Below are 60,651 nucleotides of genomic sequence, written 5' to 3'. Positions count from 1 at the left end.
TCCAAATTATCAGTAGAAGGGCACAAGGGAAATAGACCACGAAGTGGATATAAGTGCTGCCTACCATCTATTTATTACCTATAACTTATTGTCCTTTCTTTGCATGGTAACGGCAAAATCTTGCTGAAGTACTGATTTCTTCCTGCGGGGTATGTTATTTTGACTGCTCATGGACCTCTGAGGGAGTGCACCTTACAAAATCTAAGAAGGGTCAGGACCTCTGCATAACAGCCTAATCTCACTGTTGGGGAGTGTGTCTAGCAGTGGGAATTGATTCTAGATGACAAGTTAGGAGCTCTCAAATCTCAACACTCAGCTTGCTCTCCTCTGCTACATCTGAAGGTCATCTCAACAATCATGAGTTCCAAAAATAGAGATTGGAAATTCTTTGTGCTTGCTTGTTTTTAAATGTGGGTGTTTCACATTCTCAGGTTCTCTCCCTGTGACTTTGAAGAGGCTTGAAACAGACTTCTTAGGAAAAAAACACACCATGCCTCCTTCCCTATCCCTGCCTGAACAGTGGAGACGGCTGCTCAATCTGCAGAGTCCAAAGCATCAGCTAATCTGAGGTGTGAGAAAATTATGTAAAGTGCCTCTGCTGGTGGATGTCTGACAAAAGGAAACAAACCTGTGTTACTCAGAGAATGTGGAAAGGTGAGAAAACGAGGAGTCTGAAGTGATTTCATGTCAAGGTTTTGTCAGGGAAATGTATTGGACTTCATACTCGGTGGTTTAAGCTTCTGATCCCAAGGAATCTTATTTCTGGAAAACGTGATTACAAGGATGGAAAGGAGGAAAACTCTTCACCAAGTAAGGTGTTGCTCTGTGAATAGAGAATGGATAGAGCTAGAGTCTGTTTCCTCAGCAAGAAAATTAATCCAGTGTGAGATTTCACACCAATGAGTGAAATAGGCTTTTAAGACAACTTGCTTATTTCGGGGTTTAGTGTGGGTTTTGTGTTGTTTTTTATTTGTCTTGGTGATTTGGTGTTTTTTCAAAGTCTGCATGGAGATTTCTGTGTCCTTTGAACAAGCTATTCCTTGAAACAGATTTGACCTCATAGTGAAAGCAAGCCAGTGACTCTTCATGGCTCCAGGTCTGAATGTAGCCAAGCGATAAACTATTTATAGGCTTAACACCTGACTAGGTGTTAAATAGTTCTTGCTGAGAGACCTTTTGGTGCAGAATTATCACTTCAGACTGAGACTGAAATGAAATCCCAAAGACCTGGAATGCTTGAAAGGATCCGAGTAGTTTAAGATGCATTTAAGAAAGTGCATTAAGAAATGCATCTTCTGCAAGGTTAAGTGTAACAGCAGGATTAGGGACTATGGTAATGGTAGGCGGGACCTTTAAACGTATGTAAACAAAACATCAGTGAATTTACTTGAAAGAAAATCATCAGTGTGTTTAAATACAGGATTAAAACATAAATGGTTTTATCTACACCAAATGTGCCATCTACAAGTTGGGTTTATGTTTAACACCCTCCACTAGTGGTGCCTCCCCTCCTTCTAACACACATATTCCCTTGACCTCAGTATATTTGTTGTAAAAGCAAGAGAAAAAAGTATCAAAGCTTGTTTCACTGACTTGCTTGTTTGGAGAAGCTGAGACAGCATAGTTGACCTTAGACGTGGGGAGGGGGTCAGGGAGCAGGACTGTATTAATTTTATAGTGTAATAAATGTTTCAACATATCACAGCCCTCTTGGTTGCCTTGCATGAGGTTACAGGAGTCACAGCCGATTTGCCGCAGAACATTGAGCTCTAAAACAGTCTGGAGCCGCTTCTACTCCAACTCTAATCCTCTAATAAAATAGTGGAGAAAACTTCTGTGTCACTAACAGAGGTAGAAGCAGAAGTTCAAAGCTGTCACCTATCCACAGGGCTCTGGAGCCATTTTAAGGTAAGCTCCTCAGTCACCTGGAAGGAGACAATGCAGCCATGATCAAAACCTGAGTCCTAGGGGCCAAGGATGTTCTCCGTGATCTTAAAAAAGAGTTAAGTAAGGTCAATATGCTGCAATTTGTCCAGGCAGGTTTCTTCAGGTTGGCTCTGCCCGAGTGTTATACGGTTGTATGGAGCCAGGAGCACAACAGAATTAAAAGGCAAGAGGCTTGCTTTCTTCCCAAGTATATTTGTATTTGTAAGTTGAAGAAAATTTCTGCTCCTTGACTGGTATCAGCTGGAGAAGTGTGTGCTTCTAGTTCCCAGCCATAGGCTATCTCACAGTCAAACTGGGCTGCAGCTATAGTAGAAAGGATCTGGCTCCTTTGTCCTTTACCTACAGCTTTACAGCTCAGCCTCAGGAAAGCGGGTTTGACTTTCTCCCTGCTATCTGTAGCACCTGCTCCCAGCTACACGGCCAGCACAGCTCTTTGCAGAGCTGACTGCCGATGGCTGCATCCACCGGATCACGACTCAAGAGGGAAGGCAGGCAGTGACAGTTGCCTTTTTACTGTTACTACAGCAAAAGAGCCAGCAGGTGCCTTAGAGTAACAAATACTGCCAGGCAGTTTGGCACTGGTTTTCAGCAGGAAATCTTTATATACTTCATATTTAGCAGCTTTCCTCTCTAGATTTTTTGTCTGAAAAGAAAATGAAGAAATATGCAAGGCTAATTTAGAAGAGTTAGTTCAAACTGTGTGAACAAAATATGCTCTCAAAGAGATCCTTTGATGTGAAAGGAGTTTTTAATTGTGCTATGCCACACAAAGAGGATTTCCATGATGTTGGAGGACTACATAAAAAAAACTATACTTTGAGGGGGAAATATGGCAGTGCTGACAGTTCAGGCTGCCAATGTCCTCCTGAAATAATAGTAATCCTAATAGTCACAACACTTAATAACAGCAAGTATTAATGACATGTGGTAATAGACATTAATGAGATCAAATCCCAGATATTGTGTGCAGTGTTCACGAAAGGCAGACTCAGACCAGACAGGTGCAGGCAGGGAAGGCTGAGCAGAGCTGGGGAACTGAGAGCCTGTCTGGGACAAGAGGAACTTGCCTGGCTTGATGTTAGCGAGCAAGTATCCCAGAGTGGATACCAGTGCTTTCTATAAATAAAGCAAGGGCAAAACACTAGGGAAAATGAAGAGCCAGTTAAACTAAAAAACATAGCTGGCAGCAAAAGAAATAAAGGGCCATGAATCAATTAGAAGAAAGTTTGCATTCAGAGAGGCCTTGAACAGTATGTCACCGGGTGCAATGGGAGCTGGGGCTAGAGCACCATCTCTTTGCATACTGTCATTGCAAGCTACAGCCTCTTGAAAGACCTCTAATGCCAGAGGTGCCTAATTTGCTTAGCAATCTCCCACAGGCATTGAGAGTCTCTTGGGACCTGCAAGCTCTGTGTCCCCACGCGCCCAGCACTGCTCAAATTGAGCAGCTTCATGCTTCTCTCACACCTGAGCTCTGTCAGAAGTGGCTGATCACCAGCTGAGGTCCTGGGGTTTAAACCTGGAGGCTCCTCACAGTGGGGTTGCAGCACGTCTGTCAGGACTGAGCCCCTAGAACTATTTATCAAGAGCCACTGCACTTTAAACTGGGCTAGAGGAGGAGGAGACAGTGCTCCATATCCACCTTTTAGCACAGCTGCTTTATTGACAGCCAGGCTAGTTAACAGAGGATGACCTCCACTGACTGCAGAAGGAACCTGAGCTCCCAGATCTCTAGTCCTCTTTTACTATAAACCAGGATTCGTATTGCCCACTTCTGAAGCCCCTTGCTGTGTCTAACTCAGATTTTTTTGCTTGTTTTTTATTGGTCTCATTATATTCCGAGTGGGGTTTATACATAATGTTTACTTACAAACACAGGGCTAAGACTTAAAGATGCAGTGGGTCCCTTCTAGTACTTTGCTTGTGTTACCAGTGCTGTACTATTGTGCTAATTTTTCTTGTTAAGAGAATAACTGGAACAAGGGAGATGTATGAAGTTAGATGAGACTATGTGCAGCCAGAGGCAGTCCTGTGTACAAAGACTGATATTGTGGCAGGGGGAGCTTAGCCTTTACCTGATTCAATTTTTCACGCTCTGCTACCAGTTTTTTTTTCTGTTCCTCTGTCATTTCATTCAGCTATGCTTCTGCTTGGTAGTTTGAATTGCTCGTTTCCTCTTCACACCATTAGATTTAAAAAAAACTTATCAAACTTAAGAACTTGACACCTGTTCTGGACAAAAGAAAAAAAATTGTGCATTTAACAAGAAAATGAGGCATCGCATTCAGGGACTTGGTAAAGTGCTGGAATATCCGGTGTCCAGGTAGATTTATTAGTATTCAGCAAACTAAGCAGCAAATGACTGAAGTGTCCACACTGTGAATAGAGTGTGGGGGAAGATGCGCATGTAATAACTGGCCTCAATCTCATTGCCGAACCCAACCCAAAGGATTTTACAGTACGATAAAGATTTAGGCTTCAGTCTGTTCAGGCTGCAGCATTGACTTACAGGTCATGGTAAAATATGGAAGTCACTCCTGCCACTGCATGCAGGATGTGCACTTGTGAGAAATGGAGAGAAAGAGCAAGTTACTCTTCCCTGGAGAAAGACTATTGTTTGCAGCTCTTCCCTTGCTCCAATGGACTATGCCTGCTGCTTAAATTTCCTGTTGATAGCAACACGGGTGAATATTCAAACACTCCCTGTGAACAGCCCTAAGAGGGTCACTGAGGGATAAAACAGGACTAAACCCTGACAGCAGGGCTCTCCCTTCTAACATAGAGAGAGAAGGATGTTTACATCTTGTTGCACTTGGCAGCCAGCTCTACCCTCTGCTGGGACACAGCCTCCATCCTTGCATAATTTCTTGCCTCTTGGCAATGAGCTCTGCTATGACACAATTGACTTCAACCTCTCTCTTGAGAAGTGGAGTCTTCTGGAGTGTGTTTGCACTGCGTTCTAGCACCTTGCTCAGGGCCTACCAACAGAACTGGCTTTGCAAGTCAGTAAAAGCACAAAGCAAATCCCTCTGCGCTTGCATAAAGCCAACTCAGGGTACAGTAAGTCCTTGTCCTAATGATGGACAAAATCTCAAGTTCCACCCCTGTATCATCAAAGTACAGTCATACACTTTACATGGTGACCCCAAACGAGAACAGTTTTAAGAAGTTCCCATTTGGTCAAAATTAGCCATAAGACTTCATCAGGCCATGCTAGGAGCCATCATGACCCAGGGTCCCATCTTTTTACTGTACCCAAGAAGCATAAAGTGGGAAGAAACTCTTCAATCAGGGGTGCGCTAAGCAGCAGCAAAGGGGCCAGTTGTGGGCTGGACTGTACTTGCACCATTATGACTGGTGAGGCTGTTGGGACACTACTATGTGTGTCTGAGCAGCCCTCGGAGTCTCTGACATCCATGAAGCTGGCTGGGTCAAGCCTCACTCGGTGTTGGTTTTATGCTGGTTTTAGGGCACATTGATTTAAATGAATAGCAAATTGTCACACACCAGCTGGTGTGGGACAAACTTGCTAGATATGTGTCTAACCTCCAGAAACATGTAACCTTGTGTGTGGTTGTTAATTGAGTAGAGTTAATCCTGATTATCTCTAGGCATATCAAAGAGGTGTCAAATTCAGAAGATTAACCAGCTCTGAAGTTGGTGAAAAAGGTAAAAAACCTTAAAGGTCAATGCAGCCCACCCAAGTTCTGCAGTGCCCAACTACTATCTCTCTCTCATGATTCATGGGATGTAAAGTTATGTGACTGTGGAGTATTGCTCAGTGCCTACAGTTACACGGGGTGAATTTGTGCAAAAGGCCTGGGTAGATGCCATGGCATGTCCTGCTTTCTGCACACAGGAGAGATTACCTGAAGTAGGATTTGAAACGTTACAAACCAAACAGGAGTTGTCCATAACTACAGATGCTGTTGAAGACTTGCAACTAAGTTTTTTCTCATTAACACGGTATGTTTTTCTTCTTTGGTTGCATTCCTGATCTCCAACTTTTTTTCTAGCAATGAATAACTACTTTGGGGTTGCTGTATGTATAATAAAATGCATAATTTTTTCATGTATGATTTTCTTTGAGAGAAGTCCCTATATAAAAAAATGGTTCATCTCAAATTTGAACAGACAGTTTTAATCTATCGTATGCTTGGCTTCCTGCACATATGACACTGCCTCACCTTGGCTGTCAGTATATTGTACTAAGGTAATTTTCCTGAAGAACAGCGTGCCATGCAATCATGTCTCTAGGGGCCAAAACTTGGATCAAATGACAACAGGCAAATAGCTGAAAACATCTGGGGTGAGCTTGGCTGACACACACGTGCACTGAGAAGGCAGTGGTTTATTTAAGAGTTAAGAGTTTGCTTTCATTTTAGGAGAGAATGCCATTGCCTGAGATTCTCTGACATATTTGTGAATAGGCAGAGATTTGTCTGACCTCATGGATGATGGGAATGTGAGTGACACCTTTGTCCTCCTCTTCCCTGGGAAAATACACAACAGTCAATCAAATCAACAAAAGCACCCCCTAAATCATGACTTTCTTACTTGATATTCAGTATTCTGTACATGATGAGATGGCCTTTGGCTTCAGCAGGCACTTTGCTCTTAGAAAAGAATTCAGAGCTGATTTTCTCTGTGTAAATCTCTTAAAGAAGAGAATCATTCAGATTTTTCTCTGAAAAATCTGAGTGTTATGCAGGACTGCCAGGCCTTCTCGTCTCATACCCACATTCTGAGAGTAAGGAGAGCAAGACCCGTCCCTTGTCTTCGGAGAGGGTTGGAGGCCACAATTTCTCCTCCCCTGGAGACCAGTGGAAGGGACTGACCACATGTTAATAGTGATGGTTCTGTCTATCACCTCGGCCATGCAGGGCACAATTGTAGGTCACCTTGGTTATTTTCATTCCAGACGTGGACACCCTCTGTTGGCAGGAGACAGCACCAAGGGGGCAATTACTCAATTGACATGTTTTTAAAAAATTGTCATTACTTATTTGCCAGCAAAGACTGACCAGGCAACAACTTTCATCAGGTGTCTTTTGATAATATTTTTAGTTACTGATTTTGTGTTGAGACGCAATTATTTAATTCTTTGGCCAAGTCATAAATGCAATGATGTGGATGCAAATTGAAAATTATTTGGCTGTGTTCATTGATGTTATCATCAGGTAAGTTAGAAGAGCTGAGAGCAGGATGCATCTTCTCATACTACATTTGTCATCAGCATATCGAATGCAGTGATGGTTTGAAAAATTCTTTAAAAATTATGAATTGATGACAGAGGAAGTTTAATATTCTGATTTTTACAAAGCTTGATTGGTTTCAAAAGCAATTACACAATTTGAAAATTTGTCTTTTATGAAACAAGGTAATTTGAGTTGTTTTTTTTTTATTTCAACATTTCTTTTATATTCAATATTAAGCTAAATGGAAATGTAACAAGAAATCTGATGTATTTTATTAGGTTTTGGTTCTCAAGGAAAAACAACACTGCATGTTTAAAAGCAGATCAAGACTTTACTTCTGGCATTGGACCTTGTGTGAGAAATATCAGCTTGCAGTGATGAGATTCTTTTCTTAATACATTTCTTAACACTGATAATAGTAATGGTGCATTGTGTTGGCAAATAATCACACAGCTCTGCTTGGCAATGCATGATAGCAAAGATGAGAAAGGTTTGTGTTGAGACAAAGAAAAGAGTCTCTTTCATTGCTCTGGCATCAGCGCTTTCAGTGCCAACAGGGTTTTGGTCTGAGTGTTTACACAGATGACTGTTCTTTGAAATGTTCTGCATATAAGATGAATGGGTGTTTTTATAAATACATATATATATATATATATATATAGGCAGGGCTCCTTGTGAGGACAAAGTGGACTAAATACAGACTGAGATAATATAAAACAGACCTGTCCAACTTCTCGACAAGTTGGTGCAAAGATTGTACTGTTGTACCGTACTCAGGGGCCAGGCAGTAAATACACTGCATCATATTGCCCAGTGGAGAAAGGCATTCAGGAGGCAGGTGGGCTTTCCAACAGGAAGACTCAACCCAGAACATGAGAGCCTTTACATCTCACTTCCTTTTAAGTTTAACATCAGTGTTTAACTCTGAAGATTTGAAACGTTATAAATCTGTGAGCCCAGATCCTGATAGGCACAACTGACATATTTATCAGTATAGTTGAGAATATGTTGATCTCTTGAATGGATCCTTCTGTGTGGATGGATGCTAAACAACTCTTGAGGATTTTCTTCAGATGAAATGTTTATCCTGCTACCTCTGCAGAGATTAATTCAATGGATATGACTGCAGGAACCTTGGAAACAGTACCTGGTCTCATACATTTTACAAATTGGAAAATGAGATATTGTCCCAGCCGTCAATTTACCACTGGGCACAGAATAAGACTTGCACATATGGGACCAAAAAATGAGGCTTCTGTTCCAGGATTAGTGCCATTCAGAATTTCTTAAGTGATCCTATGCACTTGATTTGTTTATGGGTATAAATTTTGGAAGTCTAGAGTCTTTTATTACTGGAGGTCTTTGAGGACAAGCTGCAAGACAATGGTCTTGAAATGTGCAAAACTATTGGGCATGTCTGGTATGCTGCTGATTCTTTTGAAGAGATACTCTATTGGAAAGAATTGCTACCGACACATGCAGGAAGGACTGTGCCCCTCAAATATTTGGTCCACTTTGAGAAAGCCAATGGCAAGTCAGCTAGATGTCAGCAGCTAGGCAAGTAAGTTTGGGCAGCAATTTAAATAAAGCAGGTCGATTCACATGTGTGTCAGAGCTCTGTATTGTGTAAATAGACACCACAGTGGTAGACACATCACCATTGAGGAATGGATTAGATGGGCTCGTGAATGAGCAGCAGCTGCACATACTCAGTTTCCCAGAGCTGTCTTAGGCTTTTCTGGGGCTGAATCAACCAGTTGTGCACATATGTGTCATATTACGCATGGTGTTGTTCTGTCTTCTTATTTTTATTGACTCCATATTATATCCCATAAATTCTGGTTTTGCCATGATGAATCATCTCACTGCCTTCTACAGTCTCCCTTCCCTATGTTGCAAGATGGATTTAAATTCAGTCAGTGCCTACTGACATCATCCCAGCTGGTATTTGGTTTCTGGAATGCCACCCTCAAACGCACAGCACTGAGTTTACAGAGAGAGCTGTTTTACACATACAGGAAAGTTACTACTCAGACATTCCTCCTTTTTGTCCTAAATTCCTTGAAAATTGCAGTTTCTGAAAATCTCTAACCAACGTGTTCCCCATAGAGGTTCCTTCTTTTAAATTCAAGGGTATGATGGTGATTGCAGTTGCCTACCTGTATTCACCAAGCTCCGTCAGCAAAACATTTCATTTGCAAGTCTCCCACCAATCTCCAATCAGCAGTAGGGAGTGAAGGGGAGCTGCCTTCCCAGCCAGGACAGCAGCCCTTGTTCCCCATGCCTTAGCCATGTCCAGGCAGATAAGGTAGGGCAGATGATCATGGACCTCAAGGCTTGCCTTGGTAACTATTTCTTCTGTCTACCACTATGCAGAGATCTGACAAGTCATGTCCCTTCCTAGCCACAATAACACATCAGGGAGAATTTCAGCCTGAAGGCTTCAAATTAACAGAAAAAAAAATCAATATAATCAGTTCCCAAGATACCACCAAAATACAAAAGTTGCAAAGAAAGTGTGAAGGTTAGGGTTAGATTTCTCAGCTTTTCAGAAACTGCTCCACTAACCTTGTGCTCTTCTTTCTAATACACAGTTCTGAGTCCCCTCTTCGCATCTGTGTGTGTGCATGAGTATAGATCTACTGCAGCGTATGGAGAGATACACATTTTATATTTTTTTAATTTTCCTCCAAACTGCCCTGCTCTCAGCAGTATTTTGTTTGGTTTGCACTACAAAGTGTGTTAGCAAAAGAGGTGCAGAATCCCATACTTATATCTGGGTTAGGCTTTTTTAGTTATATGTAGTTGTAACTTTATTTTAATGTAATTTATTTTGGTTTTTTGCTAATATGCAAACTGTGCTGCTAATTTTTATAATGATTTTTTTTTTCCTGGGGATACTTAGCCAGTACAGAAGTCTGACCTGCCCACACATAGTAAAAACATACCCTCCCTAAGACAAACTCTTTTCTGTTTGCTCCAATTGAACTTAAACATCTGCATAATGCACACCTATTTTTTGTATTTCATTGATGCTGTTTCGGACAGAGTGGTGGACTTTGTGCACAAGTGTGATGTCAGATTCTTTTCAGGCCTATTTACAATTAAAGTTGTCAGCAAATTACCATGTGGGAACAGCAGAGAGCTTTTTACTTATCTCCAAAGAGCCTGAAGTCTTACTGTTTGTTTTTTTTTTTCTTACTGGATGTAGGATATCACACTGCAGCTCAAAAAGAAAATTATTAATCTGTGATGAGAATTTCATAGCATGTCAGTGTATGCCATTTGTGTGTCACATTATTTCACAGATCTGAAACACAATTAAAAAAATCTATTGATAGAACATACATGCCTCTCTCTGAAGCACTTCTTTTGCTCCTCTGCCTGGGCTGCACCTTCTCTGGAAAAAGTAAGTACAGTTCCTCTAAAATAAACAGGGATATACTGGTTTCTAGTAGCCAAAGATCTACTTATTCTTTACATAAAAAACCACAAAAGACTACAATCCCTGGCCTCATCTGTCAATTTTGCAGCACACAGTGGAGAACTTAAAGAGGTATGGAAAGCATCTGGAAGTAGAGTTTTAGCTATATGAAGGAAATCAGTATCAGAAGAAAGCCCACACCTTCTGTAATATTTTCCTAGCTACTCTCTTGTGACACTAATTTGTACCTGGAATAGATATCCTTTGGTAAAAGCTTTCATCCTCTTCACCCAAGTACAGCAGATTTCTAGTAAGATATCTGTGCATCTGCACACAAATATGCAAAGAGAGAGAGTGCTTCTTCATGTATGTAGAGACAATAATGGTTTGTCATAAATACTTAACTGTAATTACACTACAGAAAGATAAAGTTGGTAATGCCTGATTGATCTACTCTTTCTTTGCCTGTTTATGTGTGTTATTTCCAGCGAGTTACGGGGTTTGGCTTTGTCCTCACCTAGTCCAGTGTGCCTCCATCAGCTTCTCTGATATAGGATCAATGTACCGGAGTATACCACAAAATCAGTACTGATTCTCATGCTTCATTATACAGATGTGATGCAGGGCAGGAACAAACTGATCCTGAGGCCAAACACGTGGTATAGATTGTGGTTACAAAGATCAGTGATGAAGACAGCACCCTTCAATTACTCCAGCGGTTGCTGGTAAATCTTTCTCTTTTAAAAAAAAAAAAAAAATTAATAAAACTATTATGAAACACTCCATTCCTATTAACATCCTGAGCATTCATCAAGAGTTGCTGCCTGCAAAAATGAAGTCTTGATGCATATATGGGTTTGGGGATTTTTTTTTTTCTTTGACTGTGCTAGCCACAGCTTCCTGTGCAACTTGAACTCAGTGTTCACAGCATCCCCTGATGTTATTTCTGTGTGACTCAGTGTGTCAAAAGTGAGGTTGGCATGCACAGCCTTGCTTTCCCTTAGTGCCTGGCTCACAATGCCAGCATCTATTGGTGATGGAGGTCTCTGCTCCTGGTGTTCAAAACCACATGTGAGTCTCTGCTGAAACACAGCAAGAGGTTGTCAGAAGTTTGACAACAATAACACAGAAATGTGTTATTTGCAGCTCTGGGACTCGTTGCTTCAAAATGTCACAGAGATAAAGAATTTAGCAAGATTCAAATATGAGTTCAGCCTTACATGAAAATGGTACTGTTGAGAAGTAAATAATCAATAAAATATTTTGAAAGGTTGAGAAGGTGCCAAGATTTGCTGATCTAAACCAGCCTTTATGAGCTGAGTGAAACAATTTATCCTGCCAGAAGTTTCTTGCAAATGCTCCTAAACGACCACTGTCAGAGTCAGCCTATGTGATCTACTTAAGCTGACCACTGGCCTGATTCATTTTTAGGTACTAAACAACAGAAAATAAAATTGTATCAGAGATTAATCTATGATATATAACTATGACCACAACTGATGTGACAGACATAATTTACAATCACTGCAAAAAACACAAAAGAGTTTTAATGAAAAATATAATATGCCAACCAAGAAATGACTCAATCTTTGCAGCATTTCAATAAAAATATCTCTGACACTCTGCATGCACCCACTTACACTCATATGTAGTGTGATTAGCTTAAGATATCTAAACTTATCTGACAATCTTGGGTCGATAGGAAATCACTCATTAAAGGAAAAAACAGCAAACAAGATCTAAGTACTTTTGAAAGGCTTTGTGCTGGCATGCCCTTACAGCAAAGTGCTTTGGTATCTGGAGAGCAACCATAAGGCTGATGAGTAGATCTCTGTACACTGACATGGCAATGCGCCTTCCTCTGGACCCAAAAAACTGTCCCATTCCAGGATAAGAGTGTTTTGTCTGAGGAGACCAGGCAGTACCCAACTTAGCCCATGATGTGATTGATCATTCTGCTCCCAGACCAAGCTCGCACACACTCCTGTCATCTACAGGGCATCAGCCCCCTCCATTTGGGCTGGACCAGCTTTAGCCCAGTGACCCAGGGAGCTGTTTGTATCCCATTTCCAATGCCTTGAAATAAAACCCTCTCCTTGCTCAGCTGCCACAGGAGCGTCAGTTCCCCGCACTCACCCAGCGCCTGCTCAGCTGCACTGCACACTGCCTTAGCACTCTTGCTGCAACCTGATAACAAATGGATTTGCACATTATAGCTGTTGGCCCTTCCATTTGATGGCCAGCAGCATTCAGCATTTTCCGTCTCATCCCAGTGACCCTCCCTCTGCCAGGCTGCAGCTCCTGGGACACGGGTGGATGGGGCCCCTGTGCACCAGCGAGGGACCTATAAGGATGTTTCCACAGCAAGGAGACATGGAAGCTGCCAGCTCCTCACACAGCAGGAGAGCTCAGCATTGACAGCCATTGCCTGCACACAGCCAGACAGCCCTCAGCTCCACCATCCCAGGCTTGGTGAAAACACCTTAACCTTTCCTTATCAGCCAGGTGGGCCTAGATAAATGGCAAAGGATAGAAGCATGGCAGCAGCTCAGATAGAGAAAACACGTCCTGTTTATCACTGAAGCTCTCAGTAATATCAAGGCAGCTTGACTGAAGTTCAGCCTTTATCCATGCTGTCATGCTTGTTCTCACCTTATCCGTGAAGGTGTTAAACAGATTTTCCACCTCACTTTGTTTTGTGCTTGTGTCACAGTTTTTTTCCTCTGCGCTCAGGGAGCTATAATCTTCAAACACAGATGAGGAAGCTAATGCTGCTTACTTTGGAGAAGTGGGTTTCCCTGCCTGAGCCATGCTGACTGGTGTCATCTAGCCCTGCAGTAGCTGAGGAAACCATGTATGTAGCAAGCTACTTCTTAACTATGAAAGAATCTGTCCTCTTCTTGGCTTAGGGTGGAAGTTTTAACAGCCATTTAATTCTGCTCTTGAGGAATAAGAGATCTGTCAATTTGGTGGGAAAAAAATCTACAATTCTTTTCATGATTCCACTCTGATTTACCTATTCATGTCCCTTTCTTAGTTAATCGAAATTGTCATATATAAGTTACCACGGCACAGTAATTACTACTTGATACAAAAAAAAAAAGAGAGAACAAACGCAGAAAATGATTTTTTTCCTTGCTTTCAGTAATGTTTCTTCCCTTAATATCATTGTAACTTTTATTATTGCACTGCCTGCTTACCAGCTCAGTAGACAGAGTCCAGAAGCCTGCTGAATTAGGTAAATGTATGGTTATTTTTAACTGAGTTGAATGTTTTATGTTCATACGGCATGTTGTGCAATAGATACACGGTGGTGTCATATGACTTTCTGTCCAGACACTTGTCCTAAAATTAGCTCTGAATTTAACCTGAGAGATGTGGGGCAAATAATTAAATGTCAGCCCTAGAAAACAAACCTGCTGCACTGTGATTTTAACTCAAAGGAGGCATAAACTTCTGACCCTCTCTCATGCGTGCTGAATGCAGTCAGCGCAGGACAATGAAGCTTTCTCAGTGGCAGTATAAGGTACAGTTAATTTGATCAGGGCTTCAGATATTATATTTATTACAGATGAATTTGACCCCACAGCAAAAGCAGCACTGCGTAAATAGAGATGATACTGCAGTGTCCTTTAACACAATCTGTTCTGGTTCTTTTGCTCCTCTTGTCTGCACGGCAACCGAGGAAGTCCCAGGCCTGGACACCTCATCAGAGGGAGTATACAAGCGTAGCATGGCAGGAGTCAATGAGGATGACAGCTCCCCCTTCTCAGAGTTTCTGAGCCCCGTGGCAGCAAGCCCACTTCCAGCTGGGGTGGCCAGAAGCCACCTTCATCATTCATTCCAAGCCAGGCAGGAACCAGTCTCTCAGGAACCAAAACCACACACTTCTCCCTGGAGCTGTGCGCAGGAGGGTCTTGCTGTACCTTGCCACTCCAGTAGCACCTGCTAGCCTTAGTGTAATTCCAAGTGTATAGAAAGTCATAATTCCTTGAACGTCATTGTTCTCAAAGTTATGGACATTTCTGCAAGCTGCTGAATTTAGGTAGGGGCGTCTTACTAGCCCTAACCTAGGCAGAAGCAAGGAAGACTAGAAGGCCCAGAGGGTGAAAGTGAAAAACCTTGGTGCTCAAGTCATCTTTTCTTCCGTATTAAAAGTTCAATGAATGAGGGCAGAGAGGAACTGACGCATAAAGCAGATCAGCTTCTGGCTATGTGGGCTGGCATTGCCACAAGGGTTTTGGCTTTTATGATAATGGAACCTTCTGTGACCACTACAATCTCCTAGGATGGGATAGTATCCACCCGTCTAGAAGAGGCAGAGCAATCTTTGGCATTAGGCTGGCCAAGTTGGTAAGATGGGCTTTAAACCAAAGGACTTGAGGTGAGGAACCTGGTATAGCAATGCCCATGTTACCATCACCACCACAACCAATTGGGGAAAAAAAACAGGCCAGACAAAGCCGTGTAGAATGTGCCTTAACTGTCTCCCTAAAAGAAAATCAAAGGACCAACTGCCTGAACTGTATGTATACTAACACACACCGTCTGGGTAACGAACTGAAGGAACTAGAGCTCTGTGCCCAACCAGAAAGCTATGATACCATATGAATAACTGAAACATGGTGGGACAACTTGCATGACTGGAGGATTGTGATGGATTGCTATAGGCTTTTTAATAAAGACAGGCAAGGAAGAAGAGGTGGAGGAGTCACTCTGTATTAAGGAGAATCTTGAATGTATGGTAGTCAACTATGGTATTGGTGGAAGCCATGCTGAATGCCTCTGGGTCAAAATCAGAGTAGTCAACTCCAATGAAGACTTTACAGTAGGCATCTGCTGCATATTTCCAAAGACTACTTTAAAAAAAAGAACTGTGGAAAGATTGTTTCCCACCGGAATCAATTTCACCTTTCAATCAGTGCTGTTATGGAGTTGCTGTTTTTTTTCCAGGACTTCTGCTATTCACAGCAGCTTGTGTATCTTGTTGTCATTCTCACCCTCCTGCTCCCCTGCAAGAGCCTCGGAGCAACAAGTTTGCAGCAACAACCACCAATTTTGCGGATTCTGTAAAGGTCAAGAAAATGACAAGTCTCTCATTAGAATTCTTACTAACATATATTATAACATAAAATAAATATTTGCACAGCAGAGTAACTAAAAGATAACGTTTACGCTTTCCCTCTTCCTCCAAGGAACATCTATTTGTTTATATAGTCTTTGGGTTTTGTTCACTTCATATTAGCATTTCACGTTTCCTCTGACTGATTCCTCTTTCAGTTTGAGTCAATGGATGTGACCTTATGATGACATTTGCAGAGGGGCAGTGACTGCAGTAGCTGTACACTCCTTTTAAAACTTCCCGGCAGGATAGGTCTGGGCTGAGCCATCAGATACCTGGAATGGGGCTTAGGGCCCAGGATGCTGGGTGTTCTCCTTTGTGCTCAGGTCATATTACCAAAGGAGTGATTACTCCAAGTTTGGGTTTTGTTTTTTTTTATCTGAGAAGTAAATTTTTTCCTGAGGAGCCATTGCACAGAGGTAGAAGTTGGACAGTGTGCCAAAGTCCATCCTGACTAGGGGCTGTGAGTCAGGAGCCATGAGCATGAGATAAACTCCTTCAGAAAGAGGAATTATGTTCTGAGTAGAGTGATCTCGAAACACCTATTTCTTTGCAGTGCTAAAGTATGAAGGCAGCAGACTCAGCAAGAAGTAATGTATATTGTATTCTCTGCCTCCAGGCATGTGTGACATCCTGCACTTTTTCCCATACAAGTGCCTCTTGGTCCTTGCCTCTCTTGCAATACAGAGGCTAAAGCAATCACTAGTTCTTGCAAAAGAAATGGAAACCATCTTCCCCTGCGGGTGTTTCTATCTTTTTATTATTTGAACATGAGTTTTATAGCAGGAGGAACAGGAGGGTTGCTTTTGTTTCTAGTGTTTGCATTTAATCTTTGGGAGTGTCTGGTGGAAGCACAGCATGGCAACACTGAATGCAAAGCTTTGCTCACTAGAATATGGTTGCTAAAGGTACAGAGATGTGTGCCCTAGGTGCTTTCAGAGAAATATGCTGCCAAAAACATCTTGCTGTCTTGCTACAGTAAAAAAGTTCAGACAAGATATAAGTAACAAGGGAACAGCTCCTGGTGGTCAAACCAGAATGTTGTTCCCTGGCAAAGTATCATGAGGATTTTCTGTTCAGGGACTGCTACTGTCACAACAAATAAGTGTTTTCATCCTTTCGGAACAGCCACCCATGAGCCAAGTGTTTGGGTGTAGCAGAGTTACTTATTGTTACTAGTTACAAGCTACGGTCAAGAACATATTTTGTGCTAATATCTATTCTCACCTTTATTTCGTCATGTGATGACACATCTATGGCAGCTCTGCACACAAAGTGAGTCTGTAACAAGCTCATGGCTCTGCTGGGATGCACAAATGAACTTAGTTTTTCAGACAGTCTCAGCTGTCTGATGCAGTTCTGTCTTAAAACAAAAGAGCACTTAGTAGAGCTAAAAGGCTACTTAATTCAACTAAAGGAGGTAGAGGCTCCGAACAAGCCTCAAAATTAAAGAAATGTTAAATATGCTTTCCTAACCTGACTTCTAGTCACTATTTTGAGGAAACACAAAGAATAAATTAAATCTTGATTTTTATTTCTCCATTTGTTATTTTCATGTAGTGATCCTTTGTCTTCTCTCAGATTTAAATCTCTTTTATTGCACCCTGTTTGTGAGACCATGGCTGACTCTCTCATCAGCATGACTTGGCTATTTCCATAATTTTATATCTAAAGAGAAAGCAGACAGACCTAAGTTTGAATTCTGCCCTGGAAAATGGTGCAAATGTATGTATTTATCATTGCAGGTAACTTATTGTAATATCTTGGAATGTCTTGGGGTTAAGCTGAAAATGCAGATTCATAACTGTGTGTACCCCAGGGGGCATATTAACAAATCTGATGCAACGCTAATAAATCCTAATGATTGTTATTATCATGTTTTGGATGGGTTGTAATAAAGCCACAACATTGTTTTATTAGGAAAGATCAACCCCCAAATGTATGATTTCATTCCTCTATAGTAATACTTCTGTAATTAACATTTCAAACTTCTATGAGGTATTCCTCTGAGGATACCAAAATATTTCATAGATACTAATGAAATAATGTCTTATTTGGCAATCTCTGTCCGTATAAGTAGTGTTGTTGGCTTCCCACCTGTAAAGAGTTTTGGACTCTTCTCTAAAATTAATGTGTTTGGTTATTTCCACTTCACTAATGTAGAAAATGAGACACGGGAGTTAAATAATATACACAAGACAAAAGAGAGAGTTAGTGGTATCTCAAAATAGATCTGCTGAAGCATAGTCCTGCACTTTCATCAGAAAATGGTGCGGCAGTGTTCATAGGAGCTCCAAATACATCAAAGGGAGGCATGAAGCTTCACAAGAAAACCCAGGAATGTGGGAAGGAAGGGAACTGCAGTGTACTTGGTGTGAATGGCATCAGGAACCACATGCAACATTCATACTTGATGGGACCTTAAGCCCCAGTATCTTTTTTATAATCAAACAGCCCATCCTGGAAGACGATGGGCACCCTTGCCTCTGCCAAACGTGCATCTGCATCAGAATATCAGCATTTTTCCTTGAGTTCAGTAGGACATCAAACCAACCATAAGAATGCCAAGGGTGTGGATCCAGTGACAGAATGCCAAAAGACAGCAGAAGTGTTAAATGTGGGAGGTATTCACTCCTGGCTTTAAGCCAAGGCTGGTTACAATCTTAAAGTAATGTCAGGAGAAAAAAGTTCTGGGTGTTGTTTAAAAGTCATGGGGGGTTGGCTGACTTGTTTTCAAGGGCATAAGTTTCACACCCTCTTGGTGATGACATCTGGGGCTCCTCTGCCTGCCATAGTAACTGCTGAGTGTTCTCAACAAAACAACAGCCCTAACACTACTTATGAGGAGCAAATGGTTTCGCTGGCAGCAGAGGATGTTGATGGGATAGGTGCTGGCCATCACATCATGCTGGACCAAGTCAGATCATGAAGCAAGAACGGAAAGGAAAGGATGCTGGTTCTGAAAACACTGAAAAGCAAAGCAGGTGAGTTGGGAGGGATCACCTATCAATGGATAGTATGGTCTTGCTAAGTTGGTTCCCTTCAAGATTGCTCGTGTTAAGCCTTAGACAGGGGCGTTTATGCACTGACAGGGTGAGTACAGCTAGCCCAAGGCTCAACAATGTACCTGGAAAGGAAACCAGACCTTTTGCAGTCTCAGCTTTATTTTCTTTATATGCAATGTATTGCCACAGGAATCAGAAGTTGAAGGGAAAAGTATAGGCATAATTTTGATACTGTATTATACTCTTTCCCTTCACTCATCATATTAGCTGGACAAGTACATAGAAATCTTCCCAAAGTGAGTATTATGCTCATGTTCCAGCTAATCCTAGTGACAATTCTCCCATGTGAGTGCCCAACTGTTTTATTCTAGCTCATCCCTGGATTAGTGCTGTCTCTCCCTTTGCCAGCTTGCCCTCTGCCAGATGTGAGGAAGATGGCTATCAGTTCACATCAATAGCCTCAGGGATTCTGAGACATGGTCTGTTGTTCACATTTAGGTAGTAGGAGAGCAGTTCTTTACCAGTAGTAAGCTCTTACAAACACTGCTTGGAACAGGTTCACCGCTGCTTTTGTCTTATCTTCAAATCCTGAAGTCTCAAACTTGCAGTCTTAAAAAGATACGAACTGCTCTAAAACATCAATAAATACTCATGCAATGTTTGCCTGTATTGTTTAACTAGCAGCAGTTAAAAGAAAAGTAAATTGAGCTCCCCTCTCCCCAAGTAAATAAAACTCTCTAGGATGACATACTTTACTTCAAAATTATAAGGCAATTACTTTTTTCTCTTTAGGTTCCAGAAACATGTCCATATATGGTCTACTTGTCAGGGACAATAAATAATGATGTAATAGAAAGGTCAAATTTGTGTCATTTAGCTACAGGATGCTTGATGAAGTGAAGTTCTTCAGCTAATGCAACAAAGAAGAACTTTAGGATGGGTAAAAGTTTCTGCCGTGCATCTTCAAACAGGAAATCTGAGATTCAGAACAACTTATATTTTGGCTTGTATTCGCTGATCATGGGGTGATCCAGAAATAAACTCCAGGCTTCAAAGCGAGAGCATTTCAAAGCTGTCCTGCAGTTGATCGAAACTTCCAGGCAAAGCAGGGAGATGAATACTTGCAAGGATTTTCTGAATTAAGACCTAATCAAGGAGATAACCTAGTTCAACAGTATTAATACTCTTTTATTTCAGAACAAAAAAGGTAATGCAAATATGCATGTTTTGAATTTATTTATAATTTTCAATCTGTCAGTTTGCTATGTTTATGTAAATATTTATTCCTATAGCAGTTTGTAACCTAACTCCCTAATACAGTCTTGGGAGGTTTTGTGGCTTGCTTTTGTTTTGTTTCATTTTTCACATAAGCCATAAAACGCTCACTAGTGTTAAGAAGAACTATAGCTCTGCAATTTTCTTATTTTTCTTTTACTTGCAGGTGATGCTTACATCTTTGTCCTTAGAATATCTTGCTCAGAAATAATTGTCATTGTGACAACATGCTAAGGCACAGCATAGTGTGCAAGGAACAGTGTGAAGAGAAAAAAATTACATCAGAAAATTATTTCTTTCACTTATAAATTTCAAGCTGGTATGACACAAAGCTAACATTGCATTGATTGCTGTGTGAATTGCTTTCTGAGAAGAAATAAAACTTTGCAGGTGTGTGCATTTCCAGTGACAAATTTGCACAGAGTCACGGTCTGATGGCATCGTAACATATGCCGGACTGATAGGTGACCTGTTTCGACAGCTGGAACTGGACAAGGGGATTTGTTTGCTTGCAGAATTCTTTTGGGAAGGCTGGCTTTACTCCTTCAGCACTGAGCTAGAACTTGAGCGGTTTGCATAAGCTGTCATTACAAAATGTATTTGCCTGTTGCTGCAGCTAGACTGCATGAAGTGTCATTCTTCTAACATCCCAGCTCTGGCAGATCTGATGGGCACTGAAATCTTTCTGCTTTTAAAATACCATTGGCTTCCCAGCAGTAATTATCCAACATAATGTCCTTTGAGAACTGCAAAGATTTACCTGGAAACTGACCTAAAATACAGCAAAAAGATGAGTACTTTACGTGCTGCAAATTAGTATAGCTTCCATTGCCAGCAGAGAATATGGCCTAAAAGACACCACATTAAGAGCTACAGTGAAGGCTTGGTTTACTGTGAAGACTTCCAGTCGTGTTTACCTTCCCCCTGTGTGTGCTCCTGCTGCTTTCAGAAGTAAAAAGGCAAACACATGGAGAGGCAAACACGTATCTGAAGAAGATGGGGCTCAATCATTCCTTGCAAAAAGCAAAAAAAGTGAGCTTCTCCTCTTCTCCCTCTTTTGCAGCCTCCAAACACTTGTTTTTGTTTTTAGAAATGTGGCTTATCGCACCCTGAGCCATAAATACCGTGGTTCTGTATTGAGTTACAAGCTGACTAGGGTAAACTCAGTGCAAAGGCAGGCAAAGTCCCTGGCTCTGCTCCCTTAATGACCTTGTCACTCACCTGCCACCCTCCTCTGACAGCAATGGGTAATTCTGCTAATTCTGCTGCCTGGGATCTATTGAAGAAGGACAGGCAGCCCAGCTAAGCTTTTCTTTAAGGAAGTGCTAGCAATGGGGACCAGTTGTTTCAGATGCTAATGATGCTGAATGGCGCTGTTCTGCATGTTCAAAGTCAGCTGTAATCCTTGTTGTTTATTTATGTTGCCAAGGATCAGAGCCCCATTCTCCCAAACACTGTATGTAGACCGGCTTGCAGTCCAAATATAGTAGCGACCTAATTGTGTTTGTCTGTGGCTTTTACCATAATATGAGTGGTTACTAATAGTCACTCTGGTGAGTAGTACCTTTGGTTTCAGAGATCTACCAGGTACAGCTGCTTGCCAGCAGGACAGAGCATCACAGCCCGGCCTGGCACATGCACTTCATGTCTAACCTTCCCTTCTGGTCACTGCATGCAGCTGAGTTACCTCTGTATGGCACAGTCCTGATTTCTACATCTGAATCAACAAGCTTCACTGCAATAGGGATGGTAAAATTAATAATCAGGATCAGGCCCTATGTGGAAATCATGATAAATTTAGATCCAGAAGATCTTGTGAGACTGAGGTATTAAATGGCAGGCATCACAGGCAGCAGCATCCTAAGACATGTCTCTGCCAAGAGAGATCACTAATGAGGCCATTCAGACCCAAAGGCAATGCAGTTTTTAAGGAATAAGAAGAGCGCTATACCCACAGCTTTAAAAATTAGGTTCTGCTCTTACATCATATGCAATGCCGTGTGCTGTGTGTGTGAAGATGGGCTCCTGGGCTGCCAGAGAAGCGCAGGGGACAGCCAAGTATTAAAACCTTCCCCCAAACCCTAAAGTCAGAGTGAACAGTAAACCCAGCATTTAACTTAAACATCTGGTGCCAATACTTTAAACCTACAGCAAGCAGGGATGAGAAAGCGAATAGATTCAAACTCCATTTAGAAAGACCACTTTGGCCAGACCTTACTTTATTGGGTTTTTTTCACATCTTCATTACAGAAGCTCCTAGCTTACAGACCATTAGTCTAGTGGGCTTTCACAGCGTCGTGGTAGTTCACTGCTGGCCACAGATGGGGTTACCTTAGCTCTGCTGTGTCAGAGGAGCCAGGACAGCTCTGGGTGGCTGCAGCAGTGCCAGGCAATGGCACCAAGCTCAGCCACAGTGAAAGTTAACCAAATCAGGCTGTGTTGCATTAGCCTCCAGCTGAGGGCACGCTTTCAGCCGGTTACCGCAGGTCAGCTGGTTCACTGGAGCTTGTTGCAGAAATAGCTTGAAACAGTGCCTGAGCCTCGTGGCCCTGCAGCTTCAAGCAAAAGCATGTCCAGGTGGAAAAGGAGGGTGGTGGTCCTGCATTGCTCCCCTCGGGGCTGTTTCACAGGAAGCTGTAAGGGGAGGCACATGTGCACGTCCTGCCAAGCTCCAGCACACCATGCAGGCCAGCCTGAGGGAGGAGAGACAGGTGGAGGCAAACAAGAACTTCTTAAAAGCCAAGTGGCAGCATCTCTGTGATTGGTCAGGACAGCAAAAGCTGTCCTTGGCTATTAGGACCAACACAAAAGCTCCTGCGTTCCCAGGATGCGACCCTCACACCTTCATTGGAGTCATGTCAGTAACATGAGCAGAACTGAAAGCTTTTTCTATTTTGGGCCCCATGAAATTTCTTTCTACATGATGAGTCAGTGGCGGGAACTTCAGCCAGTACTGTTGTTTCTGCACTCTGTGGGATTCCTGTCAAAATATTTGGATTAGTGTGGATCACCAACATGCAAGGCAGGTTCTCCCTTTTCTTTGAGGGTGGGTGGGACCCAGTTAACCCATATAAAGAACAAGGGAGTGAAATAGGACTGATCCACGAGATAAAAAATCTTCCCTTTCCCTCCTTGTGCCTCTATGAGGTGTGAAAGAAGTATAAGGTGGGAGGAGATGTCAAGAAATAGCCTTTATACCTAGACTCATTGGGGATTTACAGAGGCACCAACATCAGTTAGGTCCTCTGTATCAGAGTGCAGTCACATTGGCAGTGGTCTCCTGTCCAGTCCTCAAGCTCTAACTGCCCTTGAAGGGACTCCAGCACCCAATTTACAAGGATGGTGAAGCTGGACTCAGTGCCTGCTCTGCCTCATGTGTTGTCAGGGTGCTGGCAGTGAGGCTCAGAAGGACAAAGAGGAGGGATCTGTGCCCTGTGCTCCACTGGCACAGAGAAGAGCATTTTCATCTCCATTCTTGCATCCTCCAAAAAGTCATTGTGCATCATCTCCATTAGGAGCTTACACTCAGATTATGCCCTTCATTAACTCCTTAGTTTATTTCTCTGAGTCACGGTCAAGGCCAGGTCCCTACATTTAGGCATTGCAGTGCTGGATGCTGCAGAGAAGCCCTCTGACTCCAGCCTGTGAGTTTCACATGTCCACAACTCACCAATTACCTGAGTGAGCACACAGGCTGACAGACTATGAAAGTGCTGCCCAGCATGCCATGAATTGAGCAAGTCAAGCAGCAGCAGAAGCTGCCAGGAAAACAAAGCTGTGTTGTGGTTCTCAGCCAGCTGCAGGCTGGAGTGCAGCCAAGAACAGGTACCAGAGCAGCTGGGGTGCGAGATGGGCAGCTCCGTAAAGGTGCTCTCAGTGGTTTGATGCCTGGGCTTAGTTCCTCGACAGTGAGGGTCACAGCAGAACTGAGGAACACCAGCTCTCACTGCAGAAGGTAACCAACATCAGCCATGAGAGGTCTGACTGAAAATAAAAAAAGAAAACCGAACAAAATTGGGTTGCATTATTTACAGTAACAGCAGGTTTTATTTTGGCAGTTTTCATGGCTGTAAAATAAATCCTTTATTTTTCAAAGTCATAATGTCAATCTGAAATCTGCTGGGCTTCCTTTTACTCTGAACATTTTCTGCTTCTTCTGGGGAGTGGTTGGAGTCTGATATGGGTGTTCATGGGGGAAGATATAACCATTTCTGAAGTGAAAAGCTTAAATCTGCAATTTTATGTTACTTATGGCTTGATTTAAGTACTTGTGTTTTCTTCAAACTGTACTAGTTTCTTTTTTTTTAAAAAAAATCATGATTAGAGAAACAAACATGCAGAGATAAGCTCTGTCATCGTTTGGGGGGGGGGCTACCATTTCCTCCAGGTCATGATAATCTCTTGCCCGTGCACACAGCAGTGAGGTCTGCAACAGCAGGGCAATCTTCTGGTAGAAGGCTTGTGGCATGCTAGATCCCACTGCTGTCAACGTGGTTGCGAATCTCCAGGAAACCAGGCTGCCCCGGTCACTCAGCCAGCCGGGGTTAGAGCCCCAGCCTGCTGCAGAGAGCAGATCTGCAGGGAAGGGGAGCTGAAGGCTTTGCTGTCAGTGGTGCCCATTATGGCAGAGTCAAGTCCTGAGCAGCAGGAGACTGAGTGGCTCTGCCAGCCTCATGCATTGGCTCTGCAGTGGGTCCTGGCTCAGCAAAGCCCATGGCCTGGTAGGGCAGGGCTGTGGGGAGCTGTAGACTAGCCCTGCTGTGGCATCACTGGGGCAGGGAGGCTGACAGTCACAGGGTGGGACAGTTTGTCAACAACCATGCTGGTACGCTCAGCCAGCCTCTTGTCTCTCTGTGCCTGGGAGACATGCCTCCGCAGTACCTTTCTACTGGCTCCCTTTCCTCCCCTGTCCTGTGCACAGGCAGCTTGTGCCCATTGCTCCTTGTCTCAGTATTCTCCATTATTTTACATTTCTCGCTCTGCAGTGTGCTTATAAAAAAGAACCTATTACACCTTGGCTGTCATCCTCTTAAAAGAGGCAAGCTTTTCCATCTCCTCCCATGAAATTAGCCTTTGGCTTTTGAACATTTGTATCCAGAGTGCTCTCTGGCATCTGAATGAGAACCTTCTAAAGTAGCAAACCATTCATGGAATTAGTATTTGCCTGTCACTGCTGGAAATACCACAGTGTTTTGGATTGTCTTTGGTTTTTTTTCGAATCCACACTGCGGTGATGGTTCCCAGTCATTCTGTGACTGCTGAGTATGCCCTGATGTTTCCCCCTTCCCTCATTTCCATCTCTCAGCCACCAGTTTTCAGAAGAGAATCTAACTATAAGTCTTAAAGCTCATGACCTTGAACTTTGTTCTGTGAAATGCAAAATATCAGAAGTGAAACCGAGCAGTGTTGTGTTGCTCTTCTAGCTGAGTGAAACAAAGAATGTCACTTCAAAGAATAGATTTGCACATCGCTTGAGAGATCTCCAGATAAGGTGGAAAAAATTACTCCACAGTGTCTTTGCACTTCATTGGAAGAACCTGATCTTGCAGAAAATCAGCAGACAAATTTTTTGCCTTATTTTTTTTGCAATATAGCAAGAAATAAACAAGCACACATAAACAACAAAATGAGATGTCCATTGGCATTCTCCTAAATAAATTAATTTCAAAGCTGTCTCTCTTTAATCTTATGGGATTTTCTTTTACCTACTTTTCTCTTTAGCTGTGTTAGCCAGAATAAGTTGATAAAAACCTGCCTTGTTTGCAGCACTTGTCTTCCCTTTTCTAAATACCAGCTAAATCTGCTTCTTCTATGTGATATAAAGGAGTTTGTTCATTAAGTTTAAATGCAGATTTTAGGTGATGTTTTCTCCTTGGTGAAGGATTTCCAAAGGGTTTTCTGGTCAGTCTAATCAAGAGGCAGAACTGAACAAAAGTACAAGATCACTGAGTTTCTTTCATTTTCCAGAGTTTGTTGATAACAATTTTCTTTTTTTTAGGAAAGCAAAAAAAGAAAAAAAATAGAATGGCTACAACAGCAGCAAACACTCAAAGACAAACAATAGGCTGTGAGGAATACAGTCTGTACAGCAGCTTGAGTGAAGATGAGCTTATAAAGATGGCTATCCAGCAGAGCTTGGAAGAGGATGCCGTGGGTCAGCCAGCTGCCCAGAGCCACCAGAAGTCTATGGTGGCGGGTCCTGGTGAGGCAGCTGCCACGAGCCACACCAACAGCCACAATCCTCCCTACCGCATCTACCCGTGGCAAAGGTGAGTAAGCACCTGCCTGTGCTGCACCATCCCAATAAACACCCTGCCTGGGAAGAGAAAAGCAGCTTCCCCTATCTGAACACGTGCTTTTTAATTAGCTGTGCCAAGCGGCTGCTCTGCAAGTCTGTCATTAGTTTGAAAGCCAGAGTCTGCTATAAATCCAATGAGGGCAACTATTTACGCCCTCACAATGAAATGAGAATTTGCTTGTTGTTGTCTGCTTTAAGCAACAAATAAAATAAGAAAAGGGGCACTGCTACAAGTTTCCCTGAACAGCAGGAGCCCTGTCGATGCCAGTGGCTTGTTTCCCCCATGAGGGCACATTGTATGCAGAGCTTAGGTTTTGCCAGAAAATGAGCACAGCATTAGTTATGGGAAAACATAAGAGAGAGGCCAAAACCAGGCATATAAAACAGTGGGAGCTGTCTACCTCTTAGATACTGCAGTCTTTAAAGGATGTAGTTACTTCAGACAAGAGTCCAATGTCAAGCCCAGCGGTCTCAGCCGAGAGCAGCTCCAAACACCGAAGCATGGTGGCATTCCCTTGCCTGCGATGCTGGGCTGTGGGTTATAGAGACCTGCTGACAGTTTCAAATGCAGACATTGTTCTCCTTTCATTTTTAAAAGGCAGATTTCTCAAGAGGTGAGGGAAGAGGTTATGAAGTTACCCCAAACCCAAGGAAAACTATTCTTTTAAACTAAATTTTTTTAATAAGCTGGGAGTAACTGAGTTTCATTCCTCCTCCTTTCTCATAACTCCACCATCTTCTGATGCCTCACTCATTACCACCTGTGATTGTTTGGTTTCCAAGGCTGGAAAACTATGGACAATTTGATTAGCAGTAAGAATGTTTCATAGCTGTGGAATCAGGATGCTTTACTGCAGGGAGTCCCGCTCCCACTGAAGGTCATGGCTTTTCAGTGTACTGTCAGCTGTGTCACAGGGATCAGACATGGGAGAGAATGAGGGCTTCCCTGGCTGTTTGGTCCTATCTTCCTCAGGTGTTCTTTGACACCTGCTATTTTGGCAAAAGTCAGCATCTGCAGTTCTGTGCATCAACATGTCCCACCTTTGTCTCAGCCCACCAGCTTTTGACTTCCCACTGGAGGGAAAACTTGCAGCTTGTAGCTCCAGATATGTACTGTTGCTGAACTCTTCTACCACCTTGGGAGAGCCGAACTGGAAATGGACCCAGCACCTGGGGGCCCTGGGTCCTCCTCCGCCCCCACCTCTAACCAGATTGCACGGTACTTTGGAGGTGATGACTGTCACCTCGCCTCGTGCCTGCTTCCTGTGTGGTGGTGGTAGGGTTAACCTCACTGTTGTCTTATATGGTCATTTGAATCCCCTGACGCTTCCTCAGAGGGCCAAAAATAATCTTGAGCCGAGTGAGCAGCTGAATCAAGCGCAGAGCAAGCCGTGGCCATCTGCTTTTATTCAAAGCCCCGACCGGCGGGCTTTCTCGCTCCATCTCTGTGGATGTCTGTCTCTGTTTCTGCCTCAGCATGACCTGTTTCTCCTATTCGGAGTATTTCTCTTTATTTCATTCATGTTATCGCCACTCCAGACTGGCGTCCCAGTCAAGAGGGGGGACTCAGCCATCCAGCTCGGGGGCAGCCTGGGGGGTCAGGCGAAGGTACGACGGCAGCCTATTCAGCACATCCCAGCCTGTGTAAGTGTCTCCCTCTTCCTCTCCTGTTTTCCTCAAGCTCGAAGCAAGCCTTGCTACCCACTGTCCTCCTGAGCCAGCTCTTCTGGATGGTGATAGTGTCTAGTGGGGGGAAACGATGATGTTCATCTAGAGGAGTTAATGAACTGCTTAAAGGGGTCTTGCTGATACCTGCATTGCAGCCTCACTGCCTTCCTGCTCTTGCTTCTGAGCTTCCAGCTGCCCCAGACTGTGCCCAGGCTCTTGCAGGTGACCCACCTCAAATCTCCCTTGTTCTTTTCTCTACCTTTATCCCTCTTCATCCCTTCCATGCACATGTCCTGGGACTCTGGGTCATTTGGTAGCTCTGAGGTGACAAGGGCAGCAGGGAAGCCTGCACTGTGGTTTATTTATATGCGCTGGCTCCCACATCAACACAGTAGATGAGACAGGCAGGGGTTGATAGTAACTGCATTGGTATTAAGTTCATGGTTCAGCAGTGGCAAAGGGTGGAGAAAACAAATGCTTTATCACTGTATATAAGCAGTGTGAGAAAGTCCAGTACTTCAAAGTAAATATTTTGTGAATGTTCCCAATATGCCATGCCTTTCCCAGCAATACCTGCACCATTGTACCACACCAAGGAGGGCTGCTGAGGAGCCGTACCACATCTTACCTGCCCAAGGAGGAAACTAGCTTGGCTGACTTTGATCCTCCTGGCCACGTTTTGCTGCTGGCAGAGACATCAAATAAGCTGAAGTGAACCCAGTCATGGATGAAGAAAGAAAGGGGGTGGCCCAAGCTCTGCCCCAGTGCTTGTGTGGTGGAAGTGTCTGAACCATAGTGGTTAATTACAGCTCTCTAGAGGGCAGAGTAGTTGCAGACTCCTGCCTTTAGCTATCGTATGAGGACAGGAAAGTGCTGAAGGCAGCACTTCTGTGTGCTGCGAAAAAATCTTCACTGACTTTTTTATCCACCTAGCTCAAATCCACTTTTTTTTATCCATCTTGCACGTTTCTCCCTAAATGCACAATTGCAGTGACTATCCCTCCACCATTCTTTCTCCGTCACTCAGCTCTACAATAGCCTCCACCTCACCTTGCACCCTAGCTGATCCAAGATATTTCCCAGGCTCTCCACTGACACAAGTGAAAACTTCTTTCTGCTGAAACATGAAGCTTCCCTCATCTCTGCCACCTGCCAGCTCCCCTGGGCTGCGCTGGAAGTCACATCTTTTCATTAAATGCTCTGCACACCGTGCATATTTCTCTCCTGATGTGGGTACAATGACTGAAGGGCAGATTTTTCTTCTGCATAGAGTTCAGTTCACAAGAAGTATGGAACAAGGCTGATAAGCTAGTCCTCCCCTGCTGCCATGTGAGAGCTGAAATGTGGCTGGAAAGTCACAGGAGAGCATGATGGCACAACTGTTTTATAGCCCTTGCCTCGGAGCCAGGCAGGGATCATAGTTCACTTCACCTGGGGAGATGTTCCTTCATGCTGCCTACATTTCACCAGGCTGCCAGGAACAGAAGGAACTTCCTGAACCCTTCTGTGCACCACTGAACCGCTTCTGCAGCACTCAGTACTGACAATACTATGCGTCTTTTCTGCAATGAGTATTTATTATCTTGGCTGCTGGCCTTTGAAATGCAGTCATTCTTTTAATTCACCTATAAGGTTAAGATTCCATCAGATTTCCAGACTTCTTCCATAGTTATAATACTCTGATGAAATCCAAGCAGCAGAATGTGTTGGGGTTTTTTTGTAACAGCTAGCTATGAGGCAGGCAAAACCCAAGAATTTCACAGGGAGATTCACTAAATTTTCTGTGCTGATCTGGAATTTGCTTGGCTAAAGCACCTACAGCCTGGTCCAGCAAGCTCCCCCATCTTATTCAGGAATCATTTAAGGTCAAGGAGCCTGACAGAAGTTTGCTTCATTCAACATGTGAAGGCTTAAGAAGAATAGTAACTGATTCTTCACACATTTTTAACCCTACCACAGATCCAAGCTACCCTCTGCTTTCGCTGAAGCCTTAGCTAAGTGTGATCCACCTTGCATTTGCTGTGAGCCACCCCCATGCACGTACTCCTGCTGTGGGCCACCTAGCATGCGGTAATTCATTAAGCGCTGGTAACTTTATTGCATGCCCAAATCCCAAGGTTGAAGTAAGCAGCACTGCATGTGTCAAGTGAACATCTGCACTGAACAACAGATGGCTCCAGCAGCCTTGTGTTAGAGGCTTTTTAAAGATCCACCATCTCCTTCTCTGGTCCCAGCTAAACATGCCAGTTGTTGCTATTAGCTAACTTCAACAAAACACTCAATTTCAAACACCTATTTAAAAATGTATAGTCTATACAAAGCTTGCTATTTTAGCTTTAGTCCCTAGGATACTCTAAATACTATGGAGATACAATAGTCCCTGGGACCTCAGCCCACCAATTATCAGAAGGTCAGTCAATTCCTCCTGAGCAGGCTGTGGTTAGGAAGGCAGCTGCCTTCTCTAGCTGCTATCTCCCTAGGCAAAATGCCTGTCTTTCTGTAGCATACCTCCCCCCATTCCAGTTGCTATTTTTGTGACTCTGCTATCTTGAGACGAATGCTTCCATCTATAGAGAAGAAGTGTACTTAGTACTAAGTACTTTTTTGCCTGGGAAACAATATCTTTTCCCATTCCTTGGTTGGTGTGTTTTATTCACCTGCTTCTGAGAGCTCCAGGCACTTTTATCCATAGAGAAACACCTTGGCTACTTGTCTTTCAGTGCTAATATCAGTGTTGTTGGTACAGCTTAGGTAACCTCAAGCAAGTTGAAATTAATGATGCCTGTGTGAGTTCCCCATTGTTGGTCTGTCCAGCCCCTGCAAGGCAACGAAACCCAGCCCTGCTCCTATAACCTGCACTGAATGCAGAGTTGTACCAATTGTCTGCTTTTAAGGACTCCTGTGCTTAACTGCCCATATTTTTCCGCCTCCGATCTCACCCTGATATGGCATTTTACTTCTGTCATAACCAGAGTTTCTAGTTGTTCCCATCATCACTGTCCTGCATGACCTTCATCACATGTTGTATTCCTGCTCTAGTGATGCTAATAGACTCTCTTGAGAAATACTCCTCTTTTCCCTGTCTCTTTACCTTCAAGGCCTCAAGATTTTCTCTTTAGAGTTAGTTCAAACCACAAACTCTCCTGTGTTTTCAGCATCCTCTTGTTCTTTGTCTCTGAAAATATAGCCCACCTTTGGTTTTATGTAAGTGTCCATCAGAACTGGAAAAATGCTTCCTCCTTTGCTATGTTTGCTGTCCTGGAGCTTAGCCATATAGTGCCACTGAATAAGGAGGCCATGGCTGGCTTCACCCAGCACAGCACAGCACAGCAGCAGCAGGACCAGGTGCTAGGACTGGAAGGTACAGCACACTGCCAGGCACAGAGCTGATGCCTGTCACGGGCAAGGATCCTGCCTGCAGCAGCTGCAGGGTACCAGCTCTCTGCCTCTGCTGTGCTGTCAGCGTTCTCAGCTGAGGTGGGAGTTGGGAGGCAAATGCTGCTTCAGGCACTGGTGATCAGTGGTATAGTGACTGTCAGGCAGCACTATGAGTGACTCCAGCAGAGCAGGGAGTCCTGTAGTGGCTCTCACTCTTGCTCTGCTGAAGGACTGGTGTGCCCAGATCTGCCCTGCTCTGCAACAGATCTTATAGAGCTCGAAGAAATAGTTATCTGCCCAGACTGTGCAGAATGCATGCTTGGTAAAGGAAAGGCTTCTCACAGCAAAACTCGCTGTAGGCTGCTTGTAGTTTTTCACTTCTAGGTGGCATGGAGCATACTTCTTGCTTTTTGCAGATTTTCAGTGAGCCTCTTCTTGAAAGCTTCAGAATTAGGTAGCATCAAAAAGACATCTTTCAGGTTATTTTTCTTTCTTTTTTCTACTAAAGACTGAAATACTGCTTTAACATTTTTCAGTGATTCTACACATTTCAATGACTTTCTGCTCTGAAGAGGCTTTAAATTAATCCTTACTTTCAAAATGTTTTTTCATACGTTTTACACCCTGTGCCTAGAAGTTATTTGGACCTGTGGAGCCTGACAGTTCTGTGTTTAGAACAGACAGTAACACGAACGACTTCACAGTTTGGCACCAGATTCCAGTGGTGGTTCTGCAGGCCCCTGCCTCTGGCAGTTACACGGGGAACTGCTAACTTGGCTAAGAGGTTTGCAAGAGTGAACTTGTCAACAAAGCTAATAATGGGTCTGATCCCAAGCAGGCTTTTAAAGAAAGGATTTTCAGAAGTGTCCAGCACCTAACATGTCATACTGAAGACATATTTTTAAAGGTCTGTAATGTCCAAAGTGGTTATCCTTTCTAAAAATTTTAGTACTCAATGCTGAATTAACAGCTGGGGATCTCGGAGGCATGGGTGGGTGGTTATTTTTTTAAATCCTCCCTGGCTGAAGAAAGGAAAGCCTAGACCACCACTGTAAAGTTTTTGTGATCTAACCAGAGTCCTCCCTTCTTCATAACACATCCAGCTAACTTCTGAAACCACGGTTGCATAAGAAAAATAGGAATTATCTTTAAAATACAAGAACAAGATTTACAGACAATTTTTACTTTAGTCACCTGCAAATCAAAATTAAAATTTTGTTCCGAAGTGAACAGGGGCAATTGTCTTCAAAGCTGGTCATGTTTCAGAAACTGTTGTGACCCAAACTGGACTGTCCAAAGGTCTTTTACAGAGTTCTGAAAAGGAAACACCATGCCACATGGGAGGGTGATGTAATATAACAACCATGGATGCTCAGGGCAGTTTACAAAGCATAAGTAGAGCTAGTCTCTCCTAACTCCAGTGTCTCCAGTATAAATGGTTTTTGTGAGATTAGTAACACCCACCCTTTCCTTATATTCTGAGGAAAGCAATCAACATCTCCAGTCAGTGATTCTTCCATAGTAAATGGCCACATTAGAGCAGACAAATTTTACTGCCACTGGTCCTGTAGCAAGACACCTTAGGGACACAAATACTTATATAGGCTGTAGGGGTTCACTATTTTGGCCAAATGACACAGTGATTTTGCTGTAAAGAAAGCTTCTCAGTAATGAAGAAAGCAGTAATCAGCTTTTAATCTTTTTTTTAAAGAGAAATTGACCCTGTAGTGGCGGCAATCAAGGATGGAGATGAAAAAGCAGTATGCAACATGATGAAATCAGGAAAAAACCTTTCTGAACCTAATAAGGATGGCTGGATACCCCTCCATGAAGCCGCGTACTATGGCCAAGTGGGTTGCCTGAGCCTGTTGCAAAAAGGTCAGTGAAGCTAAAACTAATCCATTACAAAAGGGAGAAGAAGAATATGAATAAACTGAAAACCAGAATTAGAAGCAGCCCAATCCTTGCTTGGAGTTGTGTGTGAAATCTTTTTTACAACCTCTCTGAGTGTATATTTTCGCCTTCTCTTTCAAAATAGGTTTTCCCACTGAAGCCTCTAAAGGTTACAAGAAAATTCTATCTGGAGAGATCTTGCCAAGCCCTGGATTTCTCACAGTAAATCTTTGTAGCTGAACTCTCAGCTGTTGAGAGCTGCTCGGCTGCTGCAGTTGACAGCAATTACCCTAGGTCCCACTAGCTGGAGATCCAGCCTAGTACCTCTTTGGAGGTGATTAACTACTTTAGATTGTTTTCAAACGCCTACTGACAACCAGTTATTCAGCATCTTCTGCATTGCAACTGGTGATGCTTGAACATTTTAATATAAACTGGAGATTGATTTAGATACATAAACTGACTTATAGTAACTTTATAGCAGGTTCTTAACTTACTTTGCTAATGGAAAATGAAAAGAAAATAAATAACAAAAACGAACATAAGGACTTCAAAAGGTGATGGTTCTGTGGATACTTGTGTACTCACTACATGCTGTAGTGACTTTGGGCTCCCTGTTTATTCACAGCATACCCTGGCACAATCGACCAGCGCACCCTCAATGAAGAGACAGCTCTCTACCTGGCCACTAGCCGGGGCAACCTGGACTGCCTGCTCACCCTGCTGCAGGCTGGGGCTGAGCCCGACATCTCCAACAAGGCCAGAGAAACACCACTCTACAAAGGTGAGTGGCTGTGTTTTCAGGGATGCTGCACTCTTCTGGCACCAGCAAGGCAGAACTGCAGATGTTCTCGCCATATGCGGCTGACAGTCAGCAATTAGGTCGCATTTTGCACTTTCCTCCAGTAGTTCTGTAACTCCTATGTCTGACCTCCCATGCCAGAGCCTCACAGCCATATCAAAGACAAGATTAATGGCTCCCCGGGGGCTGCAGGCTGCAACATGGTGCTGAGGGTGCGGAGGGTGCGGGTATGATGCTTAGTGAGGTCCTAAGCACGAGGTGTGCACACCATGTCCCAAACTTATGGAAAGCAGAAAGCTGCATAGTACAAGAATACATATGTTTTTCTAAGCAGTAGGACCAAAGTAGCCATTGGAGGTGGGAGTACAGTAACTGTACACATGCCAGTGATCCATATCCTGTCTGGGCCAGGCCAGGCTGCGTACTATGGCAGATGCAAAAAGTTACAATCAATTCAGTGAGGTAGATAAAATGCTTTATATTGATATATAACGTCTCTGCTGGTCAGACAGAACACTTTCCTCAATAGAACAGTGTTACTTTCACAACATAATGAAGATTCAGAGAAGGAGACGATTTCTCACACCTTCACATCCTTTCCCCCTTAATTGACTGCTCCTGCCATGACTGTTTTTAGTGCTCTAAAACATTAAAAAGCATATATTACTGTTTTCAACAGTAAAGTTGCCTTCAACTTCGGATGCCTGACATTAAAGATGCTCAGTTTAAAATGCCTTAGTTTTAAAATTCTGGCTTAGAGTCAGCTTAAGGAAAGTTGTTCAACTGTGCATTAAACACAGAGTAGTGGTAGTAGTGGTACTCATAATAATAATAACAACAACAATAGTAACAATAATATGAAAGTACCCTTTAACCAGAGAAAAATTGTTATTAAGTATTTGTTAGTCTTGATGGAAAAATATTGTTAGCAAAATGGGAGTGAAAAAATAATCATAATAAATTACTCCTCCCTTTTAGGGAAGCAAATTAAACTCTGCAGAGCTATGCATAAGCAATTACAAGAATGTCTAATTAGATAGTTATTTTCAGTATACATGAGTGACACCTATGTATGGGAGTGGAAGGCATGGCAACAGTCAAAGAGAAGAATTAAAAACAAAAGTCAGGACCTCTGGGGGAAAAAACCACTATTATTTCAGAGATCAAGCCAGTTGCTATGAAAAGCGCTGGCCTCTCTTTTTGCACATCGTACGACATGCTAATTCTAAAAGTGAGGTTCTGCTCCAGTACCTTTGGTTTGGGGTCCCACAGCAAAAGCGTGCAGGAAGCAGCATGATTTGGGATTCAAAAAGCAATGGAACAAATAGGTAGAACAAAAATCAAGAAAATACTGTTAATTATCAAAAAAATACCTTTAGCTCAAGATAGTCACGAACTATATATTGTGGCAGGCCAAGAGAGTACTGCTGATGAACACCATTATTGTTTTCTAATGATCATTTTCTGGCCATTGTTGGCTTGAGATTTTTTTATTTTCTTGTCTTTATAGAGCTTTCTCTGCAGACCAGGGCAGTAAGATACACAATTGTTTTGCAAAGAATTTGGAAAGAAAGTATTCAGGTCATGTAATTTCTGTAACATGTTTGTTCTTCATAAATTATCTCTTGCATCTTGTCACGTCCTCATAACATATTTGGTACAAACGTGCTGGGCTGGATCCCCCTGAGTATCAGGCTTGGCACAAGTCCTGCACAGCACACTTAGCCTCCTGCAGGTTCTGGTTGAATATTGGCTTTTCTACCACATCCTTTATGAGCCCCAGTGTCACTCGGCAACAGTTTTTGCACTCATATTGACTTAGTTGGATCTTTGTTCTTACTCACTATGGTCTAGTTGTATTATATTGCCTCATGCTACATGAAACAGATACCACAACACTCTGAATCTTGTCAAAGGGCTGTCCTAATTACTTCTCTTTTTTTCTAAAACAGCCTGCGAACGTAAGAATGCAGAGGCCGCAAGACTCCTAGTACAGTACAATGCTGATACCAACCATCGTTGCAATCGAGGATGGACTGCTCTCCATGAAGCTGTCTCCCGAAATGACCTGGAGATTATTGATATCCTTGTGAAAGGGGGTGCCAAGATTGAGTCTGCAAACTCCTATGGGATAACATCTTTATTTGTGGCAGCTGAGAGTGGGCAGTTGGAAGCTTTGAGATACCTGGCAAAATGTGGTGTGTACAGTTGTGCCGTTACATGCTTTACTCATTTCATTCTTAATATTTCAATGCACCCATTATTCTCCTTGTCTGAAGACAAGACCTAACCTGCAGAGGTACTGAAATGCTGTTGCTTTAGATTGCTGAATTTTGTAGGATCTTTCAGAGACCCTGATCTAAACACCTGCGCTTCTTCAGCATTCATTCATGGTCAGCTACTTTGGCAAGTAATATGATGCTCTCTAGCTGCGTTGCCTGACAGTTTTTGAAACCCATATTGCTGTACGCATGTAGCCTAAAATCCTATCAGTAATATAAGACAACTCTGGGGTAATAGATGGCAGAAGCCGAACACTAGCCAACTCCATCTCCTCATGGACATGTGCAGTGATGGGCAAAGTGAGCTCTCCTCCACTAATGAGTTCTGCTGAAAAAAGATGAAGTACTACATTATAGTGAACGGATTTACACCAAGAAGAAGCAGACTTACACTTCGCCACATACATGTGTTCAAACATATAAGCAGAGTCATTTGATTGTAGTTTATACTAAAGCTACCTTTTACTGCTCCACTTATGTAAAACAGCTTTACTATAAACACAACATACTTTACTGCTATTCAGAGGCATATTTTATTTGTACTGTGGGCTAATACCTTCACTGTAGGTAAGAACTGGGTCCTACACTTCTGAAAAAAGAGCTAAACAGCAATGAAGATAAGAAAAACTTCTAAAGCCATTAGTATGGCTAAGAAAAATAGAAGAGTTGGGGGGAAAAAAAAATGTGTTCTGCTGTCCAGCTAGCATTGTCAGGTCAGTTTTATATGACCACCTAGTCCATAAAACTGCCTACGATTTTAGAAACTAAGCCAGAACGTGATTTGTGTTTCAACTTAGATAGATAGCAGGATTTCCTTAAAGTTCAATTTTGAGAAAAATATACAGGAGAAAATGCTGTAAAACTGTCCATTTGTTTCAAGCCCTGAAAAGCTCCACTGAGAATCACAGGAATGATATCACTGCATTGTTTATGATGAGAAATGTTCATCAGGAAAAGGGTTTCTTTTTCGTTTCTTTTTCATTAGGAATGTAGTCCTGTGTTATGTTTTTTTTCACTGCAATTCCCCTGATGCTTCCAGCTACAGCATCTTCAAAGGGCCAAACACAACACAGATGTTTCAGTTTGGAGTGAGAGCACAGGGAAACATCCTCTTTGGCAGGGAGTTTTCATGATCAAACAGGACTGATTGGCTTCTTTATTGGAGTTTAGAAGCAAAACTCCAGTGAACTGTCATTCCCATTTAGGATACACAAGAAGCAGCCTTCTCAAGGACACCACAGTATGGTATATGACAGCTGAAACCCAGGATTTCAGGCCTTACATATCTAGCATAAAAAAGGCTAGTTTCCAAAATATTTATGGACAAAAACTATTAGGTCTTGGTTTATTCTTGCATGTTGTTTATTCAGCCAAGCACACACTAGAGCTCCAGAAAAAAAAATGCCACAAATAATCTAGTAGCTTGTTAATAATATTTATGTTTTTTTGGACCCCAGCTTGAACTCTCATGAAATGAAGAGTTATGGCCTCAGGTGCTGAGTTCTGAAAAAAAATATTCATTGACTGAGGCATGCCCAAATTAAATCTTATTAGAATTGTTGCTCAGTACTATGCTGATACCATTTTATAGAGTCCTGTTTTAGCCTGGATATGGACTAAAATTAAAATACAGTATAAAATTATTTTAAGTATGAATACATAGAGTATAAATAATATGTATAAATGCATAGCATGAATATATAGTCATAAAATTTTGTAGAACGCTGTTGAGACGGTGTTGAGAAACACCTGCGGAAATCATCTGGTCAAAACTCCTGCTAAATAATAGTGTATATACGTAATGTAAATACAGAAATACTAATGGAATTATTGCATCCAAAGAAAAGGAACAGCATATTTTAAAGTTTTGGCCTCAAATATACTGCTGAATGGAACCTGGATTCAGGACTGGCAGCTCATGATTGCCACCGATATCATAGTAAAAATCAGTGGAGACCTATGATATAACCATATATAACTGACAGGATTCTATCACCTTTTCATTTTGCTCTGATATGACCTCTGCTTGGAGAAGAAAAATCTCCAGGGAGACCTTATTGTGGCTTTTCAATACTTAAAGGAGGCTTATAAGAAAGATGGGGAAAAACTTTAGCAGGGCCTGTAGCACTAGAACAATGAGTAATGGTTTTAAACTAAAAGAGGCGAAGTTTAGACTAGATATGAGGAAGAAATTTTTTTTGCTGCAATTGGTGAAACATTGGAACAGGTTGCCCAGAGAGGTGGTAAATGCTCCGTCCCCGGAAACATTCAAGGTCAGGTTGGATGGGGTTCTGAGCAATCTGATCTAGTTGAAGATGTCCCTGCTCACTGCAGGGGGAGTTGGGCTAGATGACCTTCATGGTCCCTTCTAATGCAAACCATTCTATGACTCTATGATTCTACATCCTCTTGTAGCACATTTTCTAGCTCCAGGATCATGGAGAAGTATGTTCATTCAAAGTATATTGCTTCCATCTGATTTTAAACTTTTGGTGCTACAAAGATTTTTTTCTTCCCTAGGTGCTGATATAAATACTCAAGCCAGTGATAACGCCACTGCTCTTTACGAAGCCTGTAAAAATGGGCATGTACATATTGTGGAGTTTCTTCTGTCCCAAGGAGCAGATGCTAACAAAGCCAATAAGGATGGCCTATTACCTCTTCACATAGCAGCCAAAAAAGGGATTTGCGAGTAAGTTTTATTTCATTTCATAGTTTCGTCTTTTAAACAAGAATCCAGAGTCCCTATAGAAAGGAGAATGCAATGTCCAAGATCTAATTCTGAGCATTGCAAGCAAAGGAGATGACAATTGAGAACTGGGCTTTCTGTTTGTAGAGCTTAAGTTGGAAATTATAAACTGAAGAGTGTGTTTGCAGGTTGGGATGGGATGGGATACAATGCAATGCAATGCAATGAGCAGGAATGTGGGGCACAAGACCTATTTAGCATTTCCAAGATATCCCCTACTACAGCTAAAAATCCTCATGTGTCTTGGAAGTGGATTACACTGAGAGCCACAAAATACGATTCAGCTGGAATAAAAGTTGGAGGGGGAGAGGAAGTTAGTCCTCAATAGCTATTGTAACGTAGTTTGCAATCATTTTCCTGCATGAGCCCATTGTGATCCTTCTGCACAAGCAGAACATGCTGCATTCATCTGCGGTGTGTTCAAGTTTTATTAACAATAATTCAGATGCTGCCAGTGGGAAGTGCTTATATGAATCTCTAGGGTATTAGTGAGATTGTTACTAGAATACGGTGTCCAGTTCTGGTATCCTCCCCTTCAGAAACCTTCAGGAAATTGGAAAGGCTTCAGAAAAGAACTCACAGTCTAGAAAATATACTTCATTAGTGAGTAGTTAAATGACGCTTAAATGTAATAGACAAATGCATAAAATGATCCAGTCGTTTGTTTCTGAAATGAAATGTGTTTGGGATAGAGCTGAGCATATTCTTTAAACAAGGAGAAAAGTAACTAATGGAAAAAAAAAAAAACAGGAATCGATCTGGGACATTGCACCAGGCTTCTGAGCCTGAACTCCTTAGTATTTAGTTCTGAAGCTAGGGAAGTTTTAGTTCCTGCCTTTAACTCTGTGCTACTGGAAGTGTGAGTGGCCTACATCTATTTTTGCAAAACACAGTCACATCTTGTAGTGGCACACCCCTTTGGTAAGTGTAGTGTTCTCTTCTGTCACAATTTACATAAAAATTATTTCAGCAATAGTCAAAGGAGAGAGTATATCCAACTGCAAAGACTGTTTCTGGATAGTAAAGCTGTCTTTGCAATCAACTGCTAGAGCAGGATTCCTAAATATTTCACTGTGTCCGAAGAATTAAAACTTTTGACAGCACTGACCCCCTCCCATAGCATCCTCTACCCTAGTACTTTGATATGCTTGGCAATCCAAATTAAGCTTCTCAAATCACTTTGATAGACCTGAGGATATCCATTTTATGTAGTTGGAGTCAACGTGCTTCTTTGTGCAAGCTGTGTATTCCAGAGGGCAGTCCAGTGTGAATGTGTGTTATGAGTTTATACGCTTACAGCATGTGCACCAATACCCTGCACAGACTAATGCAGACATGATCCAAAATTTTCTCTGCAGTTTGAGTTACAAAGACTTTTTCTTGAAAACAAACACATTTTAGATGAGAAAAGTGCCAGAGACAGAACCCAGCTCCAGTTGCTCCCTTTCAAAAAAGTTCATCTGGAAGTACAGTAAGTTCATCTGAATCATAGAATCATAGAATAGGTAGGGTCGGAAGGGACCTTAAAGGTTATCTTGTTCCAGCCCCCCTGAATCCAATTTGTATGTAGAGTTTGGAGCAGCTCTGTGAATCTTTTCCTCCCCTCTCTAGTTCCGCACTCCAACATGAAAAGAAACTTACATGAAAACTGTGCAACCTGAGCCCATCCCTATGTTATGACAGAAAGGGACTGATTTAGATCTCATGTCTATTATTCCCAACAACCAGCAGCATAAATTAGACAAGAATTCAGCCCAAGCTCCGAGTTCCTTCACTTGTAAAAGACTGAGCACAAATTTTTGTGCAAAACTGCTGCAAACTAAGTGCTAAAGAAAGAAAAAAGGAAAAAGATCTTCTCTTATAAATATTTACCTAAATGACAAAGCTTTATCCCAATTGGCTGATCATTCTTAATTCCTTTGGTATTCAGTAAAACAACACCCTTCACGGTGACCTCTCTGTATCCCTGCAGATTTAATACGTAATTCTGCAGGAATTCCATGCTTCAACATTTTGCCAGAGCACGAAGGCTCCCTATCATCAAAAAGCCAAGAATGTGGTCCCAAGGCTCAACTGTCAACTCTAGTTGTGTGGTGTTTGTTTATTTTAAATGACACCTTGTCAATACTGACCTGAAATTCATAAGGGTCATCTCATCAGCTGTGAGACAATCACAAGCAGTTGTTTAGCTCCTTCCCCCTTAGAAATGGGATGCTGAGAAGGGAAAACTTTGTGAATTGTGGGCAGATTTATTAAATAAATGCAAATCAATAAACTCCTAGCACACTCATGCTAAGGGTGCTCTGCCTCCTCCTCCGCAGAACTTCTAAAAAGTTGAAATCACAGAAGCAGGTGTCAGGGATGAGGGGAAGCTTAATTTTAAACTGTACATGAAGCTCAGCCTGTGATAGACATGGGACGTGATTCGGCTTGTCTGACCTTGGCTGCCTTCTCCCTATAGATAGACTGAAAAGATTGCAGAGGTGGATGCACTGTATTGCTAAAGCAACTCACTTTGGAGGATGAGGAACAGAAGAGACAAAAATAAACTCTGATACAAATTTGGTGCTTCCTACTTTTCCTCCCAAAATAAGTCTGGTGTACAGAGAGTGTATTGAGGTCTGGGAGGCTGCAGCATTTGGATGCAGAGCTTCAGTGTGGCACTCCTGCAGAGAGGTTCAGGTTCCCCTTGCAGACAGAAATCATGTAGTGCCTCTTTTAACTCAGATGTGAAAAGCTGGCTAAAGCACATACACTGGAGGGAAAGAACAAAACAGATCCTTAAATCTTCAAAACAGTTAATCATAGGATGACTAATGCTGGCACTTGGCATAGTGTCCTCACAGTACCCTGTGCCTTTTTGTTATTACGGCTCTTACAGAACATTTGCTAGTGGTGGGAAGATGCCAGCTCACCAAGCACCCAAACTTCCTGCTCCCTGGTGAGCACCACAGTGCTGGAAGATAAGTAAGGCTGCTTGGAGAAGAAAAAACCATGTGTTTAATTTCCCAAGGTATTTACATAATTTAAGAAGCCTTTTTGTTTAAAAACAACATGTAGAAGTAACTTGGAGACATCAACAATCCATCGTGTAAATCAGAACATAAGCCTGTAAAGCGTTATGCATCTTCAACTCTTATTTCAGCTCCTGAGGCACTGGAGGCTCAGACTTTCACAGACTTTCACATCATTCATGATCACAGACTGCCAACTGCAGGGCTCCTGTACATCATATATTTGAACTTCACATTGCATAACAAGATGAACTTGATTTACGATAATGTGTTTAAGGCTACATCACACTTTCCAATAGCAATCCCTTATTACTGGGGTTTAGGATTTAGCTGTATATTTTTTTCTTCCTGAGCTAATGCATGGAAACCAGTCTGAGAATGTTTTTATTTCTTCTGCTCCACTCTCCTAAATATCTTTTTGGCTCCCTGTGATTTTGGATGGACACTCATAGCCCCATCAATTTGCCACAGCTAAAATCACACAATGAGGGCATCCAGGACAGGGATAAATACAGGGTAACAACTGGAAACCAGATATGTGGTTTATCCCAGCTCAGACCTGCAGAGAAAGGTATGGCTTCACCTCCTTTCTGGTCTCAAGCCTGTTGCTGTGACTGTGACCCAGGAGGCAAAGGAGGCACTGTGACTCAGGAGGCATCTTGTGTTGGTGTCCTTCTCTGCTGAGCAATAAGGCAATCCCAATGAAAGATACAGATTCTCTGCTGGCAGATTCTCAGGTTGAGGCTGTGCACCCCTTCCTCCAGTCCTACCCATAGCGTGATGATGAAGGTGCAGAATGTCTGGGAGATCCTGTCAGCATGCCTGCCATTTGGGCTATGGCACCTATGACAGCTGTAACAGGTGAAGTGCCAGCACGTTATCTTATCTTTTTCTGTAACTGTCCCTGTAGCTGCCGTTACCTCACATGAACTGAGTGATAATTTATTAAAAACTTGTTCCTCCATGAAAGAGGAGGTCATGTAATTCACATTTTTGGCAAGGTAGGAACAGAGGGGGTTGTTGACCAGTTTCAAGTTCACACCCTGCATTCTCACAGAGAGATTTGTTCCTGTGCATGAGTTACTAGGCATTCTTCTATGGTTACAACAACACAGCTACAATTTATGATATGGTTGTGGATCCCCTAGAACTCATTGCTGTTCACTGACTCTCCACCTGGCAGGATTGTTTCCATGCTGATCCCTGTGACAAGCCGCACTCGCGTCAAGCGCAGTGGCATCAGCCCCCTGCATTTAGCAGCTGAACGCAACAATGATGACATCTTGGAAGAGCTGATTGATGCTGGCTACGATGTCAATACTGCCCTCTCCAATGAACGGTCCTGCCTTTACGAGGACAGGCGCACCACCCCCCTCTATTTTTCTGTTTTTAACAACAACATCTATGCCACAGAACTCCTGCTGCAAGCTGGAGCTAACCCCAATGTTGACCTCATTAACCCATTACTCATCTCCATCCGCCACGGCTGCCTGAAGACCATGAAACTGCTTCTTGACCATGGAGCAAACATTGATGCCTATATATCAAGCCATCCCACTGCATTTCCAGCTACCATCATGTTCTCAATGAAGTACCTTTCTGTGCTGAAGTATCTCCTTGATCTGGGCTGTAACGCAGTTGCCTGTTTTGAGTGTCAGTACGGAAACGGCCCACATCCTGCCTTAAATTACAGACGAGACAGCCTTAATGATCCTCAACTGTCCAAGGAGCCAGCTGTAGTACAGGTAAGCGCTGTATCTAACATAGTTCTGAGGATGTCTCCTATGCATGTGTCTTGACGTACCCATGTATTTTTTCTCCTATGCTTCCTGTGAGAGAAAATGCCTCTATTCCTACTTAATTTATAGAAAAAAAGGCTCAGTAAGAGTCTGTAAATGTTCCAAGTCCATGTTCAACAACAGTGGGAGGGTAGACAATTAGCTCCTGTGGCCCTAGCTTGAATTTACAGTGAATTATAGCCATTTTGACAGCTTTACCATCAGCTCTACAATATTCTTTTGCTCTGGATCTGAGGTGCCATGAGTGAAGCATGGTTTCTTGACAGGCAGTGTCATATGGGTGGTAGCATATGGACGGTAGCATATGGGGAGTGGAAACCTGTTTGTTTTATTTGCCCTGAAAGATTAGTTTTGTCTGACAGGGAATTTAAGCTCCTGGTTAAATTAAAATTGTCTAGTGCTTCACTTTATGAAGGTAAATTAATGAATGTAAATAGTTGCAATTTCCAGGTCTACTGGATGAGTAGCCCTGGAGAAAGGTTTAGACATAGAACACAACAAAGAAATATCTTTCTATTTTGCATAAAATCAGGGAAGAAATGTAAGAGCTTCTATCTAGTTTTAAGTGTAGCTTTGAGAGATTCAGAAGAAAGTAGTGTCTAGCCCAAAGAGATGGACACCAATAAATGCTCCTTGGTTATGGAAAGAATAAAGGAAAACATTAAACATCCTAGGAAATCTGGATTTTTATTGTCAGTTCTGTCTTCCAAAAGACTTTACTCTTCAGTAACATGTCTGTAAAGAAATCTTAGAAAGAGGATTCTTAAGAACCTCTCAAAATAATCCCAAGCAGAGACGACTTCTTCTTGAAAGTGTTTGTCACAGCAAAATTGCTCCAGGAAACCACATTTTTGTTGAAGAAAAATTGTAAACTATATCATCTCTAGTTCTTGAACCATGATAAGGTAGTACATAAACAGAGGGCTGGAGTTCTAAGGCAAGGAGAGAGAATTTATCTATAGCCCTCTATGACAGTCTAGTGACTCATAAACTGTTCTGTTTTCACTTATTTGAGCATAGTATTCCCCTCTGGATCTCACCTAAAACTGCTTTTAGTGGTTAGCAAAATATCAGGCCACGCACAAACAGAGTTATCACCTCAAAGGTCAGACCACGTGAGACAGAAGCAGCAAAAGCTGTGTAAGCTCTATTTGTGCTGAGAGAGAGACCAGTGAGGAACAAACACATATTGAGAAAAAGCAATTCCATCCCTCCGACATTATTTTAAATGTGCTTCTTACTGTCAAGAATCTGGGTAACAAAAGCAAGGTTTGTATGGTGCAGCTTCATGACATAGTGGTGATATGGTTTATATCCTGAAACAGAGGATCTCATGAAACACACCAAAGATGTGCATTTTTTATTTTCTTGTATAAGATTACATAAGCTTAATAAATCTGAGTGATTAGTCTTTATACAGTAAAGACTATGAACTACTGTAAGTGGATTTGAAAAATATATAACTATAAATCATTACTGTTGCTAATAAATTATGTCCTGGAGAAACTGAATGCAAAAAAAAAGGCTGCTATCTCTGTCCACATTTCCAGAACGGCAGTGTCAAAACAATGAAGGTGAGGGGTGAAGCATCCTGCTGCTGCAAGTAGGTATTCAGGGGCCTACCGAGACTGCAGGCAATGTCCATCCCAGGCCCAGAGATACTTTGTCCCTGAGTCAATCTCATTGCCTGTAGTTGCAGGTTTGCATTATTTTCCTTTGTTTGGCTGTGCTTCTTTTACCACAACATGTTTTGGAATATATTTATTCCACAAAACAATTTTATAGACTGAGCTTGTGAACAGGGAAGAGAGAAAAGGCAGATAAAGTCTCTATTGGAGACAAGAAAAGGAGAGCAGTAAGATCCGGTGTTTCATTGCCCTGTATGTATGTCCTCATATAAACTCTGACAAAGTGGCATTAGTGCTTAGAGGTGGTAGTGGAGATCCCCAGTTCACACATCCTATGGGTAACTGTATGACAATTGTATATGCACTGAAGAATGACAGCCTGATACATCAATTGGCACTTCTTATAAGCAGTCCAGGCAAGAAACTGTGGGTTGTCCACTCAGATCCTCCCAACATTACTGTATCTCATTTTCCCAGGAAACGTTATATAGTAATTCTCACTGAAAAAAAAAAAAAAGTCAGAAGAGTAGTAAACACCTCTGTGAATGATCTCACCTTGAATAAAATGACCTTATAATTTTCTGCAGCTTTATTCTTTACTAGGTGAGCTAATATAATTTTATTTCTGAATAAGAGAATCCACACAAGAGTTTAGTGCATTTTGAGTTGGGGCTCGTGCGTGTATAATCAAATGTGATCCAGTTACAGGAGCTTAAACTGAAAGAAGTTTAAGCTGGTGCTGTTTCTTTCCTTTCTGGAGCGGGCTTGGAGGGTGCCTGCAGACAGTCTCGGTGACTAAGTTGATGGATGATGCTTAAGCCATCATCATTCAATTGGGTTAGACCATGTGCCTGCGTTCTTATCCACACAGTGTGATTTAATTAATCTTAAATTTTCTGACTACTCACATGCGTATAAGTCTGCAGATAAATCCACAGATATTTTCATCATATGAAACACCCTAATAGAGATAGATAAAGCTGTCTGGATAATATATATATTTAAATTAAAGTGGGGAGAGAAGTCACTACTTCTTTGAAATGAGGCTTCTTAAAGTCAGGTCCGTAAGTCTGTTCTTCAATATCTCCATAAGCAGCCCTCCATGCAACAGCTTTGATTACTCTGCAACTTGCACTGGGGGCAACAGAAGATCTGCCAAATCCAGGACTAAGTAAGGAATGTGTTTCTGTTCTGTATGAGGCTCAGGACAGTTTCCCAATGGGCAAGGAAACCATCTGGGATTCATCTGTACAAATATTTCCCTAAACTTGTTTCTGGTGAGGTGTTTGGTCCCTAAAAGCTGCAGATACCAGTGGGCTCACCAGAAGTAGGAGGTACACTGCTATTTCCCTAAGCTTCCTTTGTGCCTGGTTACCCCTAGAGCCCCTTCCAAGAAGGGAAGGGGAACAAACAGCTGGTGGCAGTGCCCTGAGCTGCATGAATCTTTCAGCACTTACCCTTAGTTTGGGGCAAACCTGTGAGCCCTGTTCAACCCTCCTGTTACTGTGGAAGTAGGACCTTTGGACTCTGTAAACACTTCAACATCCTTTCCATGCTCCAGAACTAGGAGTCCACCAGGGTTTTGTGTCCTTCTGTGGTTTTAAAGAGGGAATTCTACCCTTAGTTGCAAAAAAAAAAAAAAAAAAGAGGCTTTAGTTGAAGTTTCTTGAGGGGAAACGTAATTGCTCTCACAGCTAGTAGAAGGGTGGGACCATGAACACAGTAGGGGCTGTTGCTATTGGTGCAGTTTCAAGGGGTGCATTCATGTCCCACTGACTGTAGTAAATCTGTTTTTCCCTGAAGTTTTGTGAAATGGTGTCTACTCCAGAGATGAGTCGCTGGGCTGGGCCGATCATCGATGTTCTCCTTGATTATGTAGGTAATGTGCAGCTCTGTTCCAGGCTCAAGGAGCACATTGACAGCTATGAGGACTGGGCTGTCATTAAAGAAAAAGCAGGTATGGTTGCCTAGGAGAGAATTTGGTACAAATAGTTCCACTGTTGGATTCAAAACGTCAGTCACCATCTCCTCTTAATATTCATCCCTTAAACTTGTTAGGATTTCCCCACTGAGATATTTGGGAACAGGTATGAGGTACTAGAAATTGATGAAGTGTCACAGATTCTGTGATGCTACGTGTATACCAGCTGTGGATCTGACCAACTGGAAATAAGCATTGCCAGTGCAGGAATGCCCATTTGGCTGCTCCTGGGGTGCAGTCAGATCAGGGCTGGTGGGCAGCGTGACCATCTCCGCTGCACCCAGCAAGCACAAGAAGCCTTTAATTCTTTTACTAATATTCTGCTTTCCTAAATGTCCTTTCCTTCAGAATCTAAAGTCTTTCATAGACTTTATCAGAATTAAGTTTTCTAGCACCAAGCCAAATTTGTTACATATTTATTTTCAATGGGAAGGCAGAGTATTGTGAAACAGCTTGTTTAAATCCTCCTAGAAAGTCCATTGCTAAGGCTGAGATGGCATACAGCACCCCATCCTCCAGCCCTGCTTCCTTCCCTATGTCATGCCTCAGAATAGATGAGCTGCCACCAATGCCAGGTGTATCATCCCTGCACTACAGAAAAGCTCTTTTTTTTTTATTTCTCCTTCTCCCATTTAATTTTTGCCACTGACCTGGCCAAGACAAGCTGTTCCTCTCAAGTTTAAACCTGTTCTTCTCATGTTTCTGACCTGCCTGTTTTTCAGAGCCCCCACGACCTCTTTCCCATCTTTGCCGCATCAAGGTACGAAGCCTGGTTGGAAGAAACCGCATTAAACTTCTTGATACCTTGCCTCTCCCAGACAGACTGATTCGATATTTACAGCATGATTACTCACAGTGACCCCAGGCACACTGGACACACAGCAGCTTCCTGGCAGGGCACACAGTGTCATCGGCATGGCGAGGCCACACATGGTGGGGAGGAATTGCTGCTGGCTTGGTCAAGCGCCCTCCAATGACTAATCCAAGTGAAATATGCTTCTAAAGCATGAGTGAGAAGAAAATGGAAGAGATGAAGAGCTAAAGATAGGACATTCGTTAGGTATTCCAAGAGAAAACACATGTGATTCACCTCAGAGTTTCATCTGCAAAGAAAAAGAAATGAATGCCAGCACTGAAAAATGAATAGTGCTGAAGTAGTTGGGAGGAATTCAAAGGTATCTTGAAGCTGTGGCTGGAGCTTAGCATCCTTGTTATGATCACAATTCAGAAATTGTCAAGAGTCAACATATTTGGGAAAACAATTGTATTTCCTTCACTGAATGAGATTTTAATTTTAGTTTCTTTTTTTTTTTTATTTCTGCTAAGTGTGCTAGTTGCTAATTTCTGATAACTTGACACAGTATTGCTAACACTTTTGCTTTTATTTTTTTGACCTTTCTTGTTGCATACTTGATTTCTCAACATTCAAAGCCCAGAACATTTTAATAGACTAAAATCCAGAGATGCTGATTTATTTAAAATTCAAGGGAAGATTTACTTTAAAAGGATGTAAAAATTGTATTTGCACATAGTAAATACAGTTCATGTTGTATTATGTTTGCAGTAAGAAGTAGGTGAAATTCTGCTTGAGAGAATTTCTGAGACTGGGAACTTGAAAGCAACTCTGAGCTGTTTTGGGGTTTTTTTTCTGATGTAAAATAGTAGTAGCCGCACTGTAACCAGTACCTTTACTCTGCCATGAAGCTGGTGTCAGAACAGAATAAAGCCCTAGATAAGCATGAACAGAAAGTGATGTGGAGCAAAGAAGTGAGGTACATAGGGAGAGATGACACTATTACAACTTTATTTGTTGCTTCACTAGAAGGTCTGGTTCCTACAACACTCAGCCTCTCTTAATCTCTTGGACCTCTGTGGCTATAACAATATCATCACCAGAAGAAAACAGAGACTCTTTCAAAATTATGAAATTCAGGCCTTGAGAATTATGCAAATGAATGCCCAGAATTAGGCTTCCAAATCCTTATTCAGGTGCCTAAACAATGCCAAGTTCCTTGCACCAGGTGTAGTTCCACTGGGACCACATTTGGTGTCAGATATCAGTAAGGCAGAATAAGCATTTTAGGATTTAGCCCTGAATTTCCTGACTTTGGAAGTTCAAAGTATCTGTTAGCTCCCTTTGATACTGATGAAAGTTATCTCAGCTTCTTTGAAAATTAGGTCACTTATTTACAGCTCAGATCCACAACTGATTTATGGCAGCTGAACAAGTTACCATCTATCAGCTGAACCACTATAATTGACCATGAAATTCTTTTATTGACATTTTTAACAAGTCACATTCCCTCACAGCTGGGGAGGCCGAAGAGCCCATGAGGGGCTATTGGCAGTGACTATAGCTCAGTTGACAGGTGTGACTTGCTGAACCAGTGATGAGTGCCTCATTCCTGACTAGGAACCTAAGTAAGCATGGAAGAGACTAGATTTGGAACTGTGTCTTTGCAGATCTTCTGCTAGGAGCACACTCGTTTTTACCTTAGTTGAAAAAGAAGCTGTGCGCCATGGTTTGTTTGGATTCCCCACCAGAAACCTGACATCTGGTTTTGTTAGTTGGCTTGTATACCATGGAATCAGGTAGAAATGTAAGCAGGAAAAATGCGTTGCACTGAGTTTTATTTGTGTGGACTTTTATACCTTCACACAGGACTAAAAATGCACACAGACAAGTCTGTCTGGGCACAGAAGATGATTCTGTGATTTTTTTTGTGAAATATGTTCAGCGCTTGTGGAACAGATTATGAGCAGAATAATTGGTTGCAGGTATGGGAACTCTGTCCACAGATGCTTCCTTTCCAAATGCAAAGGAAGTTGAAAAGCCAACAGAGTTTCTATTCACACTGAGCACTGATCTTGCAAAATTTTGGGAAGTCAGGAGTGATTCCTCCACTGCTGAAATTTCATCTATTGACTTCCTTTAATAACAGTTTAAGACCTACCCTCTTGTCTCCTGCATCATGAACAGGGAATTGCTTTAGGCTGGAAAAATAATGGAAAGGGATGGGGAACAGGAAATCTTTTGACCAGTTTTGCCAGTGAAGGCCCTGTATTAGCAAGCAATAGCTTGAGAAATAGAAAATCATCTGTGGAGTTCATGCATCTCTCACTTTATGTGGCCGAGCAGTGAACGTCTAGGTCTTACTCACATTGATATAAATCAGAAGAAATACCTTGAAATTAACTGAGCGCAACAGTCGTAGATGGTGATGGATACAGACACAGCTTGCTGGAGACCATTTACTTTAGTGCTGTTTCAGTGTGCAATAACAGCTCTGGAAACCACTGGCTGATAAAAGCAGAATAAATCAGCAACTGCATGTATAACCACAAAGGTGTGGGGGATTTCATAAGGTTTCTCAAACTGGGAATTTCCTATGAGCCAACACTGTAACATATGCAGAAGTCTCATGAGTTGCAATTTCTTTTTATGCCCTTGGAGAGGTTGAAACTGGTTTTGAGTGAAGCAAATTTGGGAAGTCCATTTCTTCTTCCTACCAGGAGACCTTCATCTCTATTGAGACACCCATGTCCCGATTGCTCTCAACCATCCATCCCAAGCAGGAGAGTCACTGGGCTGGAGATTAGCAGTCTGATGGGTATGTACTGCAACTGCGCGAAGGATAAAGGAACACTGTGCACAGAAACTGGAGAGAAACTAGTCTGCTAGAGGGGGAATCTGGTAACTACAATGTTATTAAGTCCTTTCTGCTTGATCCTTAGAGCAAATCTTCACACACTCAGTTTACATTTATTTGCACTGCAATGGAGCCTGCTACCTCTCCACTCCAGTCATTGACACAGTATTCTGTGCGCAATACTGAATCTGTACAAATTCAGTGTGTATTTAGTGCACTTACCTAGAAGTTACTGTGAAAAGGCAGATATCCCAAACTGCAAACAAACCAGGCTTTGTAAGCAGATCAGTAGTTTTTATGCAAGGTAAAGTGGCTTGTTTTTACTGAGTGTGATAGATAGACTCCTTTAGAGATGATGACTTTTGACTTTATGTGAAATATTCTAGTAATATTTTATGACCAGGTTACTGTACTGTTTTTTTACTGCAACATGTGCAATTCACTTCATGTTCTTGTGCACTTTTTGATTTTTTATTTCATTTTTTATGAAAGCTTTTACATTTACCTCTCCCTTCGCATTATTTATAAAAGCTGTTGTGGTTTTAACAGTTTAAATTTGCATTGATGTAGTAAATAGCAGCTCTCAAATGTTATGTTTCCTTCTTTAAAATGAATTATGAATAAACAACTAGATTCTGAAGGGCTATCAGCTGTCCTGAATAGTGACATTGAACAATCAAACATGAAAATAGCTAGGAAAAGTCTGAACCAATCCAAGCTTGAACAACTAATAATTCTGATGTTAATCTTAAGGGTGAGAGAGCAGTACATCCTGCTAGAAAGGTGATAGAGTTGTTATTCTTTGAAAACTTTCTGGAAAGTCTCACACATCCCCATTTAGTGATTCATAATATACTTAAAAATTGCCTTCATTCATTTGCATTTTACTTCATTGTTGCTCCACTTCAGAGGTGCAGGAAGGACCATTGCCTGCCCTGGGCTGGGGAGGGAAGATCCATTTAACAAAGGATTTTAAGGATTTTTGAAAGTTACATCAGTTTAAATCTGAGGATAACCCCTGTGTGTCAGAGGTCATTTGGAACAGTGTGGTTTGACCCTTAATTATAACTTAAAAACATGCTATTCTAGTACATGGAAATAGTATAGTAACATACATTCAATTAAGAAACAGTTTAAAAGAAGAAAATAAAACCAAATTATTTAATATCCAGAAGGTAGAAACTTGATATTGACTCTTTTCTATTTTATATTTCTTCAGAAATAAAATTTCTACAGAGGCTTTTCTCTTTGCCAAGTATTTTAATTTTGATATAAATCCATATTCTAATGCAATATTCCATTCTGAACTCAAGCAGGAGCACCTGTCCACAGCAATCACTGCAATACTTGTGGTTCATGCCATGACCTGCTCTGGTCACCTGTATGGAAATCCAGACCAAGGCCAAGGAGGCTGCTCCACATTGGCAGCACTGGGAGAGAGTATTGCACCTGGCTTCATCTGGATTACACAGAGCTATCAGTGTGCAAAAGCACCCATATTTCCATGTAAAAATTTCCTTGCCTACATCTCTGCAAATTAAGAGCTATATTTCTCCTCCAATTGACTTCAAATGGGGTACTACATCCGGTTTCTGTTAGAATATCCTCGTGGAGATGGACAGAGTCCCCTTGTGGAGACTGTTTTTCAAAAAGACAAAAAGGGGAAGACATCCAAGCATGTTAATATCTTCACTTCTGGATCAAGAGCTAATTTGACGTCTTTAACCCTTAGATCATTTCTTTATTACCTTGCTCCTTATATGTGGCTGCAGGTATGGGCTACCAAAACATTTCCTGCTCTCTCCCCTATAGGATTTGTCTATACAGGCTTGATAGGTATAGTAAGTGCTTGTAGCAGGGAGAAAGCAATGAAAGTCAACTCTGTTTCTACTTTTGGCCTGCTGGACTAACACAGCCATTGTTTCCATAAAAGTAAACACTGGTGGACTATGCTGCAAGGTCTGGGGAACGAATGAGCTGCTTTTAGCCTGAGAGGAGGTCACATCTTAACAAAAGGTGCAACTTGGTTATATAGCACCAAGCCTCATCAGAAGATCGAAAATGATACTCTACAGTTGCTTAAGATGATAATTCTTTCATTGCTGCAATGCACTCGAAAGAAGTGTTGCCTGGTTTTCCTCTTATGGAGATACCAAGAGACATAGGAAGTTACGCTAAGCATAAACCAAGATGATCGAGGCCACTTTTTATTGAATCCTTGGAGGAGTTCCCATTAGCTTCAGCAAGAGCAGGTTTAGGCCCTGGGAGATACAGATGTCCGTTCTCTGGCCCTTTTATCCCCGTAATACACTTCTCTCGACCTCAGTGATTTACCCTAGTATAACTGAATAGATACATAGGCCTGCAGTATTGAACCTTTCAGATCTCATGTTCTGTGCCTTAGCACCACTTTCCCCATGGGTTTAAGAGAAATCTAGCTTAAAAGAATCCCCTTTTAACTTTTCTAATGCCAATTTATTAAAATAGTTAGGAAAATACCAAGTAAATAATTTGCAGCTAGGATTTGTGAGAGCATTTAAAAATGAGGCAAAATAAAAGATGTCTGTGAGCCAGAAATCAAGGTAGACTATTCTATACACTTTTTCCTTCTATCATATTTTATGGTTTTGTAATCAACCAATACAATTTCTCATTTGTTTTATTGATGCAGAACAATTCCTCATGTGAAAATTCATCCTGCTTCCATTTGCCCCAGCTTAACACTAGCTAATTTCCCGGCCCCAGAATAACTTTTGATTTTACTTCACTCTGAATAGGCAGAGATTTCATCCCTCATATCTACCCAGTAGCTGAAAACCAAACATGTGTCTACCCAGTGGGACAAAAATAAACAGACTGCATTTGTAGAATCACCAAAATAAAATTACCTCCTTTCTTCCCTTATTTTTTTCTTTTAATTCTCTCAGTATTTACATACAAGAAAAGCTTAAATCAATTCACAAGTGCAGTTTCTACATTAAATACTGTCCTTCCAGTCTCTTGCACGCAAAAGGAAGTGACCTGAATATCTTGACTTCTCTGGAATTACTTTAAAGTACAAAAACTCTTTGAATGGGCTTAATTCATTTCATTTCACTGCTGCTGCCACAGGGCAACCCTGGAAAGACGTTCCCACATGGAGTAGGTCTCCTAGGTGTTACAAGTGCATCTATGAATGGCCCGCAGCCCCGCTCACCACAGCTCAGACAATGCCCATCAATGAAAGAGCCCTGGTTTGCCTCATGCTCCATGCCACGGGCTACATAAGGCTTATTCCCAATTTGCATCCATGTACTGAGAGGAGAGTAGAGCCCGAGCAGCTTCATAACAGTTACTAATTTGCCCCAGCCTGCCCACAGGGACACGGGTGGGACCGCTGGATTCCTTCCCGCATGCCGCTCCACTCTGCCAGTGGCTCATGCCTGACATTCAACTGGGCATCTCGATTCACTCTGAGGAGCCGTCGTGTGTCAGTGTGACTCCCACACTCCCTCAGCTAAAGATAGCTGAAAACATTGAAGATCGGTGGGGGAACGGTGGGCTTGGTGGGGATGGGTTTCAAAACCACGGGTTTGTAGAGTTTCTGCCCTGCACCATCAGCCTCCTTGCAGAAGTGCGGCACCTCTGCCGGCAGTACAGCTGCACTCTTCCTCCACAGCCCCAGCCCTGGGAAGGGCGACAGGGGCAGCGTGCTGGGGGGCTGGAACACCCCCGGCCCGGGGCAGGGGAAAGGGCAGCAAGTCCAGGCGCCCACACGACCCGAGAGGACTCCAGCGGGGTCCTTGTCCCCAGCACACAGGGCAGGCTCAGGAGGGTTCTCTGGGCCAGCAGCCTCCACGCTCCGTTTGCTTTTCTTCCCCTCGTAGGAAGGAGAATCTCGGGGAGCCAGGAGCACGTCTGGGCCAGCTGGGAAGGCTCTGGCCGGCAAAGTCTGGGCTGGCCGTGGTTCTTCCCAGAAGGAGGCAGGAAGCTGTCGCTTCCTCATGGGCACCTGGTCTGGCTGGGCAGCCTCGGGGTTCTGCTCCTGCACAAGCCGTTCCCCAGCAAGGCTCTCTTCCACCTCGGCTGTCCGCAGCGCCTTCCCGGTGGCTGCCCCTCCATGGGGGCTGGGGTCAGGTGCCTCGGGCTGGGGGCCACGGCCACGGTCCTCTGCCCCCCTGCGCCAGCTGCACTCCGGGGGTTTGCTGGCGTGGCACCGCGGGATCCGGGAGTACTTCTGAGAAAACCGCTTCAGCTGTTTCTGCAAGTATTTTCTGTGGTCGACCGACCGGCGACAAGGGGCTGATTTATCCAGAGCTGCTTTGATGTCGCTGGAGGCCAGGTTGACAAAGTTCAGCAGAGTTTTTACCTCACTGTCTGATGCCATCTCACTGGATGCACTGCATGGAGTTTCCCATGAAAAGTGTTTAATCCACCTTCTGACAAACCTTGGCAAACCTGTAAAACATGACAGGCCAACTTAAGAGCAGGAAGCCTCAGTTCAAATACCACTGAGCAAATGGAGAGAGGGTGGGGGGACATGTCAAACTTCTCAGCCACACCAACAAGTTGTCTGTCATAAATTTGCCTCCATGCCGGCAAACTTCCAGCAGAGGTATCGTGTGCCCGCAGCCCACCATCCCACACCGCGGCTCCGGCAAACACCAGCCCAGCCACTGGCTCACAAACGCCGGACAGCCTGGTACTTAATCTTGTTAGATAGCACTTAGGTGGAAAGAAGAAGCTGGGGTTGCTGCTCCCACCTCCCTGTAAGCAAGTGTGGACACTCACCCGGCACACGGTGGCTTTTCTCACCGGTGCTGTTGGCTGCGACGTTGTTGCAGAGAAGAGCCCTTTCCCCACTAATCTCGTTAGGCAGGTTACACACCACCAACCTCAGTGGAGGCAGCCAGGGCCCGCCAGTGTTTGGAAGCAGTTTAGCAAGCACTTGAGCAAGCTGAATGAATATCGACTCTGGCGAGTTCAGGGCTCTCACAGGCCAATCAGAAGCCACTTTGCCAAATACAAAGCATCCCAATCAGGCATCAGCCTCCCCTCCTTGCATTCTTTGCCATCACAAATTGTCACCATGGGGACAGCCACAGAAAGACAGCTAATAAATACAATCATTTCCCCGTGATTTCTACCATTCTCCCCTATCCTCTTAACCCTTACCAAGGCCTTTCTTTTTGAAAATGACACAATCCAAAGTGAAAATGCTGAGGATGAGTTAGAAAAGTTGAGGCACCCTTTTCTCTGCACTCCCCAAATCTGTCTAGGGGCTGATACTCACCGTGCTTCATTGGCACAGAACAATATAATACGGAGGATGGGGTGAGCCTACTTTTAACCATTCCTCATCAGAGTCTTTTTTTTTATTTTTTTTTTTTTTAAGGGGAAGATGATGTCAGAAAAAGGTAGGAAAGGAACAGATCTCTAAAGAGATGTGCAGATATCCATGGAAAGGGAGCTTGAGCGCTCAAGAATCTTGTCTTTATGTTTGCCCCCTCAATTGAGTTACACAAAAGCTGAATTACCCATTCAAACTACCCGGACAAAAGGATGGAGTTGGATAGTACTCTTGCATCTGTAGTCAAACAGTTAGAGACTTAAATCGAGTCGTCATGATGGAGAAAGAGTTAGACAAAGCCCATAGAACTGCCATCAGCAAACATTTTCCTGTGTCATATTAGTGGGTCTCCATGACTCCCCCTGGCCTGGGGACAATAGCACAAGTTTGCACACTCGACTACTGTCACCCTGCCAACGCTGGCAAGGAGCAGAAACAGGACAATCCTTTAAGGGGAAAGCATGCCCGCTGCAGGGAAGGTAAGAAGAGAGGGAAGAAAAAGCGTGTGAAATGCTAATTGAGCTGCTTCCTTTACTGATCCAGAGTTATGCGAGTCCTCCGCCTTCTTGCGGGCTTGTCCCTAAGGGGTAGCAATAACTTAATAGCATGGTAAAACTGAGAGCTGGAGGAAGAGGAGTGCAGAAGGGCTGCCCTCAGTGCACATCAGGCACACCAATGACACAGAGCTGGCGGCAGCCCGTGTGCCAGCAAAGGACCCGCTGCCTCCCATGGATGGAGCAGCACTGCTCCCACTCTCCAAATCGAAGCACCCTGGGGATAGGAAGACTGAAGAAGGGCATAGAACATGTGCACCCACTGTAAAGGAGATGCTGCCGGTTCTGGACCAAACACACGTATGCCTTGGGAAAAACAGGGACTGAAGCACAAGTGTTTTGCAAGTAAAATCTGCCTTACTGATGTGAGGCATCAAAGGGCTGAGCACTGAGAGTTGAAAACAGCTACAATTTACCATTGTTATCGCATTTCTATTAGTCTCATTTTCCTTGGAGAAGGACAAGGTCCAGACTGTGCCACTACGCAAAATTTGGGGCAGAGGACTCAGGGACTACTCTTCAGTGCCCCCGTGCTAGTGCACTCAGTGCTGTCATCCCTACTCACATTCTTCTTCCCGCTCTGGCCTGAGCCACAGATGCTGGCATCCTGGCTCAAGCTTTTTCAGATTTAGGGACACCCTGGGGCCATGGCATCCTGTGGCAGAAGGTGCTACGGAGCCTTCAGCACTACAGCGGACTGTAACACAGTGGCTGCTTTGCCACCACAGATGTGCCTCTCTCTTCCCAGTTTCTATTTCAGAAGCAGTTCGTTCCCTGGTAGACCTTGGGCAGCTAACCCTGCCTGCAGCCTCTATCATCTGCCTCACACCATCATGCACAGCTCTGCACAATCTTCTCCACTCAGTTCATTTGTGGGGGGCAATTTCCAGTCACCTGCCTCTGCATCTATTTTGGGATGTGCTAACCAGGGCCTGGCCTTTCAGTGACACAACACGGATCCTTCCGTGCACCTGACGCTACAGGGAGAGGTTTTGTCTAGCTCACTGAAAGAGATGCACACAAAGGGTTCACATTTCCACTTGTAGGAACTAACTGCCTCCTGTGCTTGAACATTTGAACCCAAAATGGGCACCATGTTGCATAGTGCAATCTCTTAATAAATCTAGTTGGTTGCCCAGGGGTGTGAGAGGAGCAGAGAGAGAAACACAGGGCAAGTGCCCTGAAGCAAAGGATTTTCTCAAGATGTTAATGAACTGTGTCTTCAGAGGCCTAGGAAACTCATGTTGTGTTATGACACCTCTTGTCCAATCACAGGCGCTCAAGACCCCTGACCTGTGCTCTAGGACTGATGGTTAGTGGACCAGTTAAACTGAGGAGAGTCAGCATGGCTTACCGGCTTACTGGAGGATAAGCAAAATACAGCACCCCTCCAACACATCCTTTGCAGAAGACTTCTCCAAGCCTCCAGAGCCCAGCCATGCCCATCCTCTCCTAGAAGGATGCTTGTCCAGGATGTGGTTCCTTGGGCACCACCTGGCACCAGTGGAGAGGCTCCCCATGCCCTGCTGCGTTCACTGCTCTGGCATCCCATTCCTCTGCAGCTGGGTAACGGTCGGGAGCCAGAGCGGAATGAACTGGTGAGCAAGATTTAAAAACCCGAGCAACCCACCCTTCAAGGTCAGACTCAGGTTGAGCTGCACAGGGTGTTCTCTAAGAGGCCACCGGAGCCCTTTTGTTCCTCGCTGCTCTCTCCATGTTCATCCCAATGTACATGTGAAAGGAACAATTAACAATAGGGCACTCCTCTCCGAGGATCCAATGTACTTTGAAGTGTCCACCAACCAAAAGCTCAAGAATGATACATCATTTTCCACTGTGAACATGTCAAACTAGTGCAGCAACTGAAAAACTGTCTCCACATGCCTTCCCAGCATGCAGACAGGGACCAGCTGGAGACCCACTTCATAACCAACGTGTCACCTCCTGACAGCTGTCTTCTTGGGAATTTTTGGTATACAAAGTTTCCTAACTCCTTTTTTTAAGTAAAGCACAAGAATAAATCCATTCACGTCAAAGTTGCAGGTCTCTCCTAAACATGCAGCATTTTCTTACAGACTGAATAAAGGAGAAAGAAAACAATATTTTCTTACACAATAATACTTTAAAGTGTCACTCACTGTAAGCTATGTCAACCTTTAGCCACTTCTACATCAAAACCTCCCACAGCTTATTTCCAGGCTAATGGACCCCTTCAGCAAAGGTATCAAACTGACCTGGACCACATGAGCAGACCCACTAACTGCGACACACACCATTAACTGGGGTAGAGATCCCTCTGTCATCAGTGCCCTGAGCTGTTCAAATAGCTTGAACACCCAGATCACTGCTGTTATTTTAATGGTCTGGAAAGCAAAGAGCAGCTCAGTGGATATCTGAACAGTACAGAGATGACGCAGAATTCACTGTTTTGCCACTAGTTTATTCAAAATTCTCTTTCCTGACCTAAAATGGAGTTTTTTATCCACCCTAGCCTGAGAAATAGGTGTTTACCTCCCTGTCAGGATAATAACTGCATATCACATGTATGTTTCCTGGGCAGCCCCGGACTGAAATCAGATCTCAGTGGCTTCTTGCCCTCCCCAATCTGGAGTAAATTCATGTTTGTCTGAAGTACATGTCTGTGGTAAGCATTGTTATCCTCCTCTTTTCCTCAAGGATGTTTAAAATAGACATTCTCTATTAATTCAAAAAACCAAACCACTGACTTTAAGATTCTTACTTAAAAAATAGGGCTTTTTCAAAAATGGTCATAAGATTCTCTTTAGAAATTCCCTAGGGTATTGGCCTAGAGAGGAAAAGTCTTGGGATACAGGAAGATCCCTAAAGCTCTTCCTCAGGGGTCCTGATTTTAGATTTCTTATTGGCAGGGTCTGAAGTGGAGGGATGTTAATGATATACTGATGGTGTAAAGATGGAAGATGTTATTAAATATTGTATGGCAAGAAGTCGGTGACCTTAGGAGTGAAAACAATGGGAGACGAAAAGCTTACAGTAATGCTGTTAAAAACACCTCAGGCACCAGTATCCAGAATTTCTGCCATGAGGAAAGAGGTCACCATCTGGAAATAAGAAGGAAACACAGGTCATAAGAAGAAAATGAATGGCCCTCCAGACAGTCTGACCTTCCAGGGCCTCAAGATGGGTCCTGTAGGACATAACCCAAAGTGAGGCACTGATGACGTTCAGTACTCCAACAGGTTGTCCTCTGGACTCAGAACCTGGTCCCAGCCTGGGACGTGAGCCTGCCCATCCCAAGACCTGAAGATTCATTTTGAGAGGGGAAAGAACTTCTAAGTCACCTTCATAAATATTTCTGAGAGTGTAATTAATCTGTGGAAAAAAAGTGGTGTGGGCCAACCTAGCAGTCCAAGAACTTGAAGAGCAGCTGGGATAGGCAAATGGTGACCATGGTTGCAGGTTTGTGGTCCCTACCACCAGCCTCCAAGGGATGTCTGGCATCTGAGTGTGCGCACAGGGGTGCAGCCCAAGCCCTCAGCATCCCTTACCACCCCCCAGCACACAGGTGCTCCAGACAGCAGCAGGAATGTCTCACCCTGGCAGTGACTCTTATGCAGCCCTGTCCTGTCCTGGAGCTGAAACCTCTAACCTTATGAGTGGAATAAGGATGGAGAAT

The 60,651-nt window shown here is 42.9% G+C and overlaps 2 protein-coding genes across 5 annotated transcripts; one reads left to right on the top strand and one right to left on the bottom strand.

Moving 5' to 3' along the window:
- Positions 1–480: 480 nt before the first annotated feature.
- ASB2 (ankyrin repeat and SOCS box containing 2) lies at positions 481–52,466 on the top strand. 4 transcript variants are annotated; one of them, XM_054067520.1, is made up of 10 exons: positions 481–654; positions 25,970–26,240; positions 27,809–27,913; positions 33,027–33,193; positions 33,837–33,992; positions 35,963–36,208; positions 38,813–38,984; positions 43,239–43,800; positions 47,286–47,439; positions 48,186–52,465. In XM_054067520.1, exons 1-10 carry the CDS (start codon positions 606–608, stop codon positions 48,320–48,322), a joined length of 2,019 nt encoding a protein of 672 aa, XP_053923495.1. In that variant the 5' UTR covers positions 481–605; the 3' UTR covers positions 48,323–52,465. The 4 variants fall into 4 exon arrangements, with proteins under 4 accessions (XP_053923495.1, XP_009557482.2, XP_053923496.1 ...); XM_054067521.1 differs by lacking the exon at positions 481–654 and adding an exon at positions 18,541–18,675 and having other exon boundaries at positions 48,186–52,466; XM_009559186.2 differs by lacking the exon at positions 481–654 and adding an exon at positions 19,599–19,903.
- A 111-nt stretch (positions 52,467–52,577) lies between these two features.
- FAM181A (family with sequence similarity 181 member A) lies at positions 52,578–56,011 on the bottom strand. Its single transcript, XM_054068273.1, has 2 exons — positions 55,884–56,011; positions 52,578–55,550 (listed from the first exon to the last, which is right to left on the bottom strand). Exon 2 carries the CDS (start codon positions 55,477–55,479, stop codon positions 54,610–54,612), a length of 870 nt encoding a protein of 289 aa, XP_053924248.1. The 5' UTR covers positions 55,480–55,550; positions 55,884–56,011; the 3' UTR covers positions 52,578–54,609.
- Between the last annotated feature and the right edge of the window lie 4,640 nt (positions 56,012–60,651).

The sequence above is a fragment of the Cuculus canorus genome, chromosome 5 (assembly GCF_017976375.1).
Source record: "Cuculus canorus isolate bCucCan1 chromosome 5, bCucCan1.pri, whole genome shotgun sequence".
NCBI lineage: Eukaryota > Metazoa > Chordata > Aves > Cuculiformes > Cuculidae > Cuculus > Cuculus canorus.
Note: the sequence above shows the minus strand (reverse complement) of the source record. Positions and strands in the feature narration are given on the sequence as shown.

Bases quoted from the DNA above. Each gene is read 5' to 3' on its own strand.
- ASB2 (XM_054067520.1), top strand. From the start codon at position 606: ATGTCTGACAAAAGGAAACAAACCTGTGTTACTCAGAGAATGTGGAAA. The intron at 36,209-38,812 runs GTGTGTACAGTT...TTTCTTCCCTAG, and splicing joins GAGATACCTGGCAAAATGTG to GTGCTGATATAAATACTCAA. The intron at 38,985-43,238 runs GTAAGTTTTATT...TCCACCTGGCAG, and splicing joins GCCAAAAAAGGGATTTGCGA to GATTGTTTCCATGCTGATCC.
- FAM181A (XM_054068273.1), bottom strand. From the start codon at position 55,479: ATGGCATCAGACAGTGAGGTAAAAACTCTGCTGAACTTTGTCAACCTG.